Raw genomic sequence first — 72089 nt, 5'->3', positions numbered from 1 at the left:
TTGAATATATTGTAGAGGAATATCTATCTATCTATCTATCTATCTATCTATCTATCTATCTATCTATCTATCTATCTATCTATCTGTCTATCTGTCTGTCTGTCTGTCTGTCTGTCTGTCTGTCTGTCTGTCTGTCTGTCTGTCTGTCTGTCTGTCTGTCTGTCTGTCTGTCTGTCTGTCTATCTATCTATCTAATCTATCTGACTGTCTGGTTAAGATATACCCTACATTATGGGGACAAAATGTCCCCACAAAGATGTCAATATTCAAAATCCTTGTCCTGGTGTGGACATTTTTGGACCCCATGAGGAAAACAGCTTAAATATTAAGTGGTATTTTTTTGAAAAAGTAAAAATGCTAAAAGTTTTGTTTGTGATGGGTAGATTTAGGGGTAGGTTTAGGGTAAGGGGATATACAGTTTGTGCGGTATACAAATCATTATGTCTATGGAAAACATGAAAATCAGATGAGTAGGATATGGCTCTATATCAGGACGGCTGCGATTAGGCCATAAGCACGAGGTCGTCAAAGCCGTGCTAATATAGCCATATCACATTACTTCTAATGTGATATTGTGTTTATACTACATGTCGACAGGTAAAATCTATTTTCTCTGGAAAACAATAAATAATTAATTTGACCAAAGATTGGCTGTTACCCAAAACTAATTAAAACTCACGTTTAACCACTAGACATCAGAGCCAGCGGCAAATTCCAAAAGGACTTGCCCAGGTAGGCTAATTCGTAACGAGTTGTGGTCAGATATTATTGGCACCCCTGATAAATATGATCAAATGTGGCTGTAAAAATAAATCTGTATTTTTATCCTTTTGATATTTCATCAAAAATCAAAGTAAAAGTAAAAGAATTGAAAGTATGGGGGAAATTGCATTATGAAATAAAGGTTTTTCTCCAAAACACGTTGGCCACAATTATTGGCACCCGTAGAATGTAAATACCTAAAGTAGAATACCTGCTCTGCACGGCGATGTGGACAGTTAGATCGGACAAAGACTCTCTAATGATCACAGATAGAGAATAGGTGGTTTGCAGTCACTTGAATGTGATGACGCGCGAAATTCAGATGGAGGGCAGGAAGTGAAGAGCGGAATGGACGAGATGGAGGAAAGTCCATACTGTACTACTTTTTACGCTATTACAAGAGAAAAGATATAAACAAAAAATCTAACAATTGTTGGACGTGATCCTTACGTTATGAAGAGGAGCGATTTTTCATCTGCATTGAAAGATTTATCTGCCATCGAGGCGGTAGATATCAGCAACTACCTTGTTTTACAGACATACTTTGACTTTACAAAGTTCGGAAACTGGTACGTTACACATACATAGCCATACAAGTTGTATCAACTCACCTTTGACGAAGTGATCACTGTACACACGGGCATTTTCCGATTCGGCTCCTCGACCGCAGACGTATGTTTGCAAGCCATTTTTCCCGACGTTTTTCTGTCAGTTTCTTGCATTTTCCCCATTATGAACAACAACTTTTGGTACATGATAAAAACTCTTCGTGGTTTCTCGGTATGATCGATTTGAGCAACCATAAACGAGACAAAAATTAGGCATTTTGAGTTTGTTATAATGCTTCCTAAATATAGCAAATCACTTCCTGCCCTCCATCTGCAATTCGCGCCATGGCAACGCAGTGTCGTGACGTTATATGCAAACAAGCTATTGCAGAGATTAGTTGAGTCTTGGGTCAGAAAGACTAAAAGAAAAATCAAACAACCCCTACATTACCACAGGATGTTTGGGAGGGTTTCAAGAAAACTCCTCCTCACTCATACAAAAACAAACTCCAACAAATTCAGTTGTCAGACACGACTGTTACTTTAAAAGGGACCGGGTTCTATGGTTCTATTCAGATGAAACTAAAAAGAGCTTTTTGGCAACAAACCCACCAGATGAGTTTGGTTCACACATGTAAAACTACCCCATGCCAGAGGTTAAATATACTGCTGGATCTTTAATGTTGTGGGCCTATTTTTTTGCTGGACGTCCTGCCGCCGCGACTCACACTCTGTCTCTCTTATCTAAAAGAGCAAGCGTCTTTTTAAAGATGCCTCATTCCTGTGGCTCGTGCCGAGCCGCACTCAGCGACGGGGACTGCCATGTCATCTGCGTTTCCTGCCTGGTTGAGGATCATGCAGCTCTCGCGCTCGCTGACGGCGGCTGCCATCATTGCAAGCTATTGCCATGGCGACTCTGAGGACTCGCCTGGCATTTTTTCTCCGAGTCTGCACTTCCACCCGCTATAGTGTCGCGCCATATAAAGCGCCGTACTCAACGGGTCCCCGAGCCTTCTCCAGCCTGGGAAAGCTCGCTGGTTCGCCCGCCAGCTTCGCCAGCTTCACTCGAGTCGCTCACCGACGGACAGCGGCCGCCGTCCACTGCCGCTTCCGCCATTGGTGAATGTGCCCACAACTCAGTGCCCACAAACGCTACACAATGCATGTCCCACGGTTTCTGTAAAAACAAAACCAACACACATTCAGTCAGCTCAGGCTGACGGTGTTTTCTGTGCAGTAAATATGCCCGCAGTCCCGCGCCCACATTCTCTCACAGACATGTTGAACCCCACGGGGTTTTGTCCCGCTCGCTCTCTCTCCACAAACTGCCTTAGAGAAATCGAGCGCGGCCAGCGACTCATGTCGATTGTGCATTACATGTAGTGAATGTACCCACAACCCAGTGCCCACAAACACTACACTATGCATGTCCCGCGGTTTCTGTTAAAACGAAACCAACACACATTCAGTCAGCTCAGGCAGACGGTGTTTTGAGTGCAGTAAATGTGCCCGCTGTCACGCGCCCACATTCACTCACAGACATGTTAAAACCCACAGGGGTTTGTCCCGCTCACTCTCTCTACACAAACTGCCATAGAGAAACGAGCGCGGCGAGCGACTCATGTCGATTGTGCATTACATGTAGTGTATATGCCCACATCTCAGTGCCCACAAACACTACATAATACATGTCCCACGTTTGCTGTGAAATGCATGTCCCATGTTTCACGCCACTCATTTTCTCTTCGCAAACTGCCATAGAGAAATCGAGCGCAGCCAGACCGCCAGCTGTGATCAGCGCCTTTATCTCAAGCTCAGAGCAAAGTGAAATATCTGCTATACAGCAGATATTTTCTGGTACCGAAAAAAGACGGGGGTCTCAGACCCATTCTAGATCTGAGACAGCTGAACAAAGTGCTTGTGAAACGCCAGTTCAGAATGCTCACGACCAGGAAAATCCTCGCGCAGATTTGTCAAGGGGACTGGTTTCTGTCAATAGATCTGAAAGACGCGTATTTTCAAATACAAATTGCGTCACGTCACAGGCGATTCTTGAGATTCGCCTTCGAGGGCCAGGCATATCAATACACAGTCCTGGCGTTCAGCCTGTCCCTGGCACCCCGTACGTTTACGATGTGCATGGACGTGGCTCTCGCACCCCTGAGACTTCGGGGCATGCGAGTTCTGAACTACTTGGACGATTGGCTGATTCTAGCTCGATCACAGTCAGAGCTCATAGAACACAGGACCATATTACACATTACTCTCGAGCATCTCGAGAATCTGGGTCTCACAGTTAATTGGGCGAAAATTTCGATGTCTCCCAGTCAGAAAATTTCTTTTCTGGGCACAGAACTGGACTCGCTGTCTATGACAGCACGTCTGTCGCCGGAGCGCAGACTGAACTTTCAGCGCGCCGCGAAATCCTTCCGCCGCGGTACCATAGTCCCACTCAAAAGGTTTCAGAAGATGAAACTCCAGCTAGGTCTGCTTCGTATGCGCCCATTGCAGTTATGGCTGAAAGCGCGAGATCCACCTCGGGCATGGGCCTTCGGTCTGTTTCGCCTCAAGGTCGATCTGAAATGCGTCTCAGCTCTGGAACCTTGGAAGGCAACCGACTGGTATCAGTCAGGCGTGAGTCTGGGGACTTTCTCGAGTGTGAAGGTGGTGTCCACGGACGAGGCGCTGAGGTGCTTTTGTCACCAGATAAAAGGTCACCACGTCCTGGTCCGGTCGGACAACATGTCAGTGGTGGCCTATATAAATGTCCGAAGTTTTTCTCCAAAAGCAGGGATGTGCTGGCCCACGTCTGGGCCCGCTGTCCACTCTATGCTTTTCCCCCGTCTCGCTCCTGCCTCAGGTGTTGGAACGAATCAGGGAAAACGGATGCTCAGTGCTGCTTGTGGCTCCGTTCTGGACGAACCAGGCTTGGTTCCCAGTCCTGATGCAGCCGACCAGCACTGCCCCTTGGCCAATACCGATGAGGAAAGACCTCCTCTCTCAGGCCAAGGGCTCGATTTGGCATCCTGAGCCGGAACTATGGTCCCTACATGCATGGTTACGGAAGTTCTCTCCTTCCTTCAAGAGCTACTGGATAAGGGCAGAACCCCATCCACGCTCAAATTTTATGTGGCGGCCATAGCAGCGTTTATTAAACCAGCGTCTGGCCAGTCACTGGGGAGGAACGATCTGGTCGTACAATTCCTCAAAGGAGCTAGGAGGCTGAATCCTCCCAGACCTCCTTCAGTCCCTGTGTGGGACCTTTCTATGGTTTTGGAAGCCATGAAAGGTGCCCCATTCAAGCCAATCAATTTGTCAGACATGAAACATTTGTCTTTCAAAACAGTGTTTCTTTTGGCTCTCAAGCGCATTGGGATTTACAAGCGCTATCGGTGAGCGCGACATGTATGGAATTCGGGCCTAATGACTCGAAAGTCATACTCAAACCAAGGTACGGGTACGTGCGAAAATTCCTCAATACACCGTTCAGGGCCCAGATGATTTTCCAGTCCGCCCTTCCGGTTCACGATGAGGAGGAGGAGTCTCCTTTGCCCTGTCAGGGCACTGAGGACTTATGTGTCCCGCTCGTCTGCTTTCAGACAGACTGAGCAGCTCCTTGTTTTGTTTAGCGGGCGTTCAAAGGGACTAGTCGCGTCAAAACAGAGCCTATCCAGGTGGATAGTCGAGGCCATAGCGCTGGCTTATACTTCTAAGGGCCTGCAGTGTCCTTTGGGTGTCAGAGCGCACTCCACGAGAGGCCTGGCCTCGTCTTGGGCGTGGTCTAGCGCAGTGGTTTTCAAACTTTTTCAAGAGGGACCCTTTTTTTTTTTTGACGCGACCCATAGGCTTGTGCGCAGAAAAAAAATCAGCTCAGCACTTTTTTTAACCACTTTTGTTGATGCACGTGCACTTGCTGATGCTTGACACGATTGGAACGCAAAGTCGATTCTTAACTAATTTGATCAAGCTATAGGCCTACATACAGGTACAGGAATTTTAACCAAATAATAGCCTATCGTTTGCTGCATGTTTAAAAAATACACAAAACATATTCCACAACAAACTCTTTAAATGTAATATTCAGAACAATAAATAATAACTATAAACATGCCAAAACGAAATAATTTAAAGCGAAAGTAAAAGTAAGGGGCATTATGCTCACGTAACTCTCTCATTAGAATCAAAATGTTTCAACATTCGCGAATCGCGATGTATTGGATGGTAAACTATTCTTTATTATATTCTTTTTTGTAGCAACTTCACTCACGTTGCAATATCAACAGGAAAAAATCATCCTTTTCACATGCGCAAAAATGTGCATGGAAACATCACAGTTGAGCGGTGCTTATGCTGAATGGTACGAATTGTAGCCTACTACTGCTATTTAAACAGAGCAGTGTGATTTTTTTATTAGGTAGACTATTTTATTATTTTAAAACACAACATTGTGCTTTTGTCAAACTGTAAACTCTTGTCAAACTTAACCTACAACTGTCACCCAACCAAAATCACACACAGTTTAAAAGCAAACATATTTATAATTCAAATGAGAATAAAGTTAGTGTTAATTACAATTTTAAGGAAAACAAATATATTGATCTGAAATGTGTGTGTTGCTGCCAATGGAGCGAACGAGAGTGTGTTGCGGAAGCCGCAAGGAACGACGAGTGTTTGTGTGTTGCTGCCGATGGAGCGAACGTGTGTGTGTTGCGGATGGAGCGAACGGGTGCGTGTTTTGTGTATATATATATATATATATTAATGAGAAGGGTGGGCCTGCTTATTCTGCATAATCTGGTCCCAAACCGGTTCGCAGGACGAGAGGGCAACACGCATGTCAGGAGAAGCATTCAGTTTGTTTCGATGTTTCATCTTCATTTTGGTTAGGTGACGTGGATTATTTATTTTGCATGAATTTGAATGTTTTTTTAGTGTACTTCTAATCAAAGCTATTATTATTAATATTATTAGAAAACTGATTTTTTTTTTTTTTAAATCACTGGCGACCCATTTTTTAATTCTCAAAGGGTTTGAAAACCACTGGTCTAGCGGGATTACCTTGCAGGATATCTGTACGGCGGCAGGCTGGGCCTCGCCGTCTGCATTTATAAGGTTTTATAACCTAGAGGTTCCCGCCTTACAGACTAAGCTTCTGTCGGTCTAGTAATCAGCACTATCTGCCCCGTTGCGCCGACTCAGAATGCTGAATTTTGCTTGTGCATCGTTCACTGATCGCTAGAACAGCTCCATGGGTATTGAAAGACCCGTACTGCAACCCAGTTCAGGCTGAACGTTGTTCACCTAGACTGCATGGTACACTGTTAACATGATTAGCTCCTGTAGAGCTACCCCGCGAAGAGCCCCCATTGGATATTGCGTCACGCAGGGCCTCTCTCCATAGGCTGCTGCTGTTGCCGCAGGTCAGCCAATAGGCACGCAAGCCGTCTTGCCTATGTCTGCATGCTGCTGCAACGCGTTTTACATTAATTCAAAATTAGGGATAATTTTTGGATTCAATATCTCGTTGAAAAGAGGTTTTCCCCATAGCGTAAGATATTACGCAGTACTCGTTCCCTCTCTAGAGAGAACCGAGGTTACGTTAGTAACCGAGTACGATTCTAGCAAATACCAACAGATAAAAAATCAAAACCTGATGGCTTCTGCTGGACATCTTATAATGAGACATGGTTGGATCTCCCACCAGGACAACGATCCAAAACAAACATCAACACAAAAATGTGTCACTGAGCACAAAATTAAGCTTCTGCCATGACCATCCCAGTCCCTGACCTGAACCCTGTTGAAAATGAGTGGGCTGAACTGAAGAGAAGCGCCAACATGAACTTGTGAATTTGAAGGAGAGATTCTGTATGGAGGAATGACCTCTGATCTCTTGTCAGTTGCTCTCCATACTCATCAGGCATTGAGAAAACTCAGAGCTGTTATCTTGGCAAAAGGAGGTTGCAAAAAATATTTAATAAAAGTGTGCCAATAATTATGCCCAACGTGTTTTGGAGAAAAACATTTATTTCTTAATGTGATTTACTAAAGTATACCAAAGTATTTTTGCATCATCTTTAGGTTATAGAAAATAGAAAATACTAAAGGAGATCTAATTAATCAAATGTTACCATTTCATTAATTTGTTGAATCATGCCAGAGGGAAGGTTCGAAAATTGAGGCGGTCATGAAGAACCTTAGGGCAACAGCTCAGGATGTGGTGTCTTTACTGTGGTTAACGTCAGCATTCATGAATAAATCATCAGCAATGCACTGAACATGACTGGTGTTAAAATGAGATTATGAAGATGGAAATCCTTCTCTCTGAGAAAAACATTTGAAGTTTGCCAAAACCAGCGACTTCTGCAAGAATACTCCGGACACAAAAGTGAAGCACTTTTAGTGCAAACCTCAAAAGAATCCCATCTCAATATAAAAGATGCATTTTAAGGCCTCTGGACCCAGTTGGTTTGCAATTATCATGAGAAGACGGATTTTGTAGAGCACCAGAAAACTTTCCAGTCTTTTATCCAACAAAAAACATGAATATTGGACAGATGAATATAGATGAAAGCATGTTTTATTTTTGTGTTATTTCTTCACTCATAGCCTCTTGTCAGGACACGAATGACAATCAACTCTCATTGCGTAACCTAACACAGATCATTTTGAAGGGTTCTCAAACTTTCAACGCTTCATATCCTTATTTAATTTTCTATTTTAACAACTGTCACTGGCACTTGCGTTTCATCATGCTGTTAAGAAAAAAATAAATGTCCTCAAATTTCCTGAGTCCTGTTTGGTAAATACATCAAGACAAATGATCATCCCTCACACTGATATCAAATTTTGTAATTATGTATGTGATTTGTTTGAACAGCCTGGACTAATGCAAATGCAGCATCAATGTACATGGAGCAGCACAGAACTATATTCCACAAAGTCATACACAATATTTCTATGATCGCCAAGTTTTTTTCATAGGTTTGTTTGCCTAAGTTATTTTGCATGCAAGGCCTGGAATGTTTTGCATGTTCTTGACCATTTTGCTGCTGTGAAACTAGTGTCTATAAAAAGCCTATAATCACCTATGCTATTCAATTTCACAACCATCGATCATGTTACTGAATTTGAATGTGGAAACAGTCTAACACAGTGTTTAGGTTCAGATAAATCTCGCTGTTTTACTCTGTATATGCCTTTTTAGGAAGCTTGCAGGTGAGAGATAAGGTACTGCCACAATGCACAGATGGCTGAGAACAAAAACATGTTTGTTTTTTTTCCCCACAGAGAAACTGAAACTAATAGGTTGGTTGAACAGAGTGAAATTTGTTATTATAAAATGATTCTCAAACACACTGTTCAAACGACAACAGGGGACATTTATTTCAAACATACCAACATGGAAGACCTTTTCATATCAAATATGACGTTTCAGATGTTTCTTCTGTTCACCCTTTAGATTCAAATGGAGACTTCAGAGCCTTGCAATCTTATAAATGCCTTCTATAGCGACGTTCCCATTAATATAGCAAAGTCCAATTAAAACTATAATTTTGAGTAATTATAGAGATGAAAAATAAATAAATAATTCGATTTTTTATATTGCCAAAATATAAAACTAAAATATATTGTTTATTTTAAAATAAATGTTTATTTTATATAATAATTATATATTTATATTTACAGTACATCATATTTATTTATATTATCTTTATATATATTACCTTTTGCATTATACTAACAAAATATATTTTTGAACCAATATTAGAGAAATATTATATGTATAAGCCTAAAGACAATTTTCAATTCAATTCAGTGATTATGTATTTGTAAAGCATTTTTCACAATAATTATCATTCTAAAGCAGTTAATAATAATAATTGGTAGTAGTGGTGTAAAACTATAGTAGCAGTATATTATATAATAATTCTACATTAAAATAATTATTATTATTAATGTTGTTGTTGTTATCATCATCATCATCATCATCATCATCACAAGTTAACTTTGAACTTAATTTTAAGTTGACTTAATTTACAAATGTGAGGGAACCTTTGCCTTAAAATTATTAAGTAAATAAACACAAGTAATTGAAAAGAATTAAGTTATGTGGAATTGCCAAGTGAACAAAACATATTTTTTTCAATTAAGCATGAAGTTTATTACTTAAATATTTTAAGGCAAAAAGTTTCCTCACATTTTAAAGTTAAGTCAACTGACTACATTTTACAGTGCAATGCATTAGAAGAAATACCTGAGATACTTTAAGGGTTTCATTTCACCCGAAAATGAAAATTAATTCACTCACCCTCATGTCATTCCAAACCTTAATGACTTTCTTTCTTCTCTGGAACACAAAAGAAGATTTTCTTTTCTTTTTTTTTTTTTTGATAAGATGTTTCAGGTGTTTTGTCCATAAGAATATGCAAGTAAATGCGGTCTAAAACAACACTGGAAAAAATGGTGGCCATTTTCATTTGTGGATTTTACTGACACTAAGTCTGTATACAGGGCACACATGCAGACATGCAAACAGGAAGTTTGGATACTAAAGCTGAGGCTCTGAAGAGCCAGCTGGACCAGAGAGCTTTTACAATCCCTGCCTAAGGTAAGCTATTGTGCCTCAGCTGGGAACTGGTCAAATCTGACCTGGCATCGACCGGAGCCAGTGGAGGCCGAGGAGTCGCCAGGTATGGGCCATGATCCGGCAGCCGAAGACCAAGACTGTGGAACCGGTTTTGGAGTCTGGTGACTCTAATTCAGAAGTGACACCAGCTGGATTCCTGACAGGAAGTCGGTGAGGAAGTGACCCGGGAGCAGCGGGAATGAGCCAGGACCCAGATGGAGCAGCTCAAAGGTGTGAATGCAGTGACACAGCCTGTTCTTCAGCAGAGTAGCACTTAACAATCTCTTTGTTATGATAGTTATGATTACAGGATATGCATTAAAAAGATTAATTCAAATAGGAAACACAGGGGTAAAGGTCAAAAACGCTTTAACCACCCTTTTGACGGGGTTTGTGCTTCATCTCTTGACATATGAAGTAAAGATATAAATGCTCCATATTTTTCACTCAGTTTATCTTCCCCTCGAGTTTATTTTCTCACCTTCCTGCCTCTTATTATTAAGACTGTTTTTAATTGAACGACAACACTGTCTCATTTCATTTTGCTCTGTACATATTTTAATTTAATTGATGCCAATGTCACTGCAATCGTAAAGGCCAGACTGAATTCCAAGAGCCGAGTCAGTGAATGCAGATGGAGAATGCTGGTAATGAGAGAGCAGAAATGAGGCTCTGCTTTAATAAGATGTTTACACTGAAATGTGTGTGTGTGTGTGTGTGTGTGTGTGTGTGTGTGTGTGTGTGTGTGTGTGTGTGTGTGTGTGTGTGTGTGTGTGTGTGTGTGTGTGTGTGTGTGTGTGTGTGTGTGTGTGTGTGTGTGTGTGTGTGTGTTTATTTCAGCACAGTAAACTGAACTCCCAAGGTCTGGAGGGCAGAATGAAAGCGTGGGAGAGCATCGCAGAGCTGCTGAAACAGTAGAAGTAAGGTATTCAAATAATTTCTTGTTTCAAGCGCACAAATTGGACCTTGAGGCCGTCAATCACAGGTTACAATATACGAACATAAGAAAAGAGAACATTACTACAGGTCCGGCAGACCAAATCAAATGAGATAAAGACTGTAGTAAAACACTTCATGTGGTAAGAATTACTATCGCATACATTTTTACACAAACTCCTTGTCACGTTTAAGTGACTGTAGAAAGCGCACGACAAAGAAGATGATGAATTACTCGGTCTTTAATTCCAAACTCAAGGAGAACTGTCAAATACATGGTTGACAAACAATAACCGAAAAAGGATAGAAAAGAACAGGGTAAATACACAGGACACTAAACGGAAACAGCTGACAAGAATTGACTTATTAATTTGCCTATTAGGAACCATAGTGACTAATTAGAACTAATACAGAAACTGAACCTAATTGTGACACACCTAACAATAAATATTAAAATACTGAACAGCTCAACCCACACCACTTGTCCTACAAACAAACCATTTTATATATTACTGCATACCTTTCAAAAGTTTGGGGTCAGTACATTTTTTTTTATACTTTTATTCAGCAAGGATGCATTGAATTGATCAAAAGAGACATTTATAATGTTACAAAATAATTATATTTCAAATTAAAGCTTGGGAATATGTAAGATTAAAAAAAAAAAAAAAAAAATTGGGAATAGTCTTAGCTGCCGCATAACAACACCCCTGCAAGCATCCAGAGAACCTTAGCATTCTGGCAGCAGTATTTGCATGGATAAGCAGCACTCCTGTTTTCTTCAGAAAAAACAAAAAAATCAAGTTTTGTCTCTTTCACTTTCCCTTTCTACATTTTAAACATTATTACACAGGCTACCATACAGAAAAGTAATGATGTTTTGCAGGAACGCAGCACTGAATGTAAAGCAGTTCTCCAGGAGCTGAGGAGAGACATCTGTATGTCTTTCTGAAATGCTTCTTTTCTTGATTTAAGACAGTTCAATTTCATAAAACTTAGAACTATTTTTTGTTAGAAATGCACAATGCATCTGTACCATGTCAGATATTGGCTGATATTATTATTTTCTCAGTTGATATTAGATATTTAATTGTTTGTGCTCATTCTTACCATTTTTATATTTAGATCACAAACATTAATAACAGTCAAATGTAATCTTTAGTGAATATAAGATTAATATTGTTAATGCTTTACATAATGTTGTTATGCATAAATTCACTTTTTTAGCATTTAGTATGGTTTTAAATTCTATACAAGCATATCATTTTAATTTCAAGTCAAGTTAACATAAAATTAATTATAGGCTTATTGCTATCAGGCTGGATTTTAATAGCCTTGTGAACACCTGCAGTCTCGTTCCCATGGCTGAATCCTGTATAACAGTGTTTAATTGTCACAGTTATCACTTCTCCTAACTCACATCACAAACGTTTCAGTGTCTACAGCCCAGACTCCAGGTCTAGAAGCTCTGCAAGTCAACAACAGTTCTACTCACAAATTCAGACAGAAAAACAGACACACCGCGAGAGCTCAAAGCAGAGGTAAAGAAACCGAGAGAGAGCGAGCACAGGTAAAACATACTCTGTTATTCAGTTCTGTTTACTGCATCACACAGAAACAGCACATGACAGGACAGAAAGAGATGAAAGAGTATTTTTGTGCTCACAGACTGCGTACTCGCCAAAAACAACAAAAGCTACCGGTTTTGTACAACCATCCACTGGTGTGACAGCACAGACACGTCCATTGAATTCAGTCCAAATAAAAGACAAGACATGTCTGTGAAAGTATGCATTTGGCTTGCTTTACCAGTTTTTGATAAAGCGTCTTGACATTGCTTTATTCTTTTTTTCATGAGGATTTACAAATGGGGTTGTGCTGATAGAACAGAAAACATCACAGTAATGTAATATATATATATATATATATAGATATATATCTTTGATGCAGAGGTTCATGATTATCAAACTGAAATTCTCTCTCAGCTCTCCAGTGTCCTCTAGTGGCCAATGGATTTGTCAATAAATTTTGTCTGGCACAGAAATAAAATTTTGAGTAACTAATTGATCAAATTTAATTAAACTTGGAAAAATATAAAATAGCCCTATAATACAGGCAGTCTCCTAAACTCTCAGAAAGTTCAGCAAGTCATACTAATAAGCCCGACTAATGAGCAACTGTTTTGCTGAATTCGAGTGCTGCTCATTTGTTCTCAAATCTTGAAGCTGAGATAAGCCCTTAAATCTTGATTGTAGCCCAGGCCTTGGACACTGAGACTGTACAAAGTGTAATTCCACTGAGAGTCTATCTGAAAAACAACATAACAAGCTGCGGAAGCTAGAGACTGAGCTGGATGAGTTGAGTAGTTAGCAGGTTATCGTTAACTTAGCTGATAAGTGGTTGAACACTATATTTTCCTTTCACAGAAAGGTACTGTGACAGCACCATGGTACAGTATCATCATGGCACCATTATGATTAACATAATCATGTACTGATGAATTTCCATAAAAAAAAACCTTCGTACATGAATTTTTTTTTATTTTTTTTTTATTTAATATGGTAATCCCACTATGGTACCATGGAGTAAATGCCATGGCACAGAGATTTCAGTACAGTCCCTTAATAAAAAGTGGCACATTGATTTCGGTAATGCTGTGGTACTTTGAAATATACCATGCTGAACCATGGCCTTAGAATGCTATTTTTTGTAAGATACGGTATATTTCAAAGTGCCATATTATTATCTTCTGTAACTATCACTAAACTATGGTACTGCCACAGTAATTTTCTGTAAGGTATGATCTTTAGTAATATAGCACACATTTGTGTGATTGCACTTTATTTTACCGTGTACTTACTCCAGAAAGTACAGTGTAATTTATGGAAGCACGGACTTAACTTGAGTTAAGTTTTGGTTAAGGTTATTACTCATATATTGTAATTACGTAGTAATTACATAGTTACTAATGATTTTCTATAAGGTACTTAAGAGTACCGTGTCCAAACTTTGTCTAACCTTTTTGGGCCTAATGAGTTGACAAGGACCTTAAAGAGACACCATCATCATATATTCTGAGATGCTGTTGGTAAAGAAACTACATTGAGTGAGAGATCAAGCATAAATCACACACTTTTAACAAATTGGCATATGGCATATGGTATGGAACATTGCAAGAAAGGTTCTTAAAAGTGGAAAAAGATTTACTAAGAAAAACATGGTTCACTAAAAAGGTACTTTGGAGAACACAAATTTGTTCTACTTCGGCATCGCTTTGAACCCCCCATCCCCCCCCCCCCCCCCCCCCCCCAGAAATAAATCTCTAAAGAAACAACGAAGTGTAAAACAACTTATAAAAAAAGGCCATTCAAAGGTAGTTTCTAAAATAAACAACCGCAACCGAAGTCCAGATAATTGCATGTTAGACATTGTATACAATACCAGTGGTGGCCTGATTCTACTCATTCATGTTTAATGAGGATGGAGTCTCCCCCAAGCTCTGTAATTACCTGAGTCATTTGCCTAAAATATAGAAGGACTGCATGATTCCCAGGAGAGCTGCTTTTGTCTCCCTTTGCCTCATTAGGGCGAGTACACAGATCTCCAGCTGTGGAGCTCATTGTAAGAGCTTAAGAAAGCCAGGGCAGGTAATTGGTAAGGTAAGCTCAGGCTCTGAATTCCTGCGTTTGTGCTCTTCTGTTCGGTTTCCAAAAGACACGTGTGCTGGGAGTCTTTAGCTCACCCACTCTGGCATTGAAATCTCTTGAAGTGAGGTCAAACTCAATGGAGAGGAAGGCAGCAAGACGAAATTGAGATGACAGCTAGAGTGCAGGAACTAGAGAGACTGGCTTCAGGTGTTTAACAATATCACTCAATGTCTGCATGCTCACATATTCATTGTTTATCCTGATGGAGGTGTTTTTCCTCAAATAATGTAAGAAGAAATGGAAGCATTTTCAGCCCAGAATTAGATTGATGCTTACATTACCTTTCAAAAGCTGGGGTCAAATTCAAGAAAAAGAAAAGATAAGAAAAGAAATTAACATATTTATTCAGCAAGGATGCATTAAATTGATCAAAAGTGACAGTGAAGACGTCTACATTGTTACAAGTGATTTATATATATATATATATATATATTTTTTTTTTTAAACAAAAATATGAAACGGCACAACTTTTTTTCAGCATTGATAAGAATAAACGTTTCTTGAGCAGTAAATCATCATATTAGAATGATTTCTGAAGGATCATGTGACACTGAAGACCGGAGTAATGATGCTGAAAATTCAGCTTTTCATCACAGGAATAAATTACATTTTTACATTTATTGATATAAAAACAGATTTAAATAATCTGAAATAATATTTCACAAGTTTACCGTATTTTTAATCAAATTAATGCAGTTTTGGTGAGCTATTACGATTCCTGTTTCATGTTTCCCTGTGTTGTGCCTTAGGACTCGAAAGGCCATTGCACACTGAGTCCGAAAAAATTGTATGCGTTTTTTCATATTCGTGATTTGGTGGCTCTGAATTGTGAAAACACCATTCAAACACCATTCAAACTGCTTGCTACGGATGCGAAAAACGCAGAAAAACGAACCCGATCCGAATTTTTTTATGACGGACGAAAGTTTCTGAGGCAGTGTGCAAGCGTGATTGACATAACGTGAGGTCGATGTTTTCTTTTTAACGTGCGAAAATTTCGGATGCGAATTTCGGACTCAGTGTGCAATAGCCTTAAGTCTTTGTTTTCTCAGTCCCTGGTTTGTTTCCATAGATAGCCTTATTGATGTCCATAGTTAATCACTTTCACCTGTTCCTTGTTCCAGGAATTTTCCTGGTTCCAGGCGTTCATGTCCAGTGTTTAACTATAGCAAACTGGTATTTGTGATAATTCAGAGAGCATGTGAAGGCAGCATTATACCCTAATGTTTCCCAGGCTCTTTTTCTGTTTTTTGATAGATGTGTGTGTGTTTGTTTCAGTTCTGGTTTTGCCCGTGTCTGGAATATTGAGTTTCTGCCTCGATGCACTCTTGTTGTGTTTGTTTAAATAAATGTATCTACTGCACTTGGATCCAACTACTCTTTCATTTCTGAAACAGCCATGTTACATGAACACAAAAAATTATTTCAAAAATATTTTAAAAATAAATCCTTCCAACCACAAACTTTTGAACGGTATAGTGTATTTTTATTTTATTAATTAAATTACAAATTGTTCACATAATTGAGTTATTTAAATATTTGCTTATTTTACTTCAATAAAATTTTTTTTTTTTTTTTTTTAAATACCATAATCAAGCAAAGATTTTCATTATGTATGTATGTACACCAGCAGTTCATACTATTGTTCTTCCATCTAATTTACCTGATACAATTTTAGCGTTAAGCTCAGGCAGTTGGTCTGAAACCCCTGGAGAACCAATCAAAGTTCACCTGGAGTCACCTAGATGAGCAAGAAACTTTGCTTATAGCTTAATGACTGAAAAAATAACAACTTACTGTAATAACCTGGATCAGAGATGCTCTAATAAATGTTCTGATATAAAAAAAAGGAATTTGAGGTAACTTGCAAAGAATCATTCACAAACACTTTATGTCTATTTAGCGGTGATTATTTGACTTAACTTTGTATTTGACAGTGTCATGCTAGATTATTAGTCTTGGATCTGGATGACTGTCAGACTCTTGTGTGATTAGGCACTTGATGAGACGTGAGCTCTACAGGACGTCAACCAGAGAGACAGCAGGCGGGGGTTGTCAGTGACAGTGCAGTCTTCTTTTATTCACACAAAAACACCAAAAACAACAAAAGTACATCTACTGAACCACAAATGTGTCACAGCCTCACAGATACAGTTTTCCAAATGAAGACAGGACTCACATTTTTAACACGCCTCTATTTATAATCACAGATCTGAGAGCTGTGTGTCCAGTGTTGTTAGATATGATGCCATCTTAGTGTGCAATGCAAAAGATTGATACTAAAAACTTCTCCACCTGAATATAAGCCAATTTGCATGTCATCATGCATACAATATAGTTAAATGGGTTATATTAAATAAAGCTAATAATGTCACTTTAATTGAAGTCATGTAAAATAACAAATTAGAAACATATATTTAGTATTTAGAATTGTTGTCTAAAACACTTGATGCATGTTCAGTTCAATCCTGTTGTGCTGTGACATTTTTACCTTTAAAAATACGGACATTATATAGGGTAACATTATTACAACAAAATTATAATTAACCATTTATTTTTATTACATGTACATTGAAAATGGCCTTGGCATTTGTTACTGTCAACTCTGTTACTGAAAAAAAAGCTTTTCTTCTACAAAACAAAATGACAAGAAAATATTAATCTGGTGTAGCACAATGAAATTCACTTCATAAGGCTACTTACCATTTTGAAGTCCCCATGAAATCAAAATGGACCATTCTTATTTTTATGAAATATTATTTATAATAAATTATTTATTTGTGCACATCATTGTTCTTTTTAATTTATGTGTCCTCATAATCTTTAATCAAAGTAAGTGAGGTGTTTACTGGTGTGAGGGCGGGGCAACCTGTCACTCACACGAGTTCAACCAATAGCAAATCCAATCAATTCCCCATGGACAAAATCAAGTCCTGCCCTAAATGTTTTCTTATTAGAGAAGCCGTTTCACTTGGATATACATCACAAAACGATAACTAAAGTAATAACTATGAAGATTTAATAACCTTTCTAATTCTATGCAAATAGCCAAGTCCACAGCACAACAATAATAACGACACAGAAAAACAGTATCATTGGAATAATATTCAATATGATTTTTTTCAGCTGATGAGCGATAAAAACATTAACAGACAATCAGAATAGAGCATTTAAAGCGACAGATGATATAACTTCAGCACATGCTTATTATAAACCATCATCTGTTGGTGTGGACGCTTGTTATCGTTCTTGGTGTGAACGAGCCATAACCCTATTACGTTTAACCCCAACACTTGTTGTACACACACTATAACTGCTAGGCCATGGCTCAGTCACACTGCAGTTTATTGTGTAAAATTGTCCATATGAATTACATTCAAACAAAACAGTTAGCACATTAAATAAAAAGCTTTCACTCAACAGTGAAATGGCAAATTACTTCCAAAATTAATTACTAGATGAAGTGGTTTTAGGCTATACTTCCAGTATTATTTATACAAACCTCTTTAATTTTACATTAGAAAATATGGTTTACTTAGTTTCTACCTTTATACCCACAGACCACAATTATTAATGATATTTACCCTTATCCCTGCAACCCACACTTTGCTTTCCTGCCAAAATCTCTCTACAATCTCTTGAGATCCAAAATGCTGCTCCTCAAGAATTTTTCACACAATTTGTCTTTTTTCTCTCTCAAGTCTCTTGTTTCCCATAGCTGGCACTGGCACAGTCAGGCACATGTAACCAACCAACATACTTTACCCCCTGCTGCTTGCAGCTATTATAAAATCATGTTTCAGAACTCCAAACTTGTGCAGGGCGGGACCATTTAAACAGTTCTGTCCAAAAAAAACACATAAATAAAACACCATGGGCTTCAACGTTAGAGTAGCACAGACCTATGACCCTGAGTTATGTGGCCACAGACATTTTATTATAGGAGAGACCTCTGAGAGAAGTTTAGTTCAATGTTTTATGATATTTCAGCTTATAGACCCTGAATACCGCTGGAAGGAGAATCTGAGCAGTAGGCAGCAGGTGAACGAGGCATCTGTCCCTCTTTTGAGCTCAGATAAACAATATATTTACATTATTTACCCAAGGCTGATTTGGCTTAGATTGCCAGTCCTTCAGCCCAAAATAAGGAAAACAGACTTTTATTGGGACATTATTTGTATTATGCAAACAATCAGACCATCATACAGCAGTATGAGTCATCTAAGGTGTGACAGGAGCATCAGTGGCACTGTCATATTACAGAGAGAAAGAGGTCACAATGCCCTCAGCCTCCCAACAGAATTCACCCACAGTCGCTCGAAATCTTCAGACAAAGAAAATTCTGTTGTCATTTACAAACATCCAGTAGCATCCAGATGAGCTTAGCTTTATAATATAAAAAAATTATGAAGTCAATAGCTAATGTGTTTCGTGTCAAAATAAATCATAAAAAAAATTATCAATCTGTAATTGATGCAAGTAGTTTTAATGTTTCACTCCATGGTTCCAGGTTATACAAGGAGAGTCACATCATGAAGAAATACATGAACATCTGCTTGCCCTAAAAAAAAGAAAAGGAAAGAGGGCAGAAGCAGTCGTCAACAGCGAGACAAAAACAGTGTAGGAGCACAACTAACTATAACTTATTAACTGAAAGAAAAAAGAAAAAAAAGAAGAAAAAAATTCATGCGTTTCATTTTGGATTTATTAAAGACTTGTCATATTCTCTGGCATTGTGCACTTTCTGAAGCCACAATACGTGACTGCTCTATTCTTCTTTATTTTATTTGGCAGTAGTCTTTTCCCCCCCCCTGGAAATACATACCGTACTGTGAGTAATTTATATATATATACATATATGGGTGTTTCTGCAACTACGGGCACTTTTAAGTCCCAGCAGTGAAATTTTAGATTTATGTTAAAATTTGTCATTTGATGATTCACAAATATATTCACAGTGCCATTACACACCTTGACAAAAAATATAAGTACTGATTAATGTGATTAAATATAATATTATGAAGCATTTATAGCTCAAAACACCATTTTTGTTAATGTCCCACACCTGTTGTCTCAACGTTGAGATACATAAAATAAGCTAATTTCATTACAATTTGACATTATTTCAAATGGAATTGTTTAATGTACAGATTCATTTAAAGCATCTTAAAAATGTTTATATTATTTACTGATCATTTTTATGATTTTTTTAACTAAATGTGCCTGTCCCACACAATTGAGTCCTTACTGCAACAATGAAAAAAAGCTTTTATTATGAAATTTTATCGAACACAAACAAGTCTAGTTTCTATGGAAACAGAAATTATCACTTGAGCACATTGCTGACAGACTGGGCCACCACACTACCTCACTCACAAGATACCAAAAAAATAAGGTAAACATCATCTTTTCTGCTCTAGTATTTATTGTGCGTCCTTACCATTCAGCTTAATAATTGTGTATCTTGAACTACATTTTAAAAATAAATGTATATTACTGTTGAATTCATGTATATTAAGATGCTAAGAGTCAAAACTAATTTGGTAGGCCTTGCTAGCTGCCAATTAGCTAAAATATTAGCAAAAATGTCATTTCCGCAACATGTCTTTACCGCAGCATATTTAGGTGTTGCGGTAAAGACCTTGTGTTGCGGTAGAGACAAATTCAAGGTTTACTGTATATTAAATTACAAATATTCAGTATTTACAAAACCGCATCAAATTTGAAAAAGCTATTTAAATATATAATTTTTTTATAGAAATTACTAAAGAAAAATGTATAAAATTAACGTTATTGTAACGTTGCGGTAAGGACACTTTTTAAGAAGATGACCCAAAAAACATAAAAAATAAACATGTTCCAGATTAAAATCTTAACGACTACATTCTATTTTGTGTACATTTTTATATGTATTACAGACTGTGATGGTTAAAATTGAAATTCATAGAGGTTGATTTTTTAAAAATTGGAATAGTCAAAAGTGCCCGTAGTTGCAGAAACACCCATATATATATTAAAGGAGACCCTGACATTGAAGACTCAAGAGTCATATTTAAAACTGTCAAAGAGAGAGCAGCCATGAGAGGAACATGACACAAGTTGGCACCGAAACATGTCTTAACATCTAAGCCTTACAACATTTTTATTGCACTGGATAACAAAATATCAAATTGAGCAATCATTTTAAAAGGAAATAATTTCATGCATGAAATTAAAGCGAACTGTCTTGCATCTTAAAAATAATTTTGACCTTGACACCGTCTGTTTAAATAAAAAACTCAAATAAAATTATCCTCTGGTTTCACAGACAAGGCTTAAGCCTAGTCCCAGACTAAAATGCATGTTTGAGCAGTTTTAACTGAAAGTAACTTGCCCTGTCAATGTCATTGTTTTGTCTCGAGAGTAATGTTTTTTTTTTTCTAAGTCATTTATAAAAGCCAAATGTCCTAATTGAACCAAGGCCAAATCCTGGCTTAATCTAAACCCTTTCTGTGAAACCAAGCCAAAAATCTTTTAGAATGTAGCTTAAATATCCAAATACTTAGGGCCACAGTAACCAATGAGAGTACTTCTGAAGGGGTGTATTGGGAGAATGAGAGGTGACCCTAGTCACTCTTCCTGGATGATTATCCATCTGGTCTGAAAAGGAGGTGTTGTTGTGCAATATGGGATCTGGACTGTACCTTTAGTGGCGAGAGTCATTAACGGCAACTCCTCTGGTACCGTTTCTAATGGCAGGCGAAACCCAAAACAAAGCCATGAAATGAGATTTCAAGTTCAACTTCTTCTGAAGCATCAATAAGCAAAACCAACACCTGGGCTGAAGATTAGGGTCAGAAAGGTAATAATGACTCCGGGGAGGTTCCTGGAAGGCCAAGTATAAGATAGAACTGTCATTGGAAGCTGAAGAGGTGGAGGTGGCGTGGCAGCAGGCCATTATAGTGGGCAGGTGGTGCAGCGAGGGGCTTGCCGGGTCAGAGGACAAAGGTGTGAGGTCTGGACCCAAGCTGGTGGGTCAGAGAGAGCCAGCTGGCTGACCACACCACACAGCTGAATGGCTCAAAGGTTGAAATCAAACTGTGGAAAATGGAAAAGCTGAAGAAATGCAGGTAAACACTCATTTTGTTCATAAAGCAGCTTCTGCATCATTTTTATTTATTTATTTATTTATTTATTTTGTGCACAAACATGCAAGTATCTTTGAGCTATGGAGATAACTTATGCTTAAATCATGGGCTGATCATGAAAAAGTGTGTTTTTACTTTTCTATGCTATTGACAGTTATTCCAGTATTATTTATGAATGTACTATTATAGCATTAATTAACATAAAAATATTAATATTAAGCTTTTTATATATTTTCATTTCAGTCGAATTTCCGTGAATTTGTAATTAGTTTAAAATTTTTAGTTTATATTTTTGTTATTTTTTAAAGAAGTTTCTTATGCTTAACAAGGCTGCATTTATTTGATCAATAATACTGTTAAAACAGTAGGCTAGTATTGTGAAATACAGTATTATTAATATTTGAAGTAATCTATTCCTGTGATCACATGATCATCCAGTGTCATGATCCTTCAGAAATCATTCTAATATGCTGATTTGGTGCTCAATAACGGTTTCTTATTGTTGTCAATGTTTATACATTTTTGTTAAAATGGGGGTTTTATTAAATTTTGATACATTTAATGTGTCCTTGCTGAATACAATTATTTTTTTTCACAGACCATCAGTGAGAAAAGCACTGGGCAAGTGCAAGTAAAGAATGTTTAGTTTGCTTGAGTGGGAGTGCTTAAAAAATGTTTTAAGAGCTTAAAATTTCAGCCAGGAATGTGTGAACAGATGCCCTGAGGATCAAGTCCAACACTATCGAGGTTCATGGAGTAATGATGGATCTTACTATAAACGGGAAAGCCTCGAGCAAGCAAAATGTACGAAACTCTTTAACGAGATACCAGATTCAACAAATATTAAGGTAGAATAAATGTACCAGTATGTGTAACAGAACACAATTCAAATACTCCGGCAAAGCCTTGCAGCACTAAAAGACAAACTTGCTAGCTCTGTGAAGTATTTACCACCATGCTATCACACTTGTACACTAATAGACTGTGACGTACTGTTCCATTAGATTACTCTCTCTCAAGCTGTTCTTTCCAATCTGCTTCAAATCTAAAGTCAGACCGTGAACATGGTGTCTCTGTGGCCCGTCCATGTGAGGTCTCTAGCAACGGCTAACTGTGAACCTACCACCGGAGGTGAATTAGCCTGAGGCGAAATTCTCATGTGATATTATTCATTGCAGCGGTGGACAAAAGCAAGCACTGACGCAGCAGCTTTATAAATGAGAATAGCATGATCAGTTTTTATTTATGGTTGTCAAAGTCTCCCTATAAGAATTTACATTTTGCTTAAAGAGGCTACTTTATGCCCTTTTACAAAGTCTTGATTTTGTTTTTGGAGTCTACTAGAACAGGTTTTTATGAATGTTCAAAAAAAAAATTTTCACATACTGTTGCAGTGCCTCTCTTCACAGTCTGTCAGTAACGCTCTGTTTAGTTCCGGTCTCTTTTATGGAAGCTTGTTTCAGCCACAGAATAGAAAATAAAAAAGGTAATTGTGACTTTTTATCACACAATTTGGACTTTTTATCTCAGAATTGCGTGATGTAAAGTCGCAATTGCAAGTTATGAAGTCAAAATTGCATGATATAAAGTTGCATGGTGTTATAAAGTCAGAATTGTGAGAAATAAACTCACAATTCTGACATTTTTCTCAGAAGTGCATGTTTATATCATGCAATTCTGACTTTATAGCTCACAATTGTGACTTAATATCACGCAATTCTGACTTTATATCTCGAAATTCTGACTTTATATCTCGCAATTCTGACTTTATTTCTCAGATTGTGAGATGAAAATTCGCAATCATGTTTTAAAATGTTTTATTATGTGGTGGAAACAAGGTTCCATTCTCTATGAAGCCCCTCCTTCCGAAAAGCACAATGTGCTCTGATTGGTTGGCTGGAACATTGTGTTGTGATTGGTCAACCATTTGAGGAGTGTTTCGAAATGCCACGCCCCTTAGCATAACTCTGAGTTTCAACACACTATGCAACTCAACCAGGCCTCGCTCCTTTTTTTGCGTATGCTTTGGATGGGAATTATTTAAATGAGGAATATTGTGATGTGTTCGTTCCCGGAAGAAAACTCAAGACTACAATCGAGGCATTTCAGGTAGTTCAGAAACAGCGCTTACTGGTATAGAAAAAAACTGCATTGACTGGACTTTGTAACTTTGCAGACCTTTTTCATGCTCAAACAGCAACATAACACTCTTCAAGGGGTGGTTGATTATGATTTCACTTTTCAAAATATAGTTAGTGTGTAATGTTGCTGTTTAAGCATAAACATCTGCAAAGTTACAACGCTCATAGTTCAAAGCAAAGGAAGATATTTGCTTTTAAATAAATCGTTTTTTAAGGACTACAACAAACGGCTGGTCGGGACTACACAAGATTCCTCCCGGGTAAGTGACATCACCAAACCTAAAATTTACATTAACCCCGCCCCCAGCAACACACAGTCCATGTTGAAAAGAGGAAGAGTTGTTGTAGTAGAGCACATTTGTGATTCTGCTCAAGCTGTCGCATCCGTCTTTTCACATGCAATACGTAAAACAAATGCAATAGCATGTCACTCTGTAGGCATCTTACAACAGTTCCCACACGAGCAATTTTATAGATTATCATGACATAATATGCTAATTAAAGATAGTTAATTTCACATCAGCAACATAAATTAATCAACTAACCATTCAGAAACATCCTGTTGCATTCTACATGTTGTCACTTCTTCTTGAGTCTCTCCATCATTGTCCGACTCCAGTTTATACATAAAAGGCAGAACAGTTTCTAACATTTTAGTGCTTGTCTGCGTGAGGTAATCGGAGCTGCTAACACACTAGCTCACACACACGAAACGATGCGTTTTTACTGACCCTAAAAAAGGGACAATTTTAACATGCTGTAAAAAATCATCTGAGGTATTTTGAGCAAAAACTTCACATACACACTCTGGGGACAACAGAGACTTGTTTTACATATTGTAAAAATTAGAAAATGTAAAAAATCATAAGGAGGATCGATGAGAAGGCCAACCCCAGTGACAAGACAGAAGTCTGTTATATTGACAGTCTGAGAAGACAGAACACAAGTAAAAGTCAGGCGTTTTCTCAAGGCCTGCGAGCATTTGTCATCCTCAAGGCATTTTGGTATTGTTAGTTTATCTTCCAAAAATAATTTCGTTCTCTGTTTCCATCTCAAAGAAACCGAAAAACCCTGAATGATGGGAGCATCTTCTGGAGGAAGAGTCTGGTTCAAAGACTCAAAGACATTGGGTGGTGGATCTCCAGGGAGAAGTTGACATGCTGAAGATAGGAAATGCGGGTTAATCAGATTCTGCTACATCTTTATTAAACAGATCAGCTCTTTCTTGCATCCTGAGAGCCAAGGGCAAAAATCTAATTAGAAAGAAACTGGAACAAACCAAAATCGTGTTATATGACAGAACCCAGACATATAACAGAATTAATGATTTGAGATGAGTCGGTTTGAGGAGCTGTCAGTCACGGAAAATCTTTATGACAAGTCAAACTCCACAAATATGATTGGAGAGCTAAAAGCGTCTGCAATGGATAAATGGTCTGAAAATTAACAGAGAATGTATTGTGACCGTATATCCTCATGCTTTCTATACTGAATGCATCTTACTCCCACGTCTCACAGTTACTAAAGGATCAGACAGTCTTTGCTTTTTGCATTCAAATCGGAATGCACTGAAATATAATACAGAAAAAAATGATAATTTGTCACCTCATACATCTTTCATGATATTTTCAATTCAAAGATTTTAAAATGTTGGACACCTTTTAAAATGGAAAATTAAATGTTATTTAAGCATCACTCTGTCCTTAATCACAGTACTTTGAATATAAGCGGAAACACTTATCTTATTTATGAGTCACAACGTCAAATGGCTCCTGTGGTGCGGTGAATCATTCTAGTTACAATGATTTTAATATAATCTCCAAACAAATTCAGAAAACCCATAACCATAGCTGTCATTTAAGTGCCAATGCAGTAGAAAAGATGAATCTGATAGGGACAATATGTGAGAGGATATCTGAAGATCACTGAAAACTTTTCAAACTAAACAAAAGCTCCAGCTATGCACAATGGGTTTTTTTACCATTTTGGTTCAAATTACTGTATTATATAAGCAGAAATTATATTTCGAACCCTAACACTAATTTGATACATAATTTATAATATAATGTAATTTATATTTACATTTAAACCTTTACCGCCCCATCATCAAATACTCAATTATAATGAATCTTTACACTTTAATCAATGTTATTATTATTATTTTAGTCTTAAGCAAATGGCAAAATATCCATTTTAATATGGCACATTGTAAATGTTGTAATTCCATCAACGCCCCCAAAGTTTGCACATCTATCTCTTGGGTTCAACAGTTCTTTCGGTAACGTTAGGCAGTTTTGATATGCTATTTAATGTTTGATGATCCCGTTAGCTTGCATGAACGTAAGCATTGGCTGCGAATGAAATCGCATACACTCTAGGGCAGACACAAGCTCAACTGCAGCTCTAACGGTAGCACTAGGTACAATGACGGAGAGGTAATTTAGATTTAAAATAACTAATGGGATGATACTTTGTTGATATAAGTGCAATAATTCCAAACGAATGTCCAAAAAATAAATGAATACATTGTATGCAAATTTAAATCTCTAGGCAGCCCTCGGCGGCTGCCAGTTCGCCAATAGGCATGTCCGGCCCTGAGTATGTTCTTATTTTGAATAAGCAATTACTTTACAACTGCTAAAAAAATATGTTTCATATTAGTGCTTTGAGTTTGAGAAAGCAAATTACAAATAAAATTTATTATTATAATTATTATTATAGCCTACATTCTACATACCTGGATGATATTACAATGAACCCACATTTGACCAGCGGTTTGGAAAATGGATGGATGGATGATTCAGCTGCTGGCGCCATCTTCTAGTCAGACACCAAAATACATTCAGCACGTGACTCTCACATTGCATTATGGGTATTTTCTAGCCTTTGAGCAGGTTAAGTATACAATTGTTGCAGTGCATTGGGTAATTGAATGAGTGCACTTGAGAACATCCACTATGGTTTCGGACACCACTACAAATGTTAGCCCTATTTACGGGTATGGGGGCAATTTCGGACAAAGCCTATGCCCCCGTTTCTGCTTCTTCTCCTGTGTTTTGATCCAGAGATTCTGTACTCTTTCAAAAGTTGCGTAATAGCACCCATTACTGCATAACGTTGAAAACATGGTTTGCCAGAAATTATGTCAATGGCTAGGCAGCATTAGGCTTGTTTGAGATGAGCAAAATCTGTGCAGAACCATAGACAGTAAAAGAAATGGACACAGCGACCCCCTTGATTTCAACGGAGAAAAGTGAAGCCCATTAGAAGCATTAGAAGCACTGACTTCCTGATGGCTGAGCGTACTGCGCAGGCTCAAACTGAGCTTGATGACGTAGATGTGACGTGAGCAACCTGTCTGACAGTTGTAAATCTTCTAGTAGCTGTGCCACATACCGAATTATTTCCAATTCCTCAAAAACGTTGTTGAAATATTTTGTCCCGTTGCTTTTATGGACTCTCTACCGATGGGCTTCTCCCTTGACTTTATGCCTCCATGTCACCCGATTGTCTCATAGACAGTAAAAGATTGCCTGCAAGCTTCTCCTCCTGTCTATACGGTAATTTCTCTACTGTGCGACAGAGTCGTGAAGCAATCGTTAGCCTATTTTTACAAAAACGGCTTCTATGGGGCCATAACGCAAGATACAAAGTAATGGACAAATAAAGTCTTTGGACGCCTCAGATGTAAAGTTATTCGCTGTCAAAGTGACGCCAAAATGAATGGGAGTCAATGGAATGCTAACAGTAAGTGATGGTCTGCTACAATGGCGGCCCACAAGGACGGCTTCAGTTTCCGGCTGATGGATTCCCCCCTTGAGTGCGGTCCGCCTTGCTCTGATGTCATGCTGATGTATGTCAAAAAAACTCTCGCGAGCGCAAGGCAGACGTGTCGAATTCTGCCGTCGAGCGCAGTTGCTCTCCACCGACTGCGTTGATCAAAAGCATGTTAGAAAACAACTTGCTGACTATGACTTGCATATATTTCAAGCGAGGCAAGGCGCGTCTCAAACAAGCCTATTGCAACATAATTGATGGAAAATATCTTCAATGGCAGGGAAAAAGCTAAAATGCACATTAGCATATACATTTTTTTAGACAAAATATTAATTTTAATATTGGCCATGACAACTACCAGCTAAAATTTAAATTTTGGTCCATCCCAAGTTTTAAGGCAAATAAATAACATTACATGATACAGATACATTGACCCAGTATTTAATTTTAGAGCAGATGCGCAACAAGATTTGTGACTTAAACAAAACATTTTAAGAACCATTCTTGCCTTACCAAAGACTCATTTGCACTGTTACTACCACCAATAGTTTATTTAGCGTGCCTTACTGATAGTCATAAGTTTCTTCTGAAATTGAATGTGCGTGCCTTAATATCTGGCATATCTCATCTATAACCAGCCACCAAAGACCCTGTGTACTTAAAATGCTCATGAAGTCTCCTGCCTGAAGAATACAATGATTAATTGGCTACATTAGGCCCCTTTTGGGACTTATTCAAGTGCCTTGTACATACCAATTGTGGGTATATATAGCAATAGTTTTGGCTCAGACCCATCACCTGAAGCATGCTGTTCTCAATGGGAGTGCGCAGATAGCTGTATTAAACCATGCGCTACACCGCAAGGCCTTAGAGATCTTGACTAATAGGCTGCAGAACCGTTCATGTGAAAGAGACAGAACCAAAAGTGTGTAGAAATTAGTTCATTAGGCCATTAAAAGTTACTCAATCCTCATTATCACAATGTCCAAACATGCATAAGGCAATAAAATTGTGAATATCAAGCTTAGGGAATAATAAATTAACGGCAAGACACTCAAACCACAATGCTGCTGTGAATACTTGGTTTAAAATATATAAAAAAATTAGTTGAGTTTATTTGTATAGCGTACATTTATAGCTTGTGTAATTATTTGAGGAAAATATAAGAACCATTCTTGCCCTGCTACTCTCATGTTAGGCAATGAATGAAGATTGTAATTACATTCTTACATTTGAAGATAATATTTGACAGTTGTGTGTCGTCAAACCAAAGTTGGCATCATCTAAAGTCTCTGCATTAATTTAATTTTAATCAAATGGATTATGTAACCTTCTTAAATCCTGAAGCTGCTGGATGAAATGTCCAGCTCAGGTTAGATCAGTTAAGAGAAGGTGCCCCATAGAGACCAGGTTGGAAAAACTGAACAGTAGTGCAGGTCATCATATATTCTGCCACGGTGTAAACTGGATGATTTTTTTTTTTTTACTCTAGTTTCTCCATCTCCAAGCAGCATTTGTAACTGAAATGACAAGATCATGCATAATTTAAACTGCACTAGACTACCTGCAGATAAGTTGAAGGTTTCGGTGGCCGAAGGGAGCCGGTGGAGTCCTCGGGAATTGGGAAGCTAATTTCCAAATTCTGTTTGGTGCTGCATTTTTCAATTCCATTTCTGAACCACTCGAATCCCTAAACTCACACCACTGATTGAGTCAACGTTGCTATGTAGACCTGGATGGGAGGCTCAAACAGCACCAGTTTACACTTTGAGGAAATTAGCCTATGAATGATTTTACTTAATTTGAGCTTAACATAATTATTGTACAAGTCCTTTAACATTAAAATCACTTTTATACCCAACAACACTTGGTATAGTGATAGTATTAAAAGCTCAAAGACGACATGTCAGCCTAAAGGTGAAGAAATATTGGCTGGTCAGACTATAAAGACTGTCACAAACCATTTTGTGGTTTCTTTTTTGTTCTGTCTTTTATTAAGCCTTAGGGTTTTATACAAGGATTTTAAATGTCTCAGTAGGTTTAACTCTACAAGCTCAAACTCCTTGAAAAAACACCTTCAAGGAATTTAAATGACGTTGAATCTATTACAGATTTAATTTGAAATTTAAGTCTTGAAAAAAAGATCTTCTCCCAACCTAGAATACAAAAAAGAGGGAGACATGGAGTCAGCGACATTCAATAGACATTTCAAAGAAATCCTTGAATTTACACACAGCTTACCTGGTACTTCCCCAGTCACCAGCTAAGTTGTCGGCTACACTGCGCAACATCCAGAACGTTTTCAGCACTTGTGCACCGTCACCTAAAATAAAGCACTGACCAACCCAGGCAGAACATGAACCTGCAAATACACAAACACATTATGGGATTGTGTTCTTAACCAAAGTCAACAAAATTATATTTAAAAAACAAAACACAACCATAGTTTAACAATTACCATTTACCAGCAGGAAGCAATGGGGGGGGGGGGGGGGGCGTTGCCTTTTTAAGCACTGCTGATAAATGCAGTAGCAGCATCATTATGCTGTCAAAAAGCTTTCCCCAATGACGTCCATTCAAAAGTAACCATGCGTCTTACTCTTGACAATAAAAAAGGCAAGTTAGTTCCGCATATAGCCTAGTGTGGTTACCATGGTAAGTGGTGGCATTTCATTGTTTATTTTTTTATTTTTTTAACAATGAAACTCATCCATGCATTAAACCGAAGCATTAAGCTTTTTATATGAATCCTTATTTTATTATTTGATTAACAACTGACAACTCAACTGAAAAAAAAGTCTATCACCACATTAAAATGTGCATATTTGGACATGCATATTTTCGTGCCCTTTAGATGAGAATTTAAAAATTTGTAATAATTTTTAAAATATTTCAGAACACATACTGTGTATATTTTAGCCATGTGACAGTTGGTGATAACATCTTCCAGCTGAAATATGACTATGGGAAAGGTATATTAAAGTCTGAGATATATAGCGCAAAACAACCATTGAGTCAAGTGAAAAAAAAGCATGAGCCTGCAAATACGCAAAAACATTATAGGATTGTGTTCCTAACCAAAGTCAACAAAATTATATTTAAAAAACAAAACAAAAAACAACCATAGTTTAACAATTACCATTTACCAGCAGGAAGCGGGGGGGTAAACGTTGCCTTTTTTAAGCACTGCTGATAAATGCAGTAGCAGCATCATTATGCTGTCAAAAAGCTCTCCCCAATGACGTCCATTCAAAAGTAACCATGCGTCTTACTCTTGACAATAAAAAAGGCAAGTTAGTTTGGCATATAGCCAAGCGTGGTTACCATGGTAAGCCATTCTACAAAAGTGGTGGCATTTCATCGGTTTATTTTTTTATTTTTTAACAATGAAACTCATCCATGCATTAAACCGAAGCATTAAGCTTTTTATATGAATACTCTTTTTTTATTATTTGATTAACTACTGACAACTCAACTGAAAAAAGTCTATCACCACATTAAAATGTGCATATTTGGACATGCATATTTTCATGTGCTTTAGATTAGAGCATTTAAAAATTTGTAATAATTTGTAAAATATTTCAGAACACATACTGTGTATATTTTAGCCATGTGAAAGTTGGTGACAACATCTTTCAGCTGAAATATGACTTTGTAGCCATTTTCAAGTAAATATGATTACCACAAATTAGATGAATGCTAAATCTGGTGTATCTTTGTATGCATTTAAAGAGTATGATAAACGCTACATCTTCACAAAACTATTAATTTATAGCAAATAGCCTATGGGAATGGTATATCAAAGTCTGAGATATATAGCGCAAAAAACAAACAAACATTGAGTTAATTGAAAAAAAAGTGACTTTAAACAACATTGATTTGCAGATAGAACGGCAACGGCGTTCTACTACGCATGCGCGACTTTAACTGCTACATCGTGACGTTCTACTGTCACAAAGTACCGGTTAAAGTGTACTGTAACAGTCTACTACAGGAACAGCTGATTTAACAGATTAGATAAGTAATTAAATGTTATATTTTATGGTTATGTAACATTTTAATTGTATCTGTATGCAATCTAATGCTAAAAGCAACCATTATCTTGATTTTAAAATGACTCTTTTTAAATACTTTTTGTATTTTGTTAAATTATCCATTAACGTTACGCCATCCTCTTTATGTATTGTGGTTACTTTGTCAGTCAAATGATTACTTCCGGTCGCCGTTCTGCCGAATAATGCAACTAACACTATATTTGCATTGTTTTAAGGCTAGGTTTAGGGTACTGGTATGCATGGACTTTAATAAAGCCTTAAACCACATGAATGTGATGCTGGCCCAGCAGCTTTTGACTAACGTTAAAAGTGTTACATTGACCAGTCACCCCTAACCAAGTAAATATTGTTGAGGGAATGTGTGTTTACTTAAGTGCATTGTAGGCCTACCTCTCTCCCACAGCACGGAGAATGAAACTGTAGGTTGAGTCCCGTCGCCAACTATCCCGAGGATTTGGGCCGTGCGGTCTAACCCTGCGGCGCCGCTCATACTCTCCACTGCGGTCTGATACACACCTCTGACCTCTGAGCCCTCCGCCTTCACACGCAGCGTGGAGCCCAGCTCATTGCGCCAGACGCCGGTAATATTACAAGCGTCGACCTGATCAATGATTACAATGATTCATTACATGCATGAAAAAGTCTGTTCTTCAAAACGTTATTGAATGATCTGGATGCGTCATTTTTTACACTTAAAAGTCAAATACCTTCACGTTTTGCGCCGAGGACTTTGCAGGCACCGTTGGAGAGGTTATTAAAATCACAAAGAGCAAATACCACATTAATGAGCTCATCTTGGTCAAAAGCTGTGGGACATTGTGGGTCAGACTCATATTTCACTCTTCACCCTGCCTATGGTAATTTGGAGTTAATTGATTTGCATCAGGTGATCATGTCATTGGTCGGATTTAAATTGGGGTATTTATTTTTCCCTTGTTGGGAACTACTAATTAGAACTACCAGAGGGAGGCAGTGTTGTCTCAGAAGATACATATTTAAAAAGAATTTTAAGATGACTGATTAATAATGATTAGTTATTTACTGACTATCTAAAGGTTACACAATATAACGAAGATCAGAGATAGTTGTCACACTTTTTACTCCGATGAAAAGCCTATCATGGTACGTTTATTTTTAGAAAGGCACTATATGGTCACAAAATCTATTTGAAAAAAACAAACAAGGTAAAATCTATAGAACATTTTCACCTTTATTTCCCAATAGTTCACTGAACAGTACCATTTTCAAATTGATTAAAAGTGTCAGTAACGACGTTTATGTTTTAGTTTATTTCAAATAAATGATGTCCTTTTTCCCTTTAAAAAGGCTGCTACATTATAAAAAAATAGGCCTACAATGGTTTCCACAAAAATATTAAGCAGCACATTTGTTTTCAATATTGATAATAATGAGAAATGTTCCTTGAGAATTAAATCAGCATATTAGAATGATTTCTGAAGGATCATGTGACACTGAAGACTGGAATAATGATGCTGGAAATTCAGCTTTGCCATCACAGGAATAAATTACATTTTAAAATATATTAAAATAGAAAACACTAATATTAAATTGTAATAATATTTCACTGTTTCATATATTACCATTTTTTCACTGCATTTTTGATGTGTACTTTTGTGTGTAGACCAATAGTGGGGCAACTCGTCACAATGTAACCTGCTATTAAACATCTTATTCTAGGTTTTTTAGTTGATTTTAAATGGTAAAACAGTTAACAATTAATGAATTAAGAAACAATTAATTGAACCGAATTCTGAAAGCAAAAATGACAGGTGACATATAAACCCAAACTCTGTAGTAATTATCATCCAGTGCCATTGACCTTTACAATTCCCAGTACATCTGGTATTTAATGTGAGTCTGCCTCGGCTGATTTTAAAGTATATGCTTCCGCTGTATGAGAAAATCTTCCTGTAATGACTCAGCAAGTAAACATTGTGCGAAATGACAGGCTGCTGCATGGCCCTGTGTGCCATTAATGGCTTTTCACTCAACAGCTGCAGAGAGGAAGCAACTCTTATTTGGCATTTCAGAGAGCATTATGTCGTGCTCGTATCCAGCTTTTTCTTTCACTTTGTATTTTCTCTTTTTTTTTTTTTTCAGGGAACTGCTTCTTCTGTTAATTTGAATCGGGCAGACTTTGTATCGATGACATCACAGCAGTGGTCATCTTGTCATCATGTTTTATTTATATTTTAACGTGCAAAGTTGCTGCATCAAAATAGCTACCCTCCCCTGATATAAATATGTACAAGTTTTGGGGAGGCTAGAGAGCAGAAGATTGATGTATAAATATTAATAGAAGTTGCAGCTTGTGCCTGGCCTGATTTTTTTTTCTGTCCCTCTCCTTTTGGAAGAACAGATGTGTGTATCTCTGTACCTTTGCTTTCTCTCTTTCCTCTCTGAAAGGATTATTGTGTCACTTGGGCAATGGTTGCATCAGTAATCCTTGTCCCATTGGACATCATTGCTCAAAATACACAGTAAAAAAAATCCATCCATCCATTCTCCACCTCTTCTACTCAGGGTCACGGGACATCAAAAATAAATAATAAGAACAATAATAAGAAAATTAAAATAATAGTTGAGTCTTTGCCTAAAATAAGTGAAAACATTTGCTAATATTCAAGATGCATTATCTAAAAACTCATTTTAATATTCCATCTAATTTTGTTATTCAGGTTTTTTTATTTTTTATTTACAGTATAAATACTTATAGGTCAGAGGAAAATATTAAAGGAATTTGAATGGAAAATCAAAAGTTGACTTCGAAATTGGAAATAATATTATATATGCAGATTTTGTGCTCAAAAACATTTTAAATTATTATCAATGTTGAAAACAATATTTTTGTGGACCATGGTTTTTTTTTTCCAGGATTCTTTGATGAAAACTAAGTTCAAAGTTTAGCTTTTATTTGAAATATAAATCTGCCAATCATTTATAACAATTTAAAAACATTTGATACAATATTTTTTTTATAAAAAATAACTTTTGAATGACTATCTATCTATCTATCTATCTATCTATCTATCTATCTATCTATCTATCTATCTATCTATCTTGTATAAATAGAAAAAAAATTCACAGAGGGGAAAACTCTAGAAAAACAAACCCAAATTGTCAAATATAACTTTTCAACAATGTTAAAAAGGAGACAATTAAAAGTTTAAATATATAATAATATATGATAATTTATAGGTATTTAAAAAAAACTTAAATAAACAACAGAGAAAGTTCCCCTCTGACACCTCTTCTATTTCCCCAATTGCAGAAGCATCTCCAGATTGTATCAACAGCAAATTGTATGCGAGTAAAGACTTTGCAGATTTATTACAGAATATCGATCAGGCCTGGGGCCTGTTCTTCGTACGTCGCTAACTCAGTTAGCTGGATTTGATTGTTGGCGATTTGGCATGATCTTGGATCGTTTGGTTCTTCGAAGCTCATCCTAGACTTGCTGTCATAGCAACAGGTGCGCCAGCTTGAACCTGCTCGCGAGCAGGCTTATTTCATGTAAACAAGATTAGATTGCGGCTTTATAAGCGGAGGTGATACGGGAAGTCTGCCGTAGCCATGTCTTGTCCATTTTTACGACAGCAACCTGTTGCGGAAGATGCGAGGATAATTCGCAGAGCTTTTCGAATTAATCGCGTATTGCAGGATAGACAGGATCCTTTAGCGCAGCGCGACAGTGTAATTTTTGAGAGATATCGTTTTTCTCGTGAGGGTGTTATTTACATCATTAATTTGCTGGAACCACACATTAAATGTTCAACACGGAGGAGTCGGGCTTTGACAACTGCACAGACTGTGTGCATTGCCCTGAGATTCTTTGCGAGTGGCACGTTCCTTTACACTATTGGAGATGCAGAGAACTTAGTGAAAAGTGCTGTCTGTCGTGCCATTCGCAAAGTTTACTTGGCACTCAAGCAGTTTTTAGGGGGTTTTGTGGTATTTCCAAGCCACTTAAGACCCCAGGTTGTAAAGCAGAATTTTTTTGCATTTGCAAGAGAAAGCATTTTTTTGCTATTGCAGGTACATTTATAATTGTTAATGACATGCAATCATGACCATGCCAAAAAGTATGACTAACAGTATGTGTCCTTCAGGCTTCCCTAACGTGATCGGTGCCATAGACTGCACACAGGTCCCCATCAAGGCCCCACCAGGGCCCAATGAAGGGGATTTTGTGAACCGAAAGGGGGTTCACAGTGTAAATGTGCAGGCAAGTTACTATTACAATTTATAATATTCCAGATTAGTAATATATTACATAAAAAAATGAATGTAATCAAAAAGTATGCAGTTGACTGACTAAAATCTCTTAGATGGTGTGTGACTCTATGTTCCATATAACAAATGTGGAAGCAAAATGGCCAGGATCAGTGCATGACTCAAGAATTTTCAGAGAGTCACATTTATGCACATTATTTGAACGTGGTAAGGGAACTTATAAATGTCAAGCTCACAGTATTACACACACTTATGCTGAGCCTAACAAAACTGCATTTTTCCATTATACAGGGAATTTTGACAGGGTCCTGCTTGGTGACCGGGGCTATGCCTGCAGGCAGTACTTCATGACACCATTCCCTGACCCAAACCCTGGACCACAAACCCGTTACAATGCAGCTCTAGCCAGGACAAGGGCACGCATTGAAATGACCTTTGGGCAACTAAAGGAAAGATTTCAGTGTCTGAAGGGTCTGAGGGTTGCACCTGACAGGGCCTGTGACATAATTGTTGCATGTGCCATATTGCATAACATTGCCACTATCAGAAAGGAGAGGACCCCTGTGGTGGGGGTGCAGCCTGATGATGACCTCCAGCCAGTGCACTTGGACCAACCTAGTGGCAGAGCTGCACGGGACAGAATTGTGGAACACCATTTTTGAATGTGTAATAAAAGACAAGACAAAAATGCTTAGTTCCTGGAGTTTTATTTAAACAATTCTTTATAAAGAAAAGCCAGCAAGTCATCCTTTGCCTGCAATAAGAGATAGTTATGTAAAGTCAGCAATACTACTATGTGTCAAATGATGTATTAGCACTTACTCTGAAGGACCTTTTGAAGCAACTCTATCTCTAGTGCAATTTTTCTCTTTTTCAAGTTGTCAAGTTCAATTTCTCCTCTTAATTTGTGTTTTTTCAGGTCAAAATACTCGATTTTTTGTTGAAGATGCCGTTTATATAGGGAACGGATGTCACCCTGTGTCATTTTGTTAAAGAAAAAGGGTCAAAACATGCCTCATGCAACAAAAGTAAAAAGTAAAAGTACAACACTGTCCACCTCTGTATCAGTTCTTTGTGCAGACTCTTCTGTAGGCCTTTCTGTAGGTGTGGACTCCTGCAACTCATATTGCAGACAGAAAGAATAGGTACACAAGTATATACAAATTAGTGTAAAGTTATTTATGCACTTACAGGTTCTTCCTCCAAAGGACAGTCATCTGAGACAGTTTCTTCACTGTCCTGTGCAATGGAAATAAATGGGTATTACAAAGTGTTGCACTTTCTTCCCTTTATGCAAGTTAGAAAAAGGACACAACTTACTGCATATGCTTCAGCCACCACTTGCTTGGGAACAGGTAAAAGTGTTGGTGTATTATGTAAAACTGCACAAAAGAGGGGAACAAAAAAAATTGTCATTACAATTAACTACACTGTAAAAAATATAATGTGATCAATAACTCATGGCAATATATTTTATATTAACTAAAAGTTTAGAAGTTTTCACTTTCACAAACGGTTTAAATTACTGTACAAGCCATTTGGATTATACTTCATTTAATGCAGCAACAAATAATTTTACAGTGTACTAAGAGAATTGAAAACTCATTTAGCCTACCAGTAATAAAGGTGTTGCTGCTACTGGTCCCTGGCTTTGGGTCTGAGGAAGAGCTGCCCCCAGGGATGCCCTCCACAATGGGTCGGTTTTCATTCAACCCAAGGGCCAGCTCCTCTGCTGGGGTATAATGTGGTGGTGCAGGACCACCACCTGTTTTTTTTTTTTTTCAGCCTTTTTCTTGGTGGCTGTTATAAACAGACAAACACATTATTTAACAGTGGCTTTTAAAAAGAGGAAAAAATTGGCTTTTTAAAATAAAGACAGTATAAGAATTGAAGGCTACCATTTTGTAGAATATTCTTGTACTTCACTTTTACTTGTCCCCATGTTCTAGTACTTCACTTTTACTTGTCCCCATGTTCTAGTGGGTCCCGCGGAGGCTCTGACATAAAAGAACAAAATAAATATGAAATTATTAAAATGCAAAAATACATACTGTAGAAAGTGATATAAACATCTACCATGGACAGCACTTACGCATTTAATTTGTCTGCTACTTTTTGCCAGCCCTCTCTCCTGGATTTTGCAGACTTCGAGGTGTTCCCTGTCGTTTTAATTAAAGATTCAAATTCGGCATAACCTTCCATTAAAAAAATCTTGTTCTCCTTGGGAGAAAAACTGGGCGCGTTCTTCGGCCATGCTGAACAGCCAATAGCAGCGTTGCTGATCATTGTTTCTACTATCGATACATATCCCCTTTTAACCCAGCGCATGAACGCGCAATTATCTCAGATAACTCAATCCAGCGATACTAATCATAAACAACAGGTGTGTTCGAAGAACCCAATTAGCCGGATCATGATTAGCACGATGATATCATCTTGGATGTCTCATTTGATCTCGGATGTTTTAAGCTACGAAGAACGAGCCCCTGGTCTCTGAGATTAGTTGTGGTTACCACATGATTTGATGGGATGTTAAGTAGTATTTGTAATCTTAAGGACACTGTTACGTGGAGATATTTGATTTCACTTCTTTGCTTTTGAGATTTCTGAGCATCAGTTGGCTTCATCTCTGTCCCTTTGAATTGTAAACTCTGACATTACATTATTAAGTTTGCGATTCATATGAGATGAGATGGGCCAGAGAAAGAACTCCCTGCATGAAGCCTTTGATGAGCATCAAAGCACCTCAACAGGTGATCTACTGCAGTCCATCAAACAGCTGCTCTGCATTTAGCCTGAGGGGTTTAGAATCAGTCTATTTGTGGGTTGATTTCAATTAGACCGGTAGTTGTCACACAATATCTCAAAGGTCCAAATATGCATATGATAGTTCTCTCTTATGTGAGTTTCAAACAACTAATTAAACAATCTTATAAATTAAAACTTTAAAAGTTTTTGGTCATTTCTAATCATTTTTTTATGATTTAGTTATTATCAATAACACAATAAAACTCATAATTAATATAATAAAAAATTGGAAAAAAATCCAAGTCCAGGCACTCAGTGGGTTACAAAAGTAAAAAAGCCTTTATTATTTGATCGAGGGCTAAACCATTAAAAAACACCAACGCGTATCGGCCCACTGGCCTTTATCAGGGTGTTGGTAACAAACAGACAAAATCAAGCAATACTTAAAGTCCCTGTAAAATCAAAATTAAGTATGTGTTCTGAGTTTGTCACACCACAGAAAAATGGGTTATTAGCCACCCAGCCAAATTTGAATGATAAAAAAAAGCCGGCAAGTAGCCTACATAAAATAAGCTATCTATATCTTGAAAAAATGAGCAGTAGTCTCTGCTCTCAAACGCTGGGGGCGTGTCCGCTGACTGAGCTGAAACCACGCCCACTCGCGGGAAGTAAACACTCACCTGTTGTCAGCGCGACGGGAGGATGAAGGCCGAGGCGGGCGATAGTCGGTTCGGCCCCATTCACCAGTAATAGCGGATTATTAGTGAATACCAGTTGTGTCTGACGAAAGTTTATAAAACTATCTCGTGTAAAAAGATCACTACAGAGGCGGGTGTTTGCGGTGATCCTCGATCAGCTCTCCATCAAGGTGGCTCTTCACAAAATTAATCCACCCCTTCTTGATGTGATCGTTTATCGGAAATACGTGACCGCATCCAGGTAGTAGGCCTACGCATTTCCGTGACGATTGCATAGCTAGCTAGCAAACTGTAGGCTGACTGCTAGTAACTAATAATACTGACAGTAACTCGCGATTGAGCGGCAAACAGATGTTATTAATGTGCTCTATTTATATTGTTATATTGTTAGGGATTGTTACGTTTTAGCCCCGCCCAAAAAATCCGGAAAATAGCAATGGTGAAAAACTGTTTAATGGTCTAACTCCACAATTCAGTACTTCACAGTTCACAGTCTTTGTAATATGTTTTAGCAATACTTTTCTAACATTTCTAATGTATTTAGAATTTTTTTTAAGAATTGCCTTTACAGGGACTTTAAGGCCTCATTATGCTACTGCGTCAACTCCACAGCGTAGCTACGCCGTCACTCCTACAGCGTCGTGGCCGTTTTATGGTTCTGCGTCAGGTTGCGTTGCATCGTCGGTACATCTGACCAATCACAGCCCTTGGGGTCTGCGTCGCCTCGACGCGTAGTTACAATTTTTTGGAGGTGCACGTGGAGCTACGGCGGAGGGGTCGGAGAGGGGTTCGCGGCGACGCAGAGGGGACTGCCGGGGTACGCCGTCGATTCGACGCAGAAGCATAAAACAGGCTTTATAGTTGCATTGGTTTCAGGTGTGCCAGTATGGCACTTGCAACACACATTTTGGCCACTAGAGGCAGTAGTTCGGGTCATGTCTAATGCCAGAAGTTAAATCATACAAGTACAAGGCAAAATAAGAGATATCCAAGTGGAAAAGTTGGAGTAACACCACTACAAACATCTAGAGTACTCCACACAATATGTAGGGCATTGCATTCAATGACTAGTCAAAACACTATGACCATTGAAACACAACAATTACAAAAACGGTGAAAGGTCAAAATCTTCATTGAGACCTGGGGCCCGTTCTTCGTACGTCGCTAACTCAGTTAGCTGGATTTGATTGTTGACGATTTGGCATGATCTTGGATTGTTCGGTTCCTCGAAGCTCATGCTAGACTTGCTGTCATAGCAACAGGTGCGCTAGCTTGAACCTGGGGCCTGTACCATGATGGTAGTTGAACAAACTCAGGGTTACAGGATTAGTTTTGAGTTGACAAAACCAAACCAATCCAACCAGGCTTTGTTGGTACCATGATGCTGATCATCAACTTTCTCTGTCAACTCAGGCTTTGATCCTGAGTTTAGGTGTTACATCAGTATCGAACAGCCAATCACATGTTGAGAAAGAGTGAAACTCAGATTAATTTCTTGTGAGAGAAGCAGTGCAATTCACTCATTAAATAAAAGTATTAAAATAGTAAGAATTTAAACAAATTTACACAGCAAGAAGAAAACAGCTTTCTATGAAAGAGGACAACTAAAAGAAAAAGTCTCGCTACTGTATATCAGTGCAAGTAAAAGTTGTGAAGTTATTTTATACAGCTGATAAAGGTATAGAGAGAATTGAACATTTAAGCTCACATGTAGTTATTTTATAGCTTCATCTATTGATGCTAAAGCGTATTTATATTAACTTTATATATTTATTCATTTAAACTGCGTAATAATAATTGATGAACTAAAATTGTACATGTGTGATTGATTAAGGGTATAATAATTACATAAATAATATCTAAATCATACAAATTTATTATTCTAAATAAGCATCACTAAAACCAAGACGATTTTGTCTTTAAAAATCATTTGCTATGTAGTGACCTTTAATTTGGAGTAGAAACAGGTTGAGTGACTTTATCGCATCAGACATGTGTCACTTTGCTCACATCTGATTGGTCCAAGTTCGGTTTGCAACCTCTTACCTGGAACATAACCTGCCCCGGACCAGGTTAGCCGTGTAGCGTAAGTTACTATGGTGATGAACACCGCTTAAAGCCATACCACTTTCATGGTCCCTAAAACCCAGGGTTGTCGCAAACTAAACTGAAACATAGCTGGCTAGCAACCTAAACCGGCTTCATGGTATAGGCCCCTGCTCGCGAGCAGGCTTATTTCAAACAGGATTAGATCGCGACTTAATAAGCAGAGGTGATAAGGGAAGTCTTTAAACGCGGCGCGATAGTGTACTTTTTTTAGATATATAATTTTTCTCAAGACTCGTGAGGATGTCGTTTACATAATTTTTTTGGAAACGCACATTAAATATTCGACTCGTCGGAGTTGGCCTTTAATAACAGCACAAACTGTGTGCCAAAGTTTACCTTGCGCTCAAGCAGTTTTTAGGGGGGGGGGTTGTGGCATTTCCAAGCCACTTAAGACCCAAGGTTGTACTTGTAGGCTATAGCAGTTTTTCTGTTTTGTTTTTTTTGCCAACGCAGGTACATTATAATTTTTAATGAAGATCATGCAATCGTGAGCATGCGGATTAATATGACACAGTATGTCCCTCAGGCTTCCCTAATGTGATTGGTGCCATAGACTGGCCACACAGTGCAGTGAAGGGGATTCTGTGAACCAAAAGGGGGATCACAAGGTAAGTGTGTAGGCAAGTTACTATAGTGATTTTTAATATTCCATATTATCAATATTATATCAAATTTTTAAAAAAGGCAGTTGACAGACTAAAATCTCTTAGATGATGTGTGACTGTTCCATATCACAAATGTGGAAGCAAAATGGATCTGTGCATGACTCAATTTTCAGAGATTCACATTACGCACATTATTTGAATGTGGTAAGGAAAAATATAAATATCAACCTCACTGTGTGACCCCATTCCCTGACCCAAACCCCAGACCAGTTACAATGCAGCTCTAGCCAGGACAAGGGCACACAATGCAATTAACTTTGGCCAACTATTGCACCTGACAGGGCCTGTGACATTGCATGTGCCATATTACACAACATTTGCCACCATCAGAAAAAAAAAAAACCTTTTCATTAATAAAAGACAAGACAAAAATGGTTCGTTCCTTGACTTTTATTTCAATTGTTCTTTGTAAAGAAAATTTTGCCTGCAATAAGAGGCATTATGCAAGGTCAGCAATACTCTGTGTGAAATATTAGCCCTTACTCTGAAGTTCCTTTGAAGCAACTCTATCTCTAGTGCCAGTTTTTTTTTAAGTTGTCAAGTTTTTTTCAAAATACTCTTTTCAAAATACACCCCTATTTTCTAGGGGTGGGGTGGTGGGGCAGGGGGACTAGGGGTAAACCTGTCAACACAAGCCATATGCAACAAACATTAAAAGGAAAAGTACAACACTGGCCACCTCTGTATCACTGCTTTATGCAGACTCTTCTGTAGGCCTTTCTGTAGATATGGACTCCTGCAACTCATATTGCATTCAGAAATAATAGGTACTCAAGTGTAAATGAAATAAAGTTATTTAAGCACTTACAGATACTTTCTCCAAAAGACAAGTCATCTGAGTGGGTTTCTTCACTGCCCTGTGCATTGGGGGAAAATGGGCATTGCAAAGTGTTGTACTTTTACCCTTTTAATGTAAAGTTAGAAAAAGTCTTCCTGCACATGCTACAGCCAACTCTTTCTTGGGAACAGATAAAAGTGTTGGTGTATTGTTTATACTGCACAAAAGAGGAAACCACAATTTAATTGCAATGAAGTACACTGGGGGAAATGTGATCAATAACTCATGGCAACATATTTTTTTTTTTACATTATGTAGTTTCACAATTGTTTCACAAGTCAAAGCAATTCATTACTACTCAACGTTTAACAGTTGATATGACTGGACAGCCATTGGGCTTATAGGCCTACTTAATTTAATGCAGCAACTAATTATTTTACAGTGTACTAGGATCATGTAATGCTCATTTACCAGTAATGAAGGTGTTGCTGCGACTGGCCTCTGGGTCTGAGGAAGAGCGGCCCCCAGGGATGCCCTCCACAATGGGCCAGGGTCTTCTGCCTGGGTATAACGTGGGGGTGCAGGACCACCACCTGTTTGTTTTTCTTTTCATTTTTTCTCAGCTTTTTCTTGGTTGCTTTTTTAAACAGGCAACTATTTATTAGCAGTGCCTTATAAGTACAAATTACCATAAAATATTCTAGTAATTTACTTTTACTTGTTCCCATGTTCTAGTAGTGGGTGGGTGATGACTGACATTACAATGAACAAAGTTATTAATTATTTAGATGTTAAAATACAAAAATATAAATGCCTACTGTAATAGGCTAAGTGATAAAAACATTTAACATAGTCACTACACACTTAATTTGGTACTTTTTGCCAGCCCTCTCTCCTGGCTTTTGCACATTTGAGGTTACAACTTTTAATTAAGTTTTCAAATTCTGCATATCCTTCAAGCAATAACTCTTGCTCTGCTGCGGTGAAAAACTGAGCGCGCTCTTTGGCCACGGTGAACAGCCAATAGCAGCGTTGCTGATCAATGTTTCTACTGTCGATACATATCCCCTTTTAACCCAGCGCATGAACGCGCAATTATCTCAGATAACTAAATCCAGCGATACTAATCATAAACAACAGGTGTGTTCGAAGAACCCAATTAGCCGGATCACGATTAGCACGATGATATCATCTTGGATGTCTCATTTGATCTCGGATGTTGGTTCTCAAAGTCGGGTCCGCGAAATAATTTTAGTACCTTATGAACGGAATCCATTCCATCGGGGAAATTCTTGGCATATCGCTCCTGCTCTCTCCCCCCACAAACGCGCGCGCATACAGAGAGAAGAGTGAATCCGCGAATATACAGCCTAGTTGTAAAATCAAAGCTAAGAGGAAGGTTTACATTTTTCAGTTCTTTTTTTTTTATCCATCAGTTTATTTAAACTTTTTTAAATTAATATTGTTTAAGACGTTTAGTAGCATGCCTATGTCATTTGTAATGGAAGCCCGTTTCCGCCACTGAATACAAAAAAGAAAAGGTGATTGTGACTTTAAAGTCAGAATTGTGAGATTAAAAAGTCACAACCTACCCTTTTTATAGTTTTATATGGTGGACACGGGCTTTCATTCTCTTTGATAGGCGGCATAGACCTACATAGGTAAAAATGTATGAGCCTTTTGCCTTTACACAAGAGCGTCATCTCCAGATATGAGTCACTTTGAGAACGTTTCAGCATTTAATTTGATGCAAAAATAGGGGCGGTTCTAGGGTCAGTGGATACTCGGGTCTTTAGCCCAAACTAAAATTGGGTATTTTTATTTAAATTAATGAATTGATTATAAAAGCGATTTAAGGGAATACATAAAAAGAAAGGCTTATTTTAGGCCTATTAATGAAATAATTACAGTTGTCAAATATTAAATCTTTATACAGTTTACCAGGCGTTCGTTCACTGTTAACATCCTTGTGTGAACGGTAATAAGCCCCGCATTCTTTAATCATTTTGACATTGATGAGCTAACGTTAGACCGCTGAACGTTTTGTCATCCAACAAACAGAGCGGTGCGTAATGGAGTGCATCAGAGCAGCATCAAACATATTAAATACATTGCAGTGAATCTCTTATTTGCCAATAATAATGACAGGTTTGCGAAAAGTGTAGAACTCGGTGAGCTCGCGCAAAACACATCTTCAGCACGCGACTCGTTTAAATGTCTCTGATTGGCCGATGCGTTTAACAGGCATGTCTGTGATTGGCTACAATGCTCAACGCTGCTAACGCACGTTGTAAGTACCTTTAATGCAAAGGGAAAAATATAAATAAAACCGTAATATGCACTTTTCATGATTAGGTAATCACGGCAGCTGTAATCATTTGGCGCTTTTCCACTGCATGGTACGGTACGGTTCGGTACGGCACGCTTTGGCGCTTTTCCACTGCATGGTACGGCTCGGCTCGGCTCACTTGTGGTGCTTTTCCACTGCATGGTACGGTACGGCTCGCTTCGGCTCGCTTTAAATGGTACCACCTCTGTTGAGGTTCCAAGCGTACCGTACAGATACTAAAATGTGACGTGGAAGCACTGTGATTGGTCAGACAGACAGAATCGTCACTACCAGCGTCATTCTATTTGCGAGACATCAAACCCGCTAGATTTTAATAGCCAGTAACAGCTAGCGCTGTAGTACCTGTTTTAAAACTACTTGCTTCACTTGCTTGAAGAAAGAAAACTTTCAAAAAAGAAATGGCTGAATCGTGGTCAGTGGACGAGAAGCGCAGACGTTCCTCTTGTTGGTCGCTGAGGAGCGGGTAAACTATAACGATCAGACATAATCTCACCCACTTTGAAGCGGTACTAACTGCAGTGGAAAAGCAACCGAGCTAAAGCGAACTGAGCCGTGCCGTGCCGTGCCGCGCCGAGTTGTACCTCGCAGTGGCGAAGCGAGCCGAACCGTGCCGCGCCGAGCCGAACCGTTCTGAGCTGTACCATGCAGTGGAAAAGCGCCATTATTCACATTTGTTTTTCTGATTAATTGTTTTGCTCTGAGAAAGACAAGGTAGCAAAATATTCGGGGCTTTACTAAAAACATTCCGCCCCTGGGCCTACATAAATAATAACAATACAAAACTTTTATTCACTACAACCCGCCAAAATAAAAGTTTGGTTTAACTTGAACAAATGAACAAATCTTTTTTCGAGTCGTTCGTTGAATGAACGATATGACTCCGAAAAAGCCTCGTTCAAAATGAACAAATCTTTTTTCGAGTCATTTCGTTCGTTGAATGAACGAAATGACTCGAAAAAAGATTCGTTCATTTGGATGAACGAGTTTGAACAGGAGAGTCACGAACGAAGGTACGCGCTCGCGCTGTGCAAGATAGAGGTGATCAGCGCGTACACGAGCGTGATTGACACTGCTAAGACATTCCTCCTGGCTCTGATTGGTTGTTTCTGACCGGGAGCGGTGAATTTCTGCAAATGGCAGTAGGACCACAGGGAGGAGCCAGAGGAGCTTGATTTTTTTCACAGATTATCTGTCTCATATTCTACTTTCAGGACATAATGACAGTTTTAACAAATATTTGTTTACAAAAGCTACCTACTGGAGCTTTAAATACTAGGATGTGTTCTGCAACAGTGTTAATTCTGTTATGATCTGTTGATTGTTCTGCCATTGATATAAGGTCCAATGAGTTCATTAATTTAAAATTGGATGCACGTAAACATTACATCATTTAAATGTTATTTTAAATGGATGGTTCGCCCAAAAAAATGAAAAGTGTCTCATTTGCTCACCCTCAAGTTGTTCCAAACCTCAATGAGTTTCTTTCTCCTGCTGAACACAAAAGAAGATATTTTGAAGAATGTGGATAACCAAACAGTTTCTGGTACTTTAAAAAAAAAACATATGGAAGTCAATGGGGCTCATCAACTGTTTGGTTACTGACATTCTTCAAAATATCTTCTTTTGTGTTCACCAGGAGAAAGAAACTCATTCAGGTTTGGAAAAACTTGAGGGTAAATGATGACACAATTTTCATTTTGGGTGAACTATTATTTTAATGTTAATGTTTTAATTTTAATCTAGAGAATTTTAATGTTTGGTTTTATTAGAACAAGCCTGTGCTTGCTGTCTTGCTGTTGATTTTAAGAAAGCTTTTAAGATAAAAGACTTAGTGTAAATGCTATTAAGTCCAAATGCAATTTGAATAAAAGACCCACTGTTTACATGTATAAGTGGTTTTAACATGATTTAAACTTGCATGTTTTTCTGTTCTATAAAACGGGTCTTGTTTTTAGGGTGAAAAAGATTACAATGTAATTAATTCCAATGGCATTTAAGAGTACAAATAGTTTTAAGCATGTTAATCACAGACAGTTATTGTTATGAGGGGGTCCTTGGAAATTTCTCCGCTCTAAGGGGTCCCTGGTCTAAAAAGTTTGAGAACCCCTTAAGCAACGTACGAAGAACGGGCCCCTGGATGACTAGTGGCCCTCAAAGAATAGATCCAATATGTCTCCCTTTGTTTAAGGCGTTTGATTATATTCCCACCTCTGGCATCAAGGTAAATAGCCTCAATCCCCACTACTCGTAAGGTCGAATCCCTTCCATGTTTAGCGTCTATATATTGTTTGGCCATTGGATAATTCATATTTCCAGTCCGGATGGCATACCTATGCTCAGCTACCCTGTCTCTTAATCTGCTTTTAGTGAGGCCTACATAAAAACAGCCACAAGTACACTCTAATCGCAGACTGATCTCATGAAATGGCGTATGTATGACACGCCAATTCGTATTTCCATTTTTGGCGTGCTATCAACACGCATAATCGCTTTTCAGCGTGTTTATCAACGCCTTTGACTTAACGTTATATTACTGTATTATGTATATATAGATATATGACCTACCCCAACCCCGTCCCTAAACCTACCCGTCACTGGGGTTAATACCATTTATGAGTGTTCTCCTACCATCCTAGGAAAAAAAAGATCGCTCCACAGATGTAGATATAGATTTTGCTTCGTTTCGCTCGGACATTTAACGGCGTACACATACACTCGGAATCACTCGGACATTTAATGGCGTAGACATACACGCAAAAGATTTCGGCGTGGACATACACGCGGATAGCTCAAAATGCGTATAGATGACACGCCACTTGACTTGAAAGTGGCGTGTATGTTTACGCAAAGTCATGATGTCATGTTGCTAATCGATAAACAACATGGGTGGTATTGCAATTTATAAAACTGTTAACAGTGAAAGTCTTATTACTGGAAACATCCATAAATGTGTCAGTTTTAGCCATATTCTCACAATAATTACAATTGCCGCAAGGAAAATTTCCCTTAGGTTGACTAAGCCAAATTTCACGTTTAGGAGCAGGGAGGTATAATCTTACTAACTTGTCTTTAAAGGTACAATATGCAAGGATTTTTCGCCACCAAGGTGTATACTGATGACGTATATTCCACATTAAGCTGAATTATGGATCTTGTCGTCAAGCTGATGGATCTTTTATGGATGAGTGAATACATTAATGTTTTAACATGACTGTGGTATGAAGCAGGGCGCGATTGCTAGACGTATACCAGCGCCACACGCAACGCAAGTCCCGCGGATATAAAAGAATAAGGACATTTCATTCTACCGACACGGGTCAATTTATTAGAGGAAATCAAACTTGAGGTAACGCAGCGCTGTTTCACTTGCTCTAACAGTTACACTATCACACTAAACGGCATTTGAGTGTGTTGAATGTTGTGTGTTGGCTGTATGAGAATAAGTACGTTAAGCTAGATCAACATTAGAATAACATACAGATCATATTCTAACATTTCATCATGTTGAACTAAATAACATTGATAACATTTGTTTTATGTACATTTGCTCACCTGTCTAAAAGTACATGCAACACTTGCGTCTCTGTCAAGTTGAAGTTAGTCGCAGACGTGGAGCTCGAAAGATGTTGATCTTCGTTTTAGTCCTCTTTTTGTCTCAAAGTCTGCTTGCCATGGTCCAAAATGTTTAACAACAACAGCGTGAGCGTCCTGCTAGGCATAACGGGCCAGTTGTCAACGTCTGTCGCCATGGTTACTATGGCAGTACGAGGTCAAACCTGGCGGAAACCGAGGGTAACGCGGATATGACGTCATTGACTGGCGACTCCTCACCCCTGCTCACACGCCCCGTTTCCTTGGTTAACATCGTAATTTTCTCATGATTTACAAATTGTTTGAAACATTTGGGATATTGTAAGTAATCAACTAAACAAAATATATAACATTGGCCTAGTGGTTTTTGGATATTTTACTGCAAAAATCCTACATATTGTACCTTTAATAGTGGGGGCCCTCCTAAAACTGATCCCAGGGGGTTCCGTGAATATTTCCCGTAGAGTCGGGTTACATTCAATAATGTTCCAGTTTTTCTTTATAATGTGTTTTGATCCGGACAGCCTCCCTACTGTAATGAGTGACAACGTAGGGTTTCTGAGCTGACAATCTTTTGGGTCTAGACTGAAGCAGGTTCTTTCTTTCAAGTGATTGGGCTCTATTATGAGCTTGAATGAGAGTTTGTGTTTGATAACCTCTTTGTCGAAAACACCGCTGCATATCCATAGATTGATTTTGGAAATCCTGATCTGAATCACATATACGCCTTAGTCTCTGGATCTGTCCAAAGGGTATGTTATCAATAAGCCATGGGGAATGAAAGCTATTTGCATGCAGTAAGGTATTACGATCTGTTGCCTTTCTGAAAATAGATGTGTGCAAGAATCCCTCATTATCCTTTGAGATCCGTAGAACATAGCAAGAGCACCAGAGGATACAAGGGACACCAGCAGCGCTCCAGCTTCCTTTTGTTCAGTCATAATTAATATAATTTAAGAAAGGGCCGTTAAATTATAGGTAAAATAAAAAACAGATTGGGGCTAGATGTTAGCTAGATGGGGCTGTTTTAGTTAAGTTATATATATATAATATATAGTATTATATATATAGTTATATATATAAAGATATATATATATATATTAATCTTAAATAAATAATTTAAAAAAAAATCATTTAAATTAATAATTATTAAAGAGGTCATCGGATGCAAAATTCGCTTGTTTGCATATAAATGTGTCTTTGCAGTGTGTGGAGTGGACACCACCATAAAATGAAAAAAATAATAATTCACTCCTTTTTTTTTAATCCTCAAAAAGTCTAAACACTCTCAATAATCAGGCCAATTGGATTTTCTGAGCAATATGATGTCATATTGCTCATGCTCCGCCTGACCATGGACAGTAAAAGAAATGGTAAATCGTCTAGTAGCTGTGCCAAGACAAATCTGAATCGCATAATTCCTCAAAAACGTTGTTGAAATATTTTGTCACGTTTCTTTTATGGACTCTCTATCTATGGGCTTCTCCCATGACTTAATGCCTCCATGTCCCCCCGATTGCCTCATAGACAGTAAAAGATTGCCTGCGAGCTTCTCCTCTATACGGTAATGTCTCTATTGTGCAACAGAAAGTCGCGTGGTTATGACGCAATTGTTAGCCTATTTTTACAAAAAAGGCTTCTACGGGGCCATAACGCAAGATACAAAGTAATGGAGCCTTTTATACATTGTTGTGTTTCTTTAGAAATAACTAATGGACAAATAGAGTCTTTGGACGCCTCAGATGTAAAGTTATTTCGCTGTCAAAGTGACGCCAAAATGAATGGGAGTCAATGGAATGCTAACAGCAGGCGATGTTCTGATACAATGGCGGCTCCCGCGAGGCTTCAGTTTCCGGCTGATGGATTACCCCCTTGCCACTGACAGACTGCCCCGAATTAGCATATTTCCCCCTCAGCCATTTGTATACTGTCACTTTGATGCTGTCCACCAATTTCTCCCATCTAGCGGTGAAATTGTATTTTGCATTCAAACGAATTGTGCTCTCCAGCGCCTCGCTTTTTCAAATGCGTGTTGCATCTACGGTAGCTGTTATGTACCAAAAAGCTATGACAGGATGTCTACTAATAGCACTTCGTCGAGTTTTCCTTCGGGTGAACAGGTTTGTTATTTAAAAAAAACTGCAACTTGACAACGAACAAACGAATGTTACAGTATGAATTATTAACTGACTTGCCCCGGGGCAGTGACAAGCTCCTCTCACTGCTCGGCTCCTCCGTTTCTGCTTCTTTCAGTTACGTGACGCTGGCTCTAAACGAAAACGCGTTGTGGAAACGCGTTGGCCCAGTACTTTTTGACCCTCTCTGCTATTATTTTTCAAGATGACGGAACGACATGGAAGCCTCCGTGGACCTACCCGTCACATGTATATAAAGATATTAAATTCTTCGTTTAAAAGGATAAGTCAGATAATTGACAGAGGTATTTGTAGACCATTGAGAACATATTTATGAATAAAAATATTGATTTTAGATAATAAAATACCTAAAAAACTACACATTGTCCCTTTAAGGTGTCTTGTGTTGACACGCCCCACAGAAGAGAGGGGTGAGGTGAACAGTTGCTCATTATCATTTACAGAGACATGCACTGAAACAGGTCACTGTGAACAGAGCTGTTTTTGAGAGGTAAAAGGGTGTTGTTTTACACAACCATTGAGGAATTACAAACTTTACATGAATACCCTAACGAATCATACCAACGTGTGGAAAATTGTAGCATCTGATGACCCCTTCAAAACATATAAACATGTAAAGAAGGTATACACACACACACACACACATATATATATATATATATATATATACAGGTCCATTTCAAAAAATTTGCATATTGTGATAAAGTTCATTATTTTCCATAATGTAATGATAAAAATTAAACTTTCATATATTTTAGATTCATTGCACACCAACTGAAATATTTCAGGTCTTTTATTGTTTTAATACTGATGATTTTGGCATACAGCTCATGAAAACCCAAAATTCCTATCTCAAAAAATTAGCATATTTCATCCAACCAATAAAAGAAGTGTTTTTAATACAAAAAAAGGCAACCTTCAAATAATTATGTTCAGTTATGCACTCAATACTTGATCGGGAATCCTTTTGCAGAAATGACTGCTTCAATGCGGCGTGGCATGGAGGCAATCAGGCTGTGGCACTGCTGAGGTGTTATGGAGGCCCAGGATGCTTCGATAGCGGCCTTAAGCTCATCCAGAGTGTTGGGTCTTGCGTCTCTCAACTTTCTCTTCACAATATCCCACAGATTCTCTATGGGGTTCAGGTCAGGAGAGTTGGCAGGCCAATTGAGCCCAGTAATACCATGGTCAGTAAACCATTTACCAGTGGTTTTGGCACTGTGAGCAGGTGCCAGGTCGTGCTGAAAAGTGAAATCTTCATCTCCATAAAGCTTTTCAGCAGATGGAAGCATGAAGTGCTCCAAAATCTCCTGATAGCTAGCTGCATTGACCCTGCCCTTGATAAAACACAGTGGACCAACACCAGCAGCTGACATGGCACCCCAGACCATCACTGACTGTGGGTACTTGACACTGGACTTCAGGCATTTTGGCATTTCCTTCTCCCCAGTCTTCCTCCAGACTCTGGCACCTTGATTTCCGAATGACATGCAAAATTTGCTTTCATCCGAAAACAGTACTTTTGAACCACTGAGCAACAGTCCAGTGCTGCTTCTCTGTAGCCCAGGTCAGCCGCTTCTGCCGCTGTTTCTGGTTCAAAAGTGGCTTGACCTGGGGAATGCGGCACCTGTAGCCCATTTCCTGCACACGCCTGTGCACGGTGGCTCTGGATGTTTCTACTCCAGACTCAGTCCACTGCTTCCGCAGGTCCCCCAAGGTCTGGAATCGGTCCTTCTCCACAATCTTCCTCAGGGTCCGGTCACCTCTTCTCGTTGTGCAGCGTTTTTTGCCACACTTTTTCGTCCCACAGACTTCCCACTGAGGTGCCTTGATACAGCACTCTTACCCCTTTTCCACCAAAGCGTTTTGAGAGCCGGTTCGGAGCCGGTGCCTGCGCGCGAACCAGTTCTTTGTGTTTCCACAGCCAAAGAACCGGTTCTCGGCCAGGAAAACTGGTTCCAAAGCGGCACCAACTCTTTGCTGGACTAGAACCAGAGAACCGTTCTTTTACCACGTCATGCTTACGTCGGGGGCTGGAGGCGGGTTTAGATGTGTCCTAAACATCTTTTCTGACCGCAAAGCCAGGAGAAACATTTGCAGAAACACGATGTAGTCCGCCATTGTAATTGTTATGCTTGAAGTTGGCGCAAGCGTTTCTAGCTTTTTTTTTATTTTTTTTATTGAAAACATTATGTAAGCAAAGAAGAAAACAGTCACAAAATAGAACAAATAAACGGAGAGAAAAAAAAGACAAGACAGGTGTACATAACTAATCAGAAAAGATAACATATCAAAGGAAAAGATTAAAATACTTACATATTTCAATTGTTTTTAAAGCCTTCTTGGTTCACGAGTTAGAGATAATCCCAAAGTAATGTTGTACTTGCAAGCGTTTCTAGCTGAGACGTAAAGCGACGTACACAGTGACGTAACGACGTCGTTCGCTGGGCGCTCTAGAAGTGGAAAAACAAACATGTTCTGAGGAGGTTCGCAAGTTGAACCAACTCCGAACCAACTTTGAACCAGCACCAGTTCCGAACCCGTTCTTTTTTGGTGGAAAAGGGGTATCTGGGAACAGCCTATTTGTTCAGAAATTTCTTTCTGTGTCTTACCCTCTTGCTTGAGGGTGTCAATGATGGCCTTCTGGACAGCAGTCAGGTCGGCAGTCTTAGCCATGATTGCGGTTTTGAGTAATGAAACAGGCTGGGAGTTTTTAAAAGCCTCAGGAATCTTTTGCAGGTGTTTAGAGTTAATTAGTTGATTCAGATGATTAGGTTAATAGCTCGTTTAGAGACCCTTTTCATGATATGCTAATTTTTTGAGATAGGAATTTTGGGTTTTCATGAGCTGTATGCCAAAATCATCAGTATTAAAACAATAAAAGACCTGAAATATTTCAGTTGGTGTGCAATGAATCTAAAATATATGAAAGTTGAATTTTTATCATTACATTATGGAAAATAATGAACTTTATCACAATATGCTAATTTTTTGAGAAGGACCTGTATATATACACTAAATGAATATGAATATAAATTAGAATTTTCATCTGAATGAATAATTCATTCATATATATATATATATATATATATATATATATATATATATATATTAGTTTTTATGTTTATTTATTTTTAATAATTATTCGTTCTGATGAATTTTTTTTAATCAATTTATTTAATTATATATCCTACCTTTAATGAAGTAAAACAAAAGTATAGCCTAGTATTCAAACATTATTTTTTTAGTTGACTTTGTGAACTGTTCATAGAAATGGTGGGAGGTGTTAACCTGAAGGTTGGGGGAGGGAGAACCAGTAGAAAAAGTGCGTATTTTACAAAAAGGCGAGGGACAGGCTGTCACACTTGTTGCCGAACAAGACATGGACTAGAACAACACCGGATCTCTGGCTGATCAGCAGTTTCTTTGCTTCTAAAATGCTGAGTGATAGAGAGGAGCGCGATATGCATGCTAAGGAGCAGTTCATCATATCTCACGCCGCACTCTGCACTATACCGCTCGCGCTTACCGCGGGAGATGATGCTATCGCCTCAGCGGAGACCCACACTCACGGAGAACAGTTTCCCTACAGCGAAACAGACAGCTGCTGTCGCCCTGAAGTGCCCATGTTAAAAAGGTGCAGGACTCTTCCTGGTTCTCTGATAGACAGTCGAGGAGAAAACGACCCCACCAAGACAGAGTTATCTGATATTCATGAAGTTGAGGGATCCAAACACGAGTTTGGCCATCACGCGCACAGGTTATTCGACAGCGATGATGACCTGGACTATCCTGCGCACCATCACTGGCATCCTCATGATAGCAGCTCGCACTATTCGTAAGTAGAACACATCACGTGATCAGTTGTCATCATGTGTAACAAAATTTGGACGGGATATGACTACGTTCAAAAGATTGTCTGATACATGAGTTTGGATTCCGTTGACATTTTGCTGTTAATTTATTATTTTCTTGTTTAAATGTCTTATTTTCATGTGTTCACGTTTTCTATCTCAAAAACCCAGCATGAAACTCTAAATGCAGCCATAAACAAATGAATGAATCAGTGAGTTTGTTCATTATTAATAGTTATAGTGATTTTTTTAATTATATATTTTTTTATTATAACATTATAATATAAGGCAAAATAAATGTCGATTCAGTTTTTGATGCAGACACAAACATCAAGTTATTTACTGTAACAAGTAACAATCTAAGATAACAACTTAATATTAAACAGAGTAACACACAAGAAATGTCACTGCAAGTGGTTAGATGTCCCTTAAGTGCACTTAAAGGGATGCATTAAAATTGTCTTGGTGTCACTTTATTTTGATGGTCCCTTTGACACATTCCGTTGACTATATAACGTTGAACCTACATGGCTACTAACTGTCATTAGTGTTAGTAGAGTATTAGTAGACTGGTAGGGTTAGAATAAGTTGACAAGTTGCAAAGTTACTTAGTATAGAATGTCTGTTGAAGGACCATCACAATAAAGAGTTAGCAGATATTAAGCAGACGGTCTTCTATTACTCTAATCAGAGTTAGTTGACATGTAGTTGTAAAGTTACTTATTGTCAACAGAATATTTAAAGGAGATCATTCTCTTATCACACTCCTCTGTCCCACTCAGCTGTGTATGGCTTTCTTTCTTCAGATTAACAAACAAAGATTTTTAGAAAAATAATCCATCTCTGTCAGTCAATGTAATGTAAGTGTATGGGACCTCCAAAGTTGACACACCAAAAACCGTGCAAAACAAACACGACAAATATCCATATAACCCCAGTTGATGAATCCGTGTCTTCTGAAGTAAAATGATAGGTGTGTGTAAGAAAAAATGCTAGTATTTTAAACCTTTCCAAATAAAATCCATCGCTTTTGGCTAATTATGTGCATTCATGAGTTCACACTTGGTGTAAATTTTCATTTTTGGGTGGAGTATCCCTTTAATTCTCAACTCTTCAACATGAAATTCTGATTTATTAACAACTTTTAAAAGCATTACTTATTCTTACCCACCTCAAACTTTGAACAATAGTGGATTTTACCAGATTCTTTCAAGACCAAATCGTCTGGTCTAAATTAATATTATAGTTTCATACTCTTAATTTATGTCAACAGTATCACTTGTTTCTATTTTTATAAATTCATTTGAGACTTAGTTGATTCCTAAATTAAATTAAAGTGAGCTGTGAAAGAGCAGTGAAATCTCCTTGGCCTTCTCATGAAGGAACATTGCAGTTATTAGATTGGCACAGTTCACACAGACCATATTGAAACATAAATAATTTAGCCTGTTTATTTCAATCTCGTTTAATTTCAGGGCTGTTGACAGATACATTTGCTGGCTTAGAATTCGTTGTCCCCTGTTGACTCCAAAAACTGATCAGTAAAGATTTAGAGATGGAACAAAATGCCATTTTGCAAACTACAAAATCGTAATGTTTGATTTATCATGTTGCAAAGCAAGGAATGAGTTTTATTCTAAGTGACACCCACAACTGTGATCCGTTACACAGTTCAATTTGTGCTGAGGCTCTTGCAAAAATACAATAAAATTAGATTTCCTCCTTTGCTGTCTACCTGGCTTGTGTTTGAATATAACTTGCTTACGATTTTAGTTCAGCGTCTTTGAAGGCTTTTTAAGTTCAAGGAAAATTGACACTACAAAGCAGTTCCGGTTAATTCAATAAAGAAAATGAATGAAGTCATGAGGTGAAGATCACACTCTAATAGGATGTTAAGAACATCTGTTCTTAGAGGTTGTTCCTGTAATGAGATGAAGCTCTAGTAAAGGATGTGTGTAATTAGAAGTCCATCTGCATTGATCTCATTGACCACCACTGTAATTGATGGTCCTGTTACTGTAAAGCCATGCAATGTGTGGGTTACCCAAAGAGATCTGTATCACTTGGACAAAGCAATACGTTCTCATTATCTACTATGGGTCAGTCATGTGACTAATTTTATCTCTTTTTACAAATAGCCCAGACACAATAACTTAAATATACCTCTGTCTTGAGGATGTTTAAAACCTGTCCTTATTTCATTAAAAAAAAAGGTTAATTGAAAGAATAAAAATCATAGAAAAAAAAAACTTATTAAATAGTGTGGAATTATCTTTTATTATTTCAAAGAAAAAAAAAAACCATTCTAACAAAATTGCTTCACTGCTTATAAAAAAAAAAAAAAAAAAATTTGACTGCAAAATCAAATGCTGTGTCCGAAATCCCGTACTGCCTGATAAGGTACTACATTTGAATTTGAATCTACTTCGCGACCTTTGAAAAAGAAAGCTGTAGTCTGTAATGAATGTATAGTAAAGAAATGCGGACATGATGGATAGATAGATAGATAGTTTGTTCTTATTTGTAGCTGTTAGCATATTAAATAAACAAATGGCACCATATGAACTGGCTCAATATTACTTCAATACAGAAAAAGAAGACTATCTGAACAGACCGATGTTCACGTTTATGGATATCTGTAATCTCTGTTGACCACATGTGAATACCAGCTTGTGTGCTGATTGAAGTTGAGATGTTTATCCAGTGTAATGCAAATATATTTTAAATGCTCCAACCTTACAACCATCACTCCGTTAACGATAACACTGGAAGGATGGATCTGTGTTTTGGAGGAGCTAAAAACTAGTTCCTTCGATTTCCTTAGAATACTAAGTTGGAGAAAATAATCATCACACCATGTACTAAAATTTTCTGTGGATTATTAAAGAATTATTTTCCTTATTAAGCAGTGCAAAAGTTGCTGTATCATCTGCATATTTAAGGTAAGATGTAGTTGTAACTGGACCCTGACAGTCATATATATAGAGAATATAAAGAAATGGGCTACGTACGTACCCCTGAGGGACGCCAGTGTTGAGAACAATGGTGGGCAATAATGCCTTGTCCACCTTTACCACTTGTGGTCTATTAGAAAGGGAATTGTAAACCCGGTGTATTAGGGGTGATGGAACTTGCAGGCACTGTAGTTTCTTGATTAACTGATGATGCTGTATTGCATTAAAGGTGGAGCTAAAGTTAATGAAAAGAAGTCTGGCATAATTTCCAGGGATATCCTGGTGTTGAGGTAGACAGTGCAAGAGACAAGCATCCTCCGTACCGATCTTCTGCTTATATGCAAACTGGTGTAGGGTATGGACCAATCAGACACATACTAATTATTCATTATATACAAAGGTTTATGAAACTCCTCACACAGCCCAAATGAACAAACACAAGGGCAGAAACAGTGTCATGTTACAGGGCATGATAAGGAGATTTTACGACCCCCGAGGAATGTGGCCACATACTCAAGAGAGAGACTATGAAACAGAAACCCTCTTTAAAACAGACTTTGCTGCATTAATCATAGACTAACTGATCTATAAATGAACATGCATAAAACTGTGAAAGAAACAGTGTAAATGGTTTACTGTCTCGTGTACTATTAGGTATATATTATGGTATGTATCCTGGTATACAACCAACTAACGATCAATGTAACCTCACCTGTATCATGCCTCCTACCTAACTAATCCTCATTTAATGAGTCACACTTTGATGTACATCACCTTCTTCTAGAATGCAGTGTGGATGTGTTATAGCTATCTGAGCATTAATGAACGTATAATCATGCTAGGGACAAAGATCCGTAAATCAACTAAGAGCCACTCTCCCTCTCAGACATGTCACCTTTCTGATTGGTCGAGTTCAACCCTTAGGGGAGGATCTTTTCCAGGCCTTATTAGAGACAGTCCACATGTGACCTCCCTCACTTAGTTCTTTCATCCAGCCGCAACACTGTTCTAGTTATACTGGGGAGCCCCCTCCCCCTCCACGGGGGCCCCAGGGCCCAGCAGGCCTCGATTCCAACCAGATATGGGCTCAGGCAGGAGAGAGATGACTCTCTCACAAAGAACCAAGGACAATCTCAAGAGTTTTGGAACAAAGACTCCAACCAACAACGACTCCAATCACCCATCCTTCCGACTTCCTCACTTCTCCTGGGTGCTCGGCGTGGCCTCAACAGAGTCCCAGGCCTTGACCAAACCAGTCATGCGTTCCTGGAGAAAGAGAACGCTCAACCAACTTCCACTTGACACTACCGGAACCATCAACGACTTCAATTTTCAACAACTTCAAGAATTGTTCCCATTACAAATGCAAGTATTCAATTCAATGAAATGTGAAAATGAAATTCTGATGGTTCTTCTCATAGACCCTCTTCCGGTTTCCAATTTCATCCTATCACTAACCTATTTATGTATTCATGTGTGTATGTTTAGTTTATTTATATTCATATAAATATCTATATTTAGTTAATAAAACTTGTACATAATATGTATTTGGTTCTGTTTTGTTTGCAATACAAGTCACTTTACGATCACGGTTTCTACTACTGGCTCAAAGTACTGTACAGGCGAAGAAATAATTATTCTTCTGTGGTCAGGGAAGATACCCTTTTCTTAGAATAAATTAATAATCAAAAGAGTTCGTTGGAAGAACTGATTAATTGATTGTAATATTAATTCAGCCACATCAAGTTAATCCAATTAACTGACCCAAATATTTATAATTAATAATGACAAGATATTATTGATTATTAATATTTCCAAAAAGCTGAGTTCCTTACACTGGAGACTATCCTAAAATGGTGAAACATATGGGAGCATAATGTTTTGAACCATTTTCTCAAAGCATTTCATCATGATAGAGGTTTATGGGTGATGAAAAAATCGGATGATGATGTTTATGGATGATGGATGGGTTTTTTGGGGGACAGGAATAACACCTGAGGTTTTCCGTATGAAATTATTATTGAAGTATTGTTGAAGTGATCAAAGGAAAAGAGGATGAAGAATGGGGGTTAATTCCAGGGCACAGTTTTTCAAGACCTGAATTCCATCTGGCCCTGGAGCCTTATTCGGTTTGTACTTAATAAGCTGGAAATAGACACCCTGCTTGGTTAGAAGGGACTCAGGATCCAACTCTTGAGAAGGCAAGGAATCTAAAAGGCTATCACACTCTGCTGTAAAAACAGAGGTATCAAAACAGGTATAACAATTTTTGAAATTAAAGGTGGTCGGATCTGATACAGAAATAGTCTGTTTAAAGGCTTGTCCGTTAAGAGACTCACTGAAAAGCCTGTTTGGTTTTCTAATTTGCAAAGTCCTCCTCCAATTTGTTTTTATACTTCTTTTGAGCCTTTGATGTCCTGATTTATCATTTCTGCAATGTTGTTACTGTCACGTGACCTACCAGCGTCCTACCAGCTCTTCACTTCCATTCATAAATCAACTCCCGTGGCCTCATGGGATAGTAAACTGCCCATTGAATGCACACTTCGCAATCTCGGCATGGGTTTCCTCACTTTTTTAAGTTAAGTCAACTAATCACTTTGTACAGTGTGCTGTTTTAGAATTCTATGTAATGTAAATGACACACAATGAACAGAAATAACTCTGTTGTGATTACTTGCTCATTGCATTACAATTTTGATTTGAGAGTTTATGTCCATTTTTTACACTAGGAAACTAGTATTTACGATCATTCCAATATCACATGAAGGCAGCATAAATACACATAGGAGTAATTAACAGAACAAGGAAAAGGTGCGTTATTCAATCAGAAACCATGAAGAGAAACATGACCGGAAACAATGAAAACAAAACACAATGAAAACTAAACATAATCCTGACATTTCTAAATTAAGGATTACAATTTTATTTTATTGATGGATACAGCAGATTCAATTTTTAGGATTTTTTTTGGGTCATTTTAAGGCCTTTTTTGTCATTTTTTATTTCATTATCATGAACATGGCAAGGATGTATTAGATTAGTAATTTTTTTATTTTTTTTATTTTTAAAAGGACAATAAAGACATTTATAATCTTACAAAATATTTATATTTCAAACAAATGCTGTTCTTCTGAACTTTCAATTGATCTATTTATCTTGGGGGGAAAGTATCACCATCTCCACAAAAATATTAAGCAGCACAACTGTTTTCAACATGGGAAATAATACAAATTTGTTCTTTAGCATCACATCAGCATATTAGAATGATTTCTGAATGATAACGTGACACTGAAGACTGGAGTAATGATGCTGAAAATACAGCTTCGCATCACAAAATATATTTAAATAGAAAACAATTATTCTAAATTGTAATAATATTTCACAATATAATTTATTTTTTGTTCGGAGACCATCAATATAAGGTGTCAGCAGATATTAAACAGATACAGACAAGGTATGCCTAGTCCCAGACTAAAATGAATGTTTGAGCTGTTTTAACTGAACGCAACTTGCTCTGACATATCTTAAAATATGTCAGTGCCAATGTTTTGTCTCAAGATGCACACCAGTAATGTTTTTTCATAAAAAGGCACGTTCATAAAAACTACTTAAATGTCCTAATTAAAAAAAGGCCTAATCCTGGTTTAATCTAAGCCCTGTCTGTGAAACCAGGCCAGTCTACTAATATAATTAGAGTTAGTAGATATGTAGTTGATATGAATGGTAGTATATATATTTTTTGCTTTAAAAATGCATTCTGTCAGAATACACCGCTAATTTTGAATGGCCAAGACCAGTGGACCAGATGTTCTTGTACAACCCCAAATCAGAAAAAGTTGGGACATTTTGTAAAATGCAATAAAATCAAGAATCTGTTATTTGTTCGTTCTTTTTAACCTTTTTTCAACTGACAAAAGTACAAAGATAAGTTTTCCATTGTTTTCACTGGCCAAAATAATTGTATTTTGTAAATATGAATTTTTCAGATTTTGATTTTGATGGCTGCAACACACCCCAAAAAAGTTGGGACAGAGACATGTTTACCACTGTGTCACATCACCTTTCCTTCTAATTACACTTTTTAATCATTTGGGAGTTGAGGATACTAATTGTTGGAGTTTTGCTAGTGGAAAATTTGCCCAATCCTGTCAGATACAAGACAGCCGCTCAACAGTCTGTGGTCATCATTGCCTGATTCTCCTTTTCATGATGGGTCATACATTTTCCATAAGAGACATATCTGTACTGCAGTAAGGCAGGCAGACACACACTTCTATGGTGCAGAGTTTCTAGAAACCACTCAGTTTTAGCATGTGCAGAATGAGCCCTGGCATTGTCTTGCTTCCCAGGAAAGATGTCATCTTGATGGCAATTTATGTCTCTGTACAATCCAAATATATGCCTCCATGACAATGGTACCTTCACAATAATGCAAGTTACCCATTCCGTTTGCAATGATGCACCTCAATACCAGCACAGATGTTTGCTTTTGCACCTGTCGCTGGTGAAAGTCTTGTTGGTCCCTTTCGTCTTTGGGACTGAGAACTCGATGTCCATTTTCTCCCATAAACAAGCTGAAACATGGACTCATCTGACCTCAGCACACATTTCCACTTTCTTCTAGACCGTCTGAGATGAGCTCAGGCCCAGAGAACTCGCTGGCATCTCCACATAGAACTACTAATGTAAAGCTTTCTCCTTGCGTAACAGAGATTCAAGTGGCATTTCTTGATGCAGCGTCAGACTTTGTTCAGTAAAAATGGTTTTCCAAATTACTCCTGAGCACATGTGGCTGTATTTAACGGATTAGCATGATGGTAGCTTTGCAATCTTGCATTGAGAAATGTGATTTTTTAATTGTTTGACAATTCTCTCAAGATATTTGGCACAAAGTGATGAGCCATGATCCATCTTTCCTTAAAAAGACTGAGAAGCACTTTTACACCCAAACATGATACCCTCAACTATTACCAATTCACCTGCTCATTGTGGACTGTTTCAAAATAGTTGGATAATCTAATTTGGATTATCTTTTCACTTTTATTTGGTCTCTGTCCCAACTTTTTTGGGTGTGTGTTGCAGCCATCAAAATCAAAATTTGTTCATATTTACAAAATACAATTATGTTGGTCAGTGAAAACATTGGAAAACGTTTCTTTGTTCTTTTGTCAGCTAATAAAATGTTAAATAGAATGAACAAATCACAGATTCTTGATTTTATTGCATTTTACAAAATGTCCCAACTTTTTCTGATTTGGGGTTGTAGATTAATTGGTGTCATAGACCAATTTTCTCCCAAAGCATTCAAGTTTCGTAGTTTCACCAAATCCTATGATCAACCTCATTCTCTGGGTTCTGCAGGTTTGAGGCCATGCAGCGCAGACACACCACCCTGAGGGAGAAATGCCGCAGACAGGCCGTCCGTGGCCCCGCGTACATGTTCAGCGAGAGAGGCACCAATCTGACCGAAGAGGAGGAGCGTTTCCTAGATGCCGCGGAGTACGGAAACATCCCTGTGGTCCGTAAGATGCTTGAAGAGTCCAAGACGCTGAATGTAAACTGTGTGGACTACATGGGCCAGAATGCATTGCAGCTTGCTGTAGGAAACGAGCACTTGGAGGTCACAGAACTGTTGCTGAAGAAAGAGGGGCTGGCGCGAGTGGGGGATGCCCTGCTGTTAGCCATTAGCAAGGGCTACGTGCGGATAGTGGAGGCCATCCTGGCCCATCCGGCATTCGAAGGCGGCCTCCGTCTGACTCTGAGTCCCCTGGAGCAAGAGCTACGCGATGACGACTTCTACGCGTACGATGAGGACGGGACTCGCTTCTCTCAGGACATCACGCCCATGATCCTGGCGGCCCACTGCAAGGAGTACGAGATCGTGCACATCTTGTTACTCAAGGGGGCTCGCATTGAGAAACCCCACGACTATTTCTGCAAGTGCGGCGAGTGTGCGGAGAAACAGAAGCAGGATTCTTTCAGTCACTCTCGATTAAGGATGAACGCCTATAAAGGCCTTGCCAGCGCTGCTTATCTGTCACTGTCTAGTGAAGACCCCGTTCTCACAGCCCTGGAGCTCAGCAATGAGTTGGCACAACTCGCCAACATTGAGACTGAGTTTAAGGTGAGGAGATGCACACTCCAGGGGTCACTTAAATTCCCGGGCCCAGGACAGAATTATTAGATGTGGATGTGTAGGTTACATTAGTTGTTTGTGATGATTCCCCTTAAATAGAAAATGCAGTATATATATCTGAATATTTTCATATAGAGACCCATTTATATTTTTTTGAGAAAAATAATAAAGGAAGAGTTCACCCAGAAACGAAAATTCGATCATCATTTATTCAACTTAATTTCATTCCAAACCTGTATGACTTTCTTTCTTCTGCGGAACATAAAAGAAGATATTTTGAAGAATGTTTCAACAGTTTTGTTGTTTGGTTGGTTACAAGCATTCTTCAAAATATCTTCTTTTGTGTTCCACAGATGAAAGAAAGACTTACAGGTTTGGGTATATGGGAGACCGTTTTCCTCACATGGGAAAAAAGGTCATAATTATTAGATAAAAAGTCATTGTTTTTATATAAATCATATAATTATGATATCATTTTAATTATGTATTATGACATAAGTCATACATTTTATCTCATAATTTCAACTTTTTGTCACCTTACTTTAACATTTTATCTTATAATGTTGATTTTGTGTTATTAATAATTGTTACATAATTGTAACAAAATAACATAATGGTTTTTGTCATAATTTTGACTTTTCATCTCAAAATTCTACTTTTTGTATTTGTTTATTTATTCGAAGCTGTCAATTTTAGCTGGACCCTCTTTTAGAAAAAAAAGTGTTCATTTATTAAAAACTAATAATTCTCTGTGTGAGAAAAAAACTAAGCATGGTATTGTATAGACAACTTTGTTTCTAAAATTGATTGGATGGATGGATTCATTGATTGATTGATTGGTTGATTGATTGATTGATCAATCGATTGATTGGTGGATTGATTGATCGATCGATTGATTGGTGGATTGATTGATTGATTGATTGATTGATTGATTGATTGATTGATTGATTGATTGATTGATTGATTGATTGATTGATCTCGTCACAAGACGTGGAACAACATTCCCCCTTATGATGCGGGTACAATGAGTTGAATCACTGCTATGAATCATTATGTTCTTTGCGGATAATACAAACTCCTTTAAGGTGCTCATGATTATTTCAAAGCACATTTTAAACAGCTTCTCAGTTAATCTAGGAAGTGCCCAATCGTGAAGAGTGTGCTCTGTGATGAGCTGTGTCTCTCTGAGAGAAACGTCTATGCTCATTCCAGCTCATAGACCAGCAGAATATTCCACACGAAAACCAATTTCCCACCCTTGAGATTAGCCTCATTATAAATTAGAGGCTTTTCGATGACAGTTTCTGGTTCAGTAGAATCTCAGTACACAACATTTTTCCAAAAGAAAACGTTCCTCCAGGGAGCTTCATGCGCTTCGGCGATGTGTGTTGTTTTATATTTAAATATGTACGAGAGACTTTCTTCACTGAAAGTCACTCTGGGGAAATATCTGATCAGGAGTTCTCAAATCCAGACAGTTTTCCCCCTTATTGTGGTTAGCGAGCTATTAATTGAAACGGCTCCATCGAGAGCTTCCAGTAATCACCCCGTTATTATTCTCTCATCACCGTTTTTCTCTACAGACGATCACTTTCGACAGTTGTAATGTCGTGTTAGTGATTCCGCTTCTGTAATTCCACATAAAATGTTTGTTCTCGTAAAACAATGCAATGCTATGATTAGCAGGATGGGCTTCTCTTGGGTGCCCTCCATTAGGTACATTACTGTTTGAGAAGATCCGATGCAAACATCAATCAGACTTCCATTTAGAGGTGCGACATGGGATTTTCACGAATGTTCAGGCGTTGAGCACATCTATGTCTTTCATAGCAGAGCGTTCGCTGTTTGCTAGATGCAATTATCATCCCAGTTGGAGTGAGTTATTTTTTACATGTGATTAATAGCCTGTCTGAAGTCATAAAACTGTGGCTCTGTTTTGATTTAGAATGACTATAGGAAACTCTCCATGCAGTGTAAGGACTTTGTGGTTGGCGTTCTGGATCTCTGCAGAAACACAGAGGAAGTGGAGGCCATTCTGAACGGAGATGTTGACCAGATCCCTACGAGCGAACACCACCGGCCCTGCCTTAGCCGGGTCAAACTGGCCATTAAGTACGAAGTCAAAAAGGTATTGGGTAATGATTAATAGGCTAAAGTGGAACAGTTTCCCATTTGCTTGCAAGGCAATGTCTAATTCAATGATATTCCTACAGTTTGTGGCTCATCCTAATTGCCAGCAACAGTTACTGACGCTGTGGTATGAGAATCTATCAGGCCTAAGACAAACGTCAATCGGTGTGAAATGTTGGACCGTGCTGGGAGTGATGGTGGGCTTGCCATTTCTTGCCATTGCATATTGGATTATGCCCTGCAGCAAGGTACATCATCATCATGCAGATTCAGTTCTTCTAATAACATAGGGAAGGCTTCTCTTTTCTTCTATTGTTACAAAATTGTCTGCATTTGATCTTTTCTCCAGGTGGGCCAGGTTCTCCGCAGTCCCTTTATGAAGTTTGTTGCTCACGCAGTGTCATTCACCCTCTTCCTGGGCCTTCTGGTTCTCAATGCCTCTGACCGCTTTGCAGGAGTCAAAAACCTTCCTAACGAAACCATCACTGATCATCCGCGGCAAATCTTTCGCATCAAAACCACTCAGTTCTCTTGGACAGAGATGTTGATAATGAAGTGGGTACTAGGTGAGTATCAGTCAAGCATGAGCTGCAGATCAGTGTTAGATAATAGGCAAGGCAAGGCAACTTTATTTATATAGCACATTTCATACACAATGGTAATTCAAAGTGCTTTAAATAGAAGAAATTAAAATAATCAAAAAAATCAGAATTAAATAAAATACAGTACAAACAGTCGGACGAACAGTGGTACAGTGCTCATTCAGTAAATGCACAGCTAAGATCATAGATAAACATATGGGTCAGTGTATTTTACAACGTAATTTATTCCTGTGATGCAAAGCTGAATTTTCAACATCATTAAGGCCTGTTCACACCAAGAATAACTATGACCATATAGAAAATATAGTTCTAAAAATCGTTATTTTTTCAGCAAGTTATCGTTCTTGGTGTGAACAGGCCTTTACTCTAGTTTTCAGTGTCACACAGCCTTCAGAACTCATTCTAAAATGCTGATTTGCTGCAAAAAAAAAAAACATTTCTTATTATTATCTTAAATGTTAAAAACAGTATATTTTTGTGGAAACCGTGATACAATTTTTTTTTCAGAATGCTTTGAAATCTGAAATTCAGAAATCTTTTGTAACATTATGTCTTAACTGTCATTTTTTGATCAATGCATCCTTCATGAATAAATGTTTGTAATTTCTCTTTAAAAAATCTTACTGACCCCACATTTTTTGATTGATAGTATATGTTAAAAGAAAATTCTCATTTTTATTAAACAGTGATTTACAATTTTTGCTAAGGCTCTCTCTACTACATGTTTCTGTCAGAACACCACCTAAAAGATACCTGTAGTAGGGCTTAACCATAAACATGATGAATTTCCCTCATGACTTTTCTTTGATTTCCCTGAACAGGAATGATCTGGACTGAGTGTAAGGAAGTTTGGGCTGATGGGCCGCGTGAGTACATCATGCATTTGTGGAATGTGTTAGACTTCGGCATGCTGTCAGTCTTCGTGGCGTCATTCACTGCACGGCTCATGGCTTTCCAGCGAGCCTCCCATGCACAGCTGTATGTGGATTTGCATGTGACCAATGCCGATTTGATCAATGCCTCATTACCAGCAGACGTGGCCTACTTCACTTATGGTATGTCACACAAAAAAAATATTTATTCAATAGAATCAATACATAAAAATCTAACGAATGAAACGTACCAGTATAAGACCATAAGTCTTCTTTCTGTTCTCAATGAAATGCTAAAAAAAGTTGCGCAGACTTTCTTTCAGCTGTCTGAAATGAAACAAAATGCTGCCATCAAGTGGTAACATCAAATATTGCTTCCTCTCTCTTAGCCAGGAACAAGTGGCTTCCCTCTGATCCTCAGCTCATCTCTGAAGGGTTGTACTCCATCGCTGTGGTGCTCAGTTTCTCTCGTATCGCCTACGTTCTGCCAGCCAACGAGAGCTTCGGACCCTTACAAATATCCCTTGGGCGCACTGTTAAAGATATTTTTAAATTCATGGTCATATTCATCATGGTCTTCCTTGCTTTCATGATCGGCATGTTTAATTTATATTCCTACTACTTGGGAGCAAAATACAACCCTGCTTTTACCACGTGAGTCCATAAAAGGAAAATGAAAATGATTGTATTTTAGATTTAATGGGATAGTTCACCAAAAAAAAGAAAAGAAAAATTTCTGTCATTTACTCACCCTCATGTTGTTTTACAAATTTCTCCTGTGGAACACAAAAGAAGATATTTTGCAGAATGTTCAGGCTGCTCTTTTGTGACCAAGATAATTAATAAATAAAATAATTAAAGTACAATAAAATTAGTCTGTATGACTTGTGCACTATGTTCCAAGTCTATTGAAGTTCAAAAGTTTGGGGCCTGCCAATTTAAAAAAACCTAATTTTGTTAAATGAATGCTTTTATATTTAGCTAGGGTGCAAAAATGAACAATAAAGTAAACATATTTGTAGTGTTACAAAGAATCCTATTTTAAATAAACTCTTTTATTCATCAAATAATTCAAAAATAAAGTATCACAGTTTTCATAAAAATGTTAAGCAGCACAACTGTTTTCAACATTGATAATAATAAAAAATGATTCTTGAGCATCAAATCAGCATATTAGAATGATTTCTGGAGGATCATGTGACACTGAAGACTGGAGTAATGATGCTGAAAATACAGCTTTGACATCGCAGGAATAAATTTCATTTTTAAAATAGATTCAAATAGAAAACTGTCATCTTAAAGGGTTAGTTCACCCAAAAATGAAAATTAAGTCATTAATTACTCACCCCCATGTTGTACCAGCCCCGTAAGACCTTCGTTCATCTTCGGAACACAAATGAAGATATTTTTGATTAAATCTGAGAGGTGGATCACTGCTACATAGGCTGCCTAAGGGAATGAAACTTGACGGCCCAGAAAGTCATTGAAGAAAATGTTTAAATATTCCATGTGACTACAGTGGCTCAACTATGAGTTTATCAAGCGACGAGAATACTTTTTGTGCGGGGAAAAAAACAAAAATAACGACTTTATTCGACTATTCCTTTTCTTCCTTGTGGGACGAGAGTTCAAGAGATTTCCACGACGCATGCGCGAGAACTGAGAAGAGAACGTTCTTCTTCTAATACTTCTTGTTCAGTTCTCGCGCATGCTTCGTGGAAATCTCTTGAACTCTCGTCTCAGGCCCACAAGGAAGAAAAGGAATAGTCGAATAAAGTCGTTATTTATGTTGTTGTTTTTTCGGAAAAAAAGTATTCTCGTCGCTTGATAAACTTATAGTTGAGCCACTGTAGTCACATGGAATATTTAAACATTTTCTTCAATGACTTTCTGGGCCGTCAAGTTTCATTCCCTTAGGCAGCCTATGTAGCAGTGATCCACCTCTCAGATTTAATCAAAAATATCTTCATTTGTGTTCCGAAGATGAACGAAGGTCTTACGGGGTTGGTACAACATGGGGGTGAGTAATTAATGACTTAATTTTCATTTTTGGGTGAACTAACCCTTTAAATTGTAATAGTATTTCACAATATTACTGTTTTTACTGTATTTTAAAATAAAATAAAAAAATTTCTTGGTCAGCAAAAGAGACTTCTTTCAAAAGCAGTAACAGAAATCTTACAGACTCCAAACTTTTAGAATAGTGTATAAATGGCTTGTGTGAAAAAGTAAAATTAAAGCTGATAATCTTCCCCTCAACTCTCATATTAATGCCTTCAATTTTGCCGTTTGATATCACAAAAATGCCTCTTTTTGTGTCCCACCAATGAAAGACAGTCATATAGGTTTTGAATAAATGCCAGTAAATTATGATGCAATTTAAGAACTATCTGTGAATAGTTTCCTTGTCATTTTGCATGTATGTGTCTGTTGCAGGGTAGAGGAAAGCTTTAAAACGCTGTTCTGGTCCATCTTTGGTTTATCTGAGGTGATCTCTGTGGTCTTGAAGTATGATCATAAGTTCATTGAAAACATTGGTTACATACTTTATGGGGTCTATAATGTCACAATGGTGGTGGTCCTGCTTAATATGCTCATAGCCATGATTAACCACTCATACCAGGAAATTGAGGTGAGACAAATGTATTTTGCAAACAAATAATAATACTTAAAATTACCACTTGTCATTATATGGTTATTTTTGTGTGTATTTGTGTGTGTGAACAGGAGGATTCGGATGTAGAATGGAAGTTTGCTCGTGCAAAGCTGTGGCTCTCCTATTTTGATGAAGGCAGCACTCTTCCACCCCCCTTTAATCTAATGCCCAGCCCCAAATCCTTCTATTACATGGCTCAGCGCACCAAAGCATGCCTAGTGAGTTTATGCAAGGCCAGGGTCCGTAGCAACAGCAGCCAGCAGGACATGGGAATGGCCAATTCACGGTCTAAGGTCAGAGATCAGCAAGGGTTTTCAAATTGTGCTGATCAAGAAATGGCCATTCTTCATTTTTATATCTTTACAGCTTCATCGGTTTCGACCTTACCATGCACAAGAGGGATTCACAGTTAGGAATCCCATCAAACACCCCACAAGATATCAGGCACTAATTGATTTTTTTATTATCCTTAAAATTTCCTGTACTGTATTTCCCAGGGAAAACCTTATTCTAAACCTTCTCTCATAGAAACTCATGAAGCGTCTCATCAAGCGGTACGTCCTGAAAGCACAAATTGACAGTGAAAGTGATGAGATCAATGAAGGTAAGATTTATCCGTTGTATTGTCTAATTTCTTCATCCATTAGTGTCTCTTGTGTGATTTATTTTTTCCCTAAAATATGTTTTACTGACTGATGTTTTACATGTCAAGCGATAAACCATAAAGTATTAAAGTGCCCCTATTATGGAGATTTCCTGCAATAGGTTTTTATGCATCCAAGGCCGAAAAACCTTGTGATTTCTGAGCCAAGTTTTTCTTGAAACCGGTCAAACTCTTGTTTTCGCATTGCCTCTTCTTCACAGGTGAGTTGAAGGAAATCAAGCAGGACATTTCCAGCCTCCGCTATGAGCTCCTGGAGGAAAAATCACAGGCCACTGAAGAACTTGCTGAACTGATCCAGGAGCTTGGAGACAAACTCAGCAAAGGAACCAAGAGACCATGAAAAATTAACTCTTGTGAATGTAGCTGAAAGTGTCCTAGGCCGAAACTACAGGTCATTAAATACAGATGAAATATTTAGTTTAGATTAGGGATGCACCGATACCACTTTTTAAGGGTCGAGTACGAGTACCGATATTTTTTTCCTGGTACTCGCCGATACCGATACCGATGCCTGTTGTACTGGGGGGGTTCTCGTTTTATGTGGCAATTTTCTAAGAACAACACAATGAGACTAATGAACAAATCAGCATCTTTATTTTCAACAACTTAAATAAACTTAAAAAAATAAATAATTCTTATTGTGCTTATCACAAATTTTCAAAGCCCAAATTTCACAGTGTCCAATAACCTCCAAAGGGCAAAACCAAGGACATAATGAATGTAATTTTTACCTGCCTGTCACAAAGTTGTCAAAGTGCTAAAGAAATCACAGACAACAAGACAATCAAATTTGTCATAAGGTGCCAAAGAAATCACAGAACAAATGTTTAACATAACACTGAGTAACAATGTAATCACAGCCGAAAGTGTAAAGTGAAATATTAGAGTGTACTATTAAATCTAGCAACACTATAACTGCAGGAAGAGTGTTCATAAGAATTAAGAAATATAAGCTAAGGATATACGTGAGGTATCGGTCTTTGGTATCGGGGTATTTTTACGAGTACGAGTACAAGTACATGAGCTTGGTATCGGGCCCGATACCGATACTGGTATCGGTATCGGTGCATCCCTAGTTTAGATACAAACTTGTAAGTTTCTTGATACGCCGAAGACATTAGTTTGTGAAGTAGGTATGATTTGGGGTTGCCATTTGGGTGTAGGATGCCATTTAATAAAGTAATTCT

General features: G+C 38.0%; 2 protein-coding genes and 1 long non-coding RNA gene across 3 annotated transcripts; 1 reads left to right on the top strand and 2 right to left on the bottom strand.

Moving 5' to 3' along the window:
* Positions 1-29590: 29590 nt before the first annotated feature.
* avd (avidin) lies at positions 29591-32292 on the bottom strand (the record flags this gene model as incomplete). The annotated part of the gene is made up of 3 exons (XM_077243905.1): positions 29591-29783; positions 29869-29989; positions 32073-32292. Coding segments are annotated over 3 exons (372 nt in total), but the record flags the coding sequence as incomplete, so codon positions are not given.
* Positions 32293-37161: 4869 nt separating this feature from the next.
* On the bottom strand, positions 37162-38134 carry LOC143750061 (uncharacterized). Its single transcript, XR_013207102.1, has 6 exons — positions 38029-38134; positions 37894-37933; positions 37835-37856; positions 37552-37736; positions 37257-37318; positions 37162-37175 (listed from the first exon to the last, which is right to left on the bottom strand). It is a non-coding gene; the product is annotated as an uncharacterized LOC143750061 (long non-coding RNA).
* Positions 38135-54339: 16205 nt separating this feature from the next.
* Positions 54340-71321, top strand: trpc7a (transient receptor potential cation channel, subfamily C, member 7a). The gene is made up of 12 exons (XM_077242886.1): positions 54340-54869; positions 63204-63966; positions 65924-66106; positions 66192-66356; positions 66458-66674; positions 67532-67765; positions 67972-68236; positions 70019-70214; positions 70310-70531; positions 70605-70682; positions 70767-70842; positions 71103-71321. Exons 1-12 carry the CDS (start codon positions 54469-54471, stop codon positions 71240-71242), a joined length of 2940 nt encoding a protein of 979 aa, XP_077099001.1. The 5' UTR covers positions 54340-54468; the 3' UTR covers positions 71243-71321.
* The last annotated feature ends 768 nt before the right edge of the window (positions 71322-72089 follow it).

The sequence above is a fragment of the Siphateles boraxobius genome, unplaced genomic scaffold, assembly GCF_051911475.1.
Source record: "Siphateles boraxobius isolate OS27281-9 unplaced genomic scaffold, OSU_SipBor_1 25, whole genome shotgun sequence".
Lineage (NCBI taxonomy): Eukaryota > Metazoa > Chordata > Actinopteri > Cypriniformes > Leuciscidae > Siphateles > Siphateles boraxobius.
Note: the sequence above shows the minus strand (reverse complement) of the source record. Positions and strands in the feature narration are given on the sequence as shown.

Bases quoted from the DNA above. Each gene is read 5' to 3' on its own strand.
- trpc7a (XM_077242886.1), top strand. From the start codon at position 54,469: ATGCTGAGTGATAGAGAGGAGCGCGATATGCATGCTAAGGAGCAGTTC. The intron at 66,357-66,457 runs GTACATCATCAT...TCTTTTCTCCAG, and splicing joins GGATTATGCCCTGCAGCAAG to GTGGGCCAGGTTCTCCGCAG. The intron at 70,683-70,766 runs GCACTAATTGAT...CTTCTCTCATAG, and splicing joins AACACCCCACAAGATATCAG to AAACTCATGAAGCGTCTCAT.